The 58,625-nt window shown below is 36.3% G+C and overlaps 6 protein-coding genes and 1 pseudogene across 6 annotated transcripts; 4 read left to right on the plus strand and 3 right to left on the minus strand.

The window, feature by feature from the left end:
* Window positions 1-2,884: 2,884 nt before the first annotated feature.
* Window positions 2,885-3,817, plus strand: LOC138833658 (olfactory receptor 5W2-like). Its single transcript, XM_070031940.1, has one exon. It carries the CDS (start codon window positions 2,885-2,887, stop codon window positions 3,815-3,817), a length of 933 nt encoding a protein of 310 aa, XP_069888041.1.
* Window positions 3,818-13,028: 9,211 nt separating this feature from the next.
* LOC138833659 (olfactory receptor 5L1-like) lies at window positions 13,029-13,964 on the plus strand. The gene has a single exon (XM_070031942.1). The coding sequence runs from the start codon at window positions 13,029-13,031 to the stop codon at window positions 13,962-13,964; it is 936 nt and encodes a 311-aa protein (XP_069888043.1).
* A 1,782-nt stretch (window positions 13,965-15,746) lies between these two features.
* Window positions 15,747-17,882, plus strand: LOC138834183 (olfactory receptor 5L1-like; annotated as a pseudogene).
* A 7,354-nt stretch (window positions 17,883-25,236) lies between these two features.
* Window positions 25,237-26,187, plus strand: LOC138833660 (olfactory receptor 5I1-like). The gene has a single exon (XM_070031943.1). It carries the CDS (start codon window positions 25,255-25,257, stop codon window positions 26,185-26,187), a length of 933 nt encoding a protein of 310 aa, XP_069888044.1. The 5' UTR covers window positions 25,237-25,254.
* A 5,040-nt stretch (window positions 26,188-31,227) lies between these two features.
* Window positions 31,228-32,172, minus strand: LOC138833661 (olfactory receptor 10AG1-like). The gene has a single exon (XM_070031944.1). It carries the CDS (start codon window positions 32,170-32,172, stop codon window positions 31,228-31,230), a length of 945 nt encoding a protein of 314 aa, XP_069888045.1.
* An 8,121-nt stretch (window positions 32,173-40,293) lies between these two features.
* On the minus strand, window positions 40,294-41,232 carry LOC138833662 (olfactory receptor 5W2-like). Its single transcript, XM_070031945.1, has one exon. It carries the CDS (start codon window positions 41,224-41,226, stop codon window positions 40,294-40,296), a length of 933 nt encoding a protein of 310 aa, XP_069888046.1. The 5' UTR covers window positions 41,227-41,232.
* A 9,123-nt stretch (window positions 41,233-50,355) lies between these two features.
* Window positions 50,356-51,297, minus strand: LOC138833663 (olfactory receptor 5D18). The gene has a single exon (XM_070031946.1). It carries the CDS (start codon window positions 51,295-51,297, stop codon window positions 50,356-50,358), a length of 942 nt encoding a protein of 313 aa, XP_069888047.1.
* Window positions 51,298-58,625: the final 7,328 nt, after the last annotated feature.

Genomic DNA, 58,625 nt, shown 5'->3' on the forward strand with positions numbered 1-58,625 from the left:
GCTATCAGTGTCAAATATCCCTCTTCCACCATATTTTGAATACAAGTAAAATCCAAGAAACACTGCTTTCATGGGTCATGAGCTCATATCAGAAGAAGGCATCCAGTGGAAAACATCTATGAACCATTATTGTCTTTGATAAAAGACTCTGTGACATTCTGATTAAACACTTTCTTTTCAATGCATGCCTAATCTTTCTAAATTGTACCTCAGGGAAACTACTATGGCATATTGTGCCATACATTGAGATCCGAACCTTCAACATGATGGTAATTTAGGATGAAGATGACAAATTCACAGAAACAGAGCCCTTGAGGGTGGAATTGCTGACCATGTGACACAGGCCAAGAGCTCTCCCCGGCTCTATCTGTTATGTATGGACTAAATATCAAGGGGGCTGTGAAAAGGAATTTAGACTCCCACCAGATACTGAATCTGTCATCACTGGGATTTGGGATTGTAGTCCGTAGAGCTGTGAAAAATATTTATTTATTTTCTTCTTGCTGTTGCTTACAATCCAACTGGTCTATAGCATTTTTTTATACCAGCTCAGATAGACTAAGACAAAGAGCATGACAGAAATCATTGTTTGAAACATATTCTTGTAGGAACAAGACTGGCACTGGATTGTCCATAATTAAAGGTGAGCAAGTTTCCTACCCAAATAACTCATTTCCCACTCATATGTTCACTTTTAACATGGCATTTAATAACTTATTTGCCCATTCATTAATTGTACTCTTTGCTCTTTGGAGGCATATATTAGAAGGAACACAAGTCAACACACACTAGATATTCCAGTATACTCATATTTCTTACAACTATATTAATATTAGGCTAGATATAGAATCAGCCTAGTTATCAAACATTTGATCATAGAATGTATAAGTCAATCTTCTTGTTTTCTTGCCCCATCTGTATTATTTATATCTTCTCCATATAAACCAATTACTTGATGGCAATTATTATTACTCAAAAACTATATACTATAAATGACTTTAAAACCAAAGTCAATATGCAATGAGCTTACATAATTTAATTCAGTCCACCATTCTTGTTAATATTTTATTTAAATATATGATTGAAAGAGATATCATGTTTCTGTTCATACACAGTCTTTTTCAACTTAATTTTTATATGAAAGAGAGACTTTCATGCAGAATATGTTTACGACTTTCCAAGTAACATTCTACCTCAAAAATTATGATTCTTTTCAGGCACTGGTGTCTCATGCCTGTAATCCTAATTAGTCGGACGCTGAGATCTGAGGATCATGGTTCAAAGCTGGCCTGGCAGGAAAGTCTGTGAGACTCTAGTCCTCAATTAACCACCAGAAAACTGGAAGTGGAGCTGTGGCTCAAACTGGTAGAGTATTAGCCTTGAGCAAAAAGAGCTCAGAGACAGCTCCAAGGTTCTGAGCTCAAGCTTCAAGACCACCACCACCACCAACAACAACAACCACACACACACACACACACACACACACACACACACACACGTGAGTCAAATTTATACAAAAACATTGAAGCACATCTAGATTTTTGAGCTAATATAAGTAGCAGTTTACTTCACTTAATATAATTTTTTCCTGTGGCCCATGTAATTGTAACCCCTCTGTACGGTATTTTCACAATAAATAAAAGAAGTAGCAGTATTGCAAGGTTTGTAAGCTGTACAACATTAACTAATTAAAATTTCAGCATTTGACAAAATTATTGCAGTATTCTCAAAGGAGAATTCTGAGCCAGAAATCTAATTACTCATAGTTGAATAACACAAAACAGTGAAGGCAGAGGGTTTTGGAAAGTAAATCTCAAGAGTCATTAGAAGAAATTTTTTTTAATGTGATATGTATGTATATATGTGCAAGGTCCAGACATGAGAACAGAAAGTCTTTCTCATCTCAGGTAGGTTTCTAAAAGCCTAGGATGCAATGGAAATGGAAAATAAAAATTTGAGTAGAAAAATGAGAAATCATATATTGAGAATTGTGTGATTGAGTGATTTTGCATCCACTTATTAAGTTAAACAGTTTTCATTCCACTGGCCATGAGGTTTTCTTGTTACACCTGTGTGAATTTGATTCATTTTTAAAATGTTTGTCAGTATGGATTACCTTCATAGCTTATTGAGAGTTTATAAATAAACCATTCCTTTTTACTTACAAAAGGAAATGGTGAAAATAACCAAATTTGTTGTATTTGGATTTAAATGATCACTAAGACATTCTTGTGGGCAGTGACAAAGTGCTCCTCAAATCTAAAATGTATACACAGTGCAACAGCCGTGGTTCCATCCCCATCCTCATTGTGAAAGAAGAAAGAACCAAAAAATACAGTTAACATAAATCCAAGCAATAAGACATGATTGATTTTTCATTAATCCCAAACATAGTATTAGAATAATTTCCATTATTAAATTATATCTAATATTATTCTTACTGTCAAAATCCAGGATGTGTGTTTATTAGTGTAATAACATTGATCCTCTTATCCAAAGGATAACAGTTTTAGTACATTTTATGGCTTTCCTCTGTAACTTTGGTATTTCTGTCACATCATTTTGAATCTGGAGCAAGATTTAGTTTACTTAAATAAACTGCTGAGAATGAATGAGAATGATTAGAACAAGTCATGTCAGAAATGTATGTATGTAGATTTAGAATCAAAGCTGACTAATATAGATGGGTCATTTTGTTTTCATTTTAAATAAGGAAACACTCATGCCCCTTGAAGAGTGATATGCTCAGGCTATTTTCTGAGAATGAATAAAACTATTCACAGAATTCATCTCCTAAAAACGCTTCTGAATATACACAAGCATATGTTTAATCCACCACTTTCCTGATTCTTTTTGTGACAGTGTTTGAAAAGAATAAAGGAGAATGGAGATTGGAAATTGTTCCTCAACAACTGAATTCCTTCTCATGGGGATTACCAATAACCCTGAAATCAAAGCGGTTCTATTTGCCACATTTCTCAATGTGTACCTCATCATTCTCATGGCAAATCTTGGCATGATCACCTTAATCAGGATGGACTCCCAGCTTCACACACCTATGTACATTTTCCTCAGTCACCTCTCTTTCTCTGACCTCTGCTATTCCTCTGCCGTTGGGCCCAAGATGCTGGTGGACCTGCTCAGCAAGGATAAATCAATTCCTTTTGCTGGCTGTGTCCTGCAACTATTCATCTTCTACATCTTTACAGATGCGGAGTGCATGCTGCTGGCAGTGATGGCCTTTGACCGGTACAAGGCCATCAGTAACCCCCTGCTCTATGCCGTGGACATGTCCAGCAAGGTGCGCTCCCAGCTCCTGGCTGCGGTTTACCTGGTGGGAATAACAGATGCTTTGGTGCATACTACATTGACATTCCGCTTATGTTTCTGTGGGTCCAATGAGATCAATCATTTCTTCTGTGATATCCCTCCTCTCTTATTAATATCGTGCTCTGATATACAAGTCAACGAGTTAGCAATATTCTTTGTCTTTGGTTTCATTGAACTGAGCACCATCTCAGGAGTCCTCATCTCTTACTGTTACATCATCTCATCAGTGATCAAGATCCGCTCTGCTGAGGGCAGGTTCAAAGCTTTCTCCACCTGTGCCTCACACTTAACTGCAGTGGCTATTTTCCAGGGAACAATACTCTTCATGTATTTCCGGCCGAGTTCTTCCTACTCCCTGGATCAAGACAAAATGACCTCTCTGTTTTATGCCCTTGTAATTCCCATGCTGAACCCTCTCATATATAGCCTAAGGAACAAGGAGGTGAAAGCAGGCATTAAAAAACTGAAGAAAAAGATCTTACTTTAGGGAAATACTTGCATACTGTAAGTCCACAAATATTTAAATGTACACATATTTTGTTCCCTTCAAACACATATTTCAATGTTCTTATCTGACATACTTAATTTAATACATTACATACTTTGTTAATCTATAGCATGTAGTTTGTAGTTTCTTAAATTTTAGACTTCTATATGTCTTCACTGAAATCGTTCCTGTGATATTTACTATAATAATTGATATTATAAATTTGAAATAAACTATACAATACCATGAAGCCAAAAGACAAGGTGATTATAGAACATACAAAATGCCTAAATCTACCCCCTAAAAAAGGGATTCTTGGATATGACTCATCTAATCATTCAGTGAGGAGACATACAATGGAAAGAAGGTGAGGGGAAAATATTTATTTTTTTATTTTTTTATTTTTATTTTTTATTGTGAAAATACTGTACAGAGGGGTTACAGTTACGTGGGCAAGATAATGAGTACATTTCTTATCAAGCATTGTAGCCTCCTCCTTTGTTTCCCCTTCCCATCCCTTCCCATCCTCCCCCCACCCCCCCACCCAATCCTCCCCACTACACCCCCCACTCCCCCGCACCAAAGTTGTAAAGTTCATTTTTTGACATAACAACTTGTACATCTCATTGTTACAATGGGTCCACGGAGGGGAAAATATTTCTAAGACTATAAGCTAAGAATAAGCCTGAGTTGAATACACAAAAGCACATAATAAAAGCAAAGTGGTTTTGATTTTACTGTCTGTGGTGTTTAGTAAGCTTGTATATTTTCTTCATGATTTTTTTTCAAAATGTACTTTGTTGTATATCTACTTAAATATTTTCCACTTCTTATTCAAATAGTGTTTTGTTCACTGATTTTTTAAATTAGTCCATAGTTAAGAAAAATCATAGAAAAAAATTCAGATTTTTTTCCACTCAATTATGTTGAAAAATACTCTATAATATTACATGTTATATCTCAATGTAAGCAGAGATTTATTTCCTTGTGTGTATAAGGGTTTCATTTTTATATTTCCAAATTTTCACAAAGTATAGTTTGATCAACCTCACCTCTATTATTTTCTTCTTCTTTGTCCTCACCTTTTTATATTTAAAAATCTAAAGAGCTTCTTTATGCTATTTTCATACATGTGTATGATATGCATTAATCATATTCACTCCATTACTCAAATTCTAAATATGTGAATAAGCAAATATAGCATTCTCTCTGAAATGAACATTACATAATTTTTCCATTAATTTCAGTTGCACATTTTACCCCATAAACTTATCTGTTTGTATTAACTATTTTTTTAATAGTTGCATGTGTAGACCCCAGAGAAATTCAAATTTATGTTGACATTCTCCACTCCGGCATGTCATTTCGATTAAGCCGTTCTTTCCTACTTCCTTTTCTCAACTCTGTTTAAATGCCCATCTTTGTGAATCATAAATAATACTCTGTAGATGGCATCACTCTATACAGCTCTGTGCTTTATTAAAGCATCAGTCCTAATATGATACTTGGGACACTAATCATACAGCGTGGGTTTTATACAAGTGGGTTTTATTCCTGTCTTCTTATTACCTGCATTACCACTAAGGCACAAAATGGATTAATATAGAAATGCCAAAAACCCATGTATATGCTACTTTGTTATATATCAAGTTGTGATTAACTACCAATGATTATATGCACTGTTAATATATATATATATATATATATATTGTAGCTTAAGTATACAAATAAAATGGTTGTGAGTTTTAAGGCTATAAATGAGGGGTTTCACCATACTCTGAAATTCTTGACTTTTATTACAATCGAACCAACAGAACACTGTCCAAGCAAATGGACAGTTGCTACTAAATATGTGCTTGTGTGAACACATTTCAGGCTAGAGATGGAGTCCATTGGCTCCTTTGCTTTCTGGAGAAGCATTTGTTGGGTTCTGTCACAAGGTGGCCTAGTAAAGCAGAGTGATAGAATAGATTCTGTGGGAAAGAAAATTTCTTTGGGAATCCTAGCTTTAGGGCTCCTGTTTCTGTGTGCAGCCAATGTACCCACACTCTTCTGTTAACTTATGAACAGAGACCTGAAAGAATGCATTATTTGAAATAGTATAAAGCTTCAGATCAACGTAAGGGTTCTCAGGATTACTTATAATTGTGAAGATTATAAACATGATATCTCCCTTTCATGTGACATATCAAAGCCATATCATGGAAAGTTGATTTTGTTGTACCTCTTGTTCTTTTCATCATACTCATTAAGTATGAATTATTAAAGGTAAACTAAGAGAAGGCTAATAGCAATCAATTGTTTTTAAGTACAATTACAGTCAAGTATTATAAGTAAAAATATGTATATCTAAAATTTGCATTTGTTCAACAAACCAACAAAAACTAATATAAGGAATATTTCTTAGATGATTCATTACTAAAAGTTAGAATTTGGAAAGATACTCCAAACTAACCTTTGCATCCTGGATCTTTTTATTTAATTTTTATTTTATTGTCAAGGTGATATAACAAGGGGTTACAGTCACAAAATTCAGGTTGTGAGTACATTTCCTTTTAGACCGTGTCAATCCTTCCCTCACTTTCTCCCAGTTTTTCCCTCCTCAATCCCCCTCCACCAGTTGTAGAGTTCATTTTTAATGTAGTGTCTAGTGATCACCACTGGTGCATTTGTTCAGCTTTGGTCATACTATTCTGTGCTCTTCCTTGTCCTCCCCTAAAAAGATAAACTTACATACAAAACAACAGTTTTCAGAGGCAAGGAGAACATGTATAACAAGTACTGCCCCATTCTAACTTGTCATCTTCAACAGCCACCAACTTTTTTTTTTATTGTGAAAATACCATACAGAGGAGTTACAATTACATGGGCAAGCTAATGAGTATATTTCTTATCAAGAATTGTTGCCTCCTCCTTTGTTTCTCCTTCACAACCCTTCTTATCTACCCCCTTCCCTCTATACCCCCTGCCAAAGTTGTAAAGTTTGTTTTTATACATAACATCTTGTACATCTCATTGTTGCAATGGGTCCACCTGTATCCCTATTTAAACAATTTGTTTTTTTCCCTTCCCCTCCACAAATTATACCAACATCAAATACAGTGAAAACAGGGGTTATACTGTGGGAAAGGGACATACAAAGCAACAAAGAAATCATCTTATAAATATGTTAGAAACAATAGCAAGAAAGAAAAAACATTTGAGTCCTTATCTTGGAGCTCATTTCGCCTAACATCAACTTATAAAACTTTTGTTCCCATTGTTCATTTATTTGACAGTAGTTATTCTGAATAGGATTAAGTGGAAACTCAATATAGTTTTTATTTGTAATTTTCTTATGGCTAAGATGTTGAACAATTTTCCATCAATTTATTGGCTATTTGTACTTTTTCCTTAGAAAAGGTTCTTGTCATTCTCATTGTAAATTTATTAACTAGATAGATTGTTTTTTGTTGTGCAATTTTTTGAGTAATCTCTAATTGGATGACTATTTGGCAAAGATTTTTTCCCAGTCTTTAGGCAGTGTCTTTATATTTTTTTTCTCTTTAAGTCTTTAGCCCACTTATTAATGGGGTGGTTGTTTCTTTGAGGATTTTTATTTATTTATTTATTTTTTTTTATTGTGAAAATACTGTACAGAGGGGTTACAATTACATGGGCAAGATAATGAGTACATTTCTTATCAAGCATTGTTGCCTCCTCCTTCCCATCCCTTCCCATGCTCCCCATACCCCTCCCACCCAATCCTCACCGCTACACCCCCGTCCCCCCCCCACCAAAGTTGTAAAGTTCATTCTTTGACATAACGACTTGCACATCTCATTGCTGCAATGGGTCCACCTGTATCCCCATACTTTTTCTTGTGCAGAAAATATTTTAATGTGATACAGTCTCATTTAGCAATCTTTCTTATTTCCAAGCAATTAGGATCCTAGTTAGGAATAGATTACCTATGCATGTAATTTGAAGAGTTTCCTTCTATGTTTTTCTCTTGTAGTTTCAAACATTCAGAGCAAATATTATGATAGTTTATATGTTGACATAATTTATGTGTAAGGAGAAAGAAAGGGATCTAGTTTCAGTCTTCAACGTGTAGATGTCAATTTTACCAATATCATTTGTTGAAGAAGTTCTTTTCTCCAAAAATTGTTTTAAGTAAATTTTTCAGGATCAAATGTATATTCATGATGTCAGAGATAGATGAGAATTAAAGTTGCATCCAGAAATGAGCTTATAGTTAAAGTGCTATAAGCATTATCTTTACACAAACCCATGACTGATGTCCAATCAAGACAACTGAGATGAAAAATATCACATTGAACCACAAATATGCAAGAAGATGGTACCAAGACAAATTCTGACTAAAAGAGATACACACAGTGTGTACTTACATGGTCTGCAAGTGCCTGTGCACAATGGGTCACAATGTCATTACACGGAGCATTCTGGGAAGCACCTCTTATTCAAGCTACACAGGAGACAATGCTTCTTTGTCAGTGTCACCCTTTCTATCCTCTTCCGTTTCTTCTCTTCCCTCCTTCCCCTCAAGTTACAGAGTTCATTTTTTTTACATAAAAATTTTCATGGTAATCTATTAACGAGTTTTTGTAATGACAAAAACCAACTCAATTTTCTTCTAATTTTCTAGAGAGTCAAGAGTTTTGAAATTACATCTTTCAAAGGATTTGCTACACAGGATAGTAACTGGCAAACATGGTCCAAATTTTTCACTCTGTGTTTCCATCCCTTCTTCCCCCTCCACTTTTGTATCTCTTCTGATCAAATGAAATAATCAATTCATCTTTCCTTTACAGAAGGTAGTTGAAATAAAACTTGGACCAGTCTCCAGACTCTGAGAGGCCTTCCAGTTTTATAGTCTTTCTAAAGCTTAAAAGCTTCTGTAATTCAAATCACAAACCCCAAAAGCTAGACCACTTGCCCAAAGCTTGAGTTGTTACCAAACCAATGATCAATGAGTCAAATATGAATCCTCATAATCACCTGACCTATTATTTGATATCACACACAGAAATAAGTTTATATTTCCTATGAAATAAGGAAAAATATATGTTTCAATATTTGGATATGTATTTGAATATTTGTACATCTCCTTTTTGGTGGTACTGGGTTTGAGTCTAGAGCTTCATATTACTAAGCAGCCAATCTACCACTTGATTCACATTCCTAGCCTTTTTGGGAGGGTAGGTACTTTTCACAGATCACTGTTTTGACTTCTGTGAAGGGTAGGCCACAGATTGTACTCTTCCTATCCACAGCCTTCCACATCCCCGGCCCCTAGGTATGCATCACCATGCACAGATTGTTGATTGAAGCTGAGGTCTGCCATTGAACCAAGCTCCTCACAATCTCCTCCTCCAAGTGGGTGAGGTATAAAGTATCTCATTGAAAAGGAAGAAATATCAGGCCCTATGGATAACACAATTCATGTTGTATTTATGTTTAAGTTTGGGATTTCTGGTTGTTTTATTTTTCTTTCATTGGAACATTTCATATAAGATGTAACTGGATAACAGAAGTACTTTTAATGTTTTGTGACATTAGGTACCAAAAAATTCCTTGAATGAGGAGAGAAATATTAAATGAAAGAAGATAATTTACAAGTATGTTCATTTGAATGAGAATTATCAATAGAAATCTATGCCTTTTTATAAATAGACTTTGTTTTTAGAGCAGTTTTAGACTTGCAGAAAAAAATTGGACAGAAAGCAAAGTCCCCATATGCCTCCTCCAGTATTGACATCTGCAATGGTGTGGTAACTTGTTATACTTGATGAAGTAATATTGATATATTATTACTATTTGAAGTCTTTGTGTTGTGAGCTTTCATGGAGTTTTGAGAAATGCATGATGTCATATAATCAACATTACAGAAGCTTTAACACCCTAAAAAAAAAATTCCTTGAAGATTTCTCAAGTTCAGCACATTCCCACATAGATCCATTTTAGGAAAATGGTTTGTAAATGGTTGTGACTTGGGGAACTTATTACTTGTAGCAGATCACTTTCATTGATGTTCATGAAATTTCTGTATTTGGTGTATTGAGGAACACACATATTGGGTTGGAGCATTATATTCAGCTCAATATTACCTCGTTAGGAAAGTTATGGATTGAGTTTGGCTCACCTTTAGCATTGAACTGCAAAGTGGACCTTCCAGCCCTCCTTGTAGCTATGCAAGCTAAAAAAAGATATACATGGCTTCTTTCTATTTTTTTTATTGTCAAGGTGATATACAGAGGGGTTACAGTTATACAAGTAAGATACTGAGTATATTTCTTGTCAAACTTGTTATCCCTTCCCTTATTTCTTCCTATTTTCCCTCCCTCTACCCATTCCACAAGTTGTACAGATCATTCCCAACTTATTTCCTTGTGAATATGGCTGTTGCATTGGTTCCCCCACACCGTGGTCCTCTGTCTCACCATTCTGTTATTCCTTTTGCCTTTCCTAATTCAAATAAATGTATATACAACAGTAGGCTACCAGATCAAATACAGTGATAACAGAGGATATACCATAGGGACAGAACATACAAAGGAAACAAAAAAATCACATAGTACAGCTGGGCGCTGGTGGCTCACGCCTGTAATCCTAGCTACTCAGGAGGCTGAGATCTGAGGATCGCGGTTCAAAGCCAGCCCGGGCAGGAGAGACCGTGAGACTCCTATCTCCAATAAATCACCAGAAAACCGGAAGTGGCGCTGTAGCTCAAGTGGTAGAGCGCTCGCCTTGAGCTGAAGAGCTGAGGGACAGCGCCCAGGCCCAGAGTTCAAGCCCCACGACCGACAAAAAAAAAAAAAAAAAAAAAAAAAAAAAAAAAAAAAAAAAAAAAAAAATCACATAGTACATTAAAAACTACAATGAAGAAAAACTGTGTCCTTGGAGTTCATTTCGCTCAGCATCATTTTATAGGTCACATATACATAGCTATTGAGCTATTCTGCTCATCTGCTAAGATCATCATGGATATATACTAGTTATGTCAAATAAGAGAAACCATGGAACCTATTTTTCTTTGGGTCTAGCTTACTACACTTAATATAAGTTTTTCTGTCTTTCCATTTCTTAAAAATGGGGCAGTGTCATTCCTTCTGATGGAGGCATAGAATTCCATTGTATATATGCATATACCACATGTTCTTGATCCTTTTATCTACTTAGGGGCATCTGGTTCCATATCTTAGCTATGGTGAAGAATGCTGCAATAATGCTGATAACTTTAGTATGGCCTTATTTGTGATCATTTGGGTAAATGCCCAGAAGTGGGATTGCTGGGTCATAGGAATGCTCTATGTAGTCTTTTGAGGAACCCCCATACTGCTTCCAGAGTAGTTGAACAAGTTTACACTCCAACCAAGATAGCAGTAGGGTTCCCCTTTTGGCCACATCCCCTCCAGCATCTGTTGTTATTAGAGTTCTTGATTATAGCCATTTGACCTGAGATGAGGTGGACTCTCAGTGTGGTTTTGATTTGGATTTCTTTTATGACCAGAGGAGTTGAGCATTTCTTCAGTACATGCCTTCTTTTTAGGGGGATTCTGAAAGTGACTGGACAAGAGGTACCAGTCTGTTTCTGAGTCACCTCATTTGTAGAAGAGATTTAAAATTACTCATAGCTTCATAAAGATGGACTGTGTTTAAAGTGTTAGTGAGAAGAGTCCTTGACACAAGGGCATAGCTCACACTTACTGAGCTACATCAGTAAGTGGAAGATTCATGACCTCCATTCCTTGTAGAGTTGATTTTGAATGTGATTTCAGAGCCTCCTGTCTTCCAGAAAGGGGCTGTTGACTATAGGACAAACAAATTTTATAAATGCCTTCATTTATTTCACCATGACAAAATAAATGTACTCTCAAAGCAATGCCCACACAGAATGCAGTATTTTTTGTTTGACTGTGAGATCTAGTTTAAATTGAACTAGCTTACAGTAATATTCACTACATAGTTTAGTTTTCCTCAGTTTTCATTCTAAAGTAGAAATAATTGTTGGCATCCCAGGAGAGAGTGGTTTTCTTGATAGCTCCTTGATGTCCCACAGAGATCAAGGATTGTTTTGAAATGCTTAGATGTCACAGGCCCCAGAGAGTCATCTTTCAAACATAAAAAACTGAAACATCTCCCAGAATAGCATCTTCCGGACAACATGATGTCTTCTGCATAGGCTTGTGGTTTGAAGTTACCCTATGGTTATCTTTGCAGAACACCTATGAATTGAATTTTCATGGTGCTGGAAGCATGAGCTATTTTCCTTATGGCTGACTTTTACTGCATTCATAAAGAAATTGTAAAAGAGGTAATCGTATGAGTTTATTTTTTAAGTTGTGTTTTATCTGTTAATGGGAGAATGTACTCAGAAATGCCAGTCTGAACACTGTTAGACAAGATTCTGCTTCTTATGTAGAAAGGGATGGTTGAAATGATCAATAATTTAGTCTGCAGAATTACAAATCTCCCAAAAGCCATTCAATGAGGGTACCTAAGAGAATCAATGAGGGTACTTAAGCACTTTATGTGTCTTATTTCCCCTTTTCCTTTATCCAGTCTCATGAAGCCTGCATAGAGATTCTCCTGCCAGCAACCTCAAGGGTCTGGTGGCCATGAGAGGTCTCCAGAACTGCTTAGGGAGGAAGGCAAACATATGAACCATCTCTGTAGCATAAAGGAAAGGAGTTCCTCTGGATCTGTGCAAAGTTCTTTGATATGACTCTCTAAAGCAGGTTTCTCGCTGTGGCGTTAGTGACCTGTTCACGCAGGTGATGTGTGTTGTAGGCAGAGGGTACTGGAAGCAGACTGGCAGGTGCATTGTAAAATTTTCCATAGCATCCTCCTTACTAGATGTAGTTTTCATAGAGCAATAAAGCAAATTAAATCACTATTGGAACTTGTTGCTTATAAACTCAATAGCAACCCTTGCAATCATGAAAAGAATAACCAAAATCATACAAACTTTAGATGTAAGTAATGATTTTTGTGTGATCTCGGAGTCAAACTATGAATTTAAGCATTTCTAATGCACAATTCCATATTTTATGATAAACCCCATGAAACATTTGCTATTTCTCTGCAGGTTATATTAAGCATACTATTGCTTCTGATATCTTTTCAAGAAAAAGGCCAGAATTAGATTTCAGATAATAAAATAGAGAGATTTTCAAATTATTTACCCAAACGCCTGTGAAGAGGATAAATGGGAAAAGGAAACTGTACCGCTGTGACAGAGTTTGTGCTTCTTGGATTATCAGACGCACCTGCTGGTAGAGTTCTTCTTACTTTGCTTTTCTTTGTCATCTATGGAATCACAGTTCTGGCCAACCTGGGCATGGTTGCCTTGATTCAGATCAGCGTTCCACTTCATACTCCCATGTACTTTTTCCTCAGCCACTTGTCCTTTGTAGATTTCTGCTACTCTTCAATCATTGTGCCAAACATGCTGCCTAACACCCTTCAGGAGGACGGAGCCATCTCCTTTTTGGCATGCCATATGCAGTTCTATTTGTTTTGCACCTGCGTGGTCACAGAGGTCTTCCTGCTGGCCGTCATGGCCTATGACCGCTTTGTGGCTATCTGTAACCCTCTGCTGTATAGGGTCATCATGTCCCAGAAACTCTGTGTGGTGCTGATGTGTGGCTGCTACCTCTGTGCATCGGCATGTGCCCTGATTCACATGTGCCTGGCCCTCAGGATCGCATCCTACAGGTCAAATGTGATCAATCATTTCTTCTGTGATCTACCCCCTCTCTTAAGTCTGGCTTGCTCTGATGTCACTGTCAATGAGATAGTGCTGTTCATTGTGGCCACCTTCAATGAGACCATTAGCATTGTGGTGATCCTCACATCCTACCTGTTCATTCTGGTCACTATCCTGAGGATGCGCTCTGCCGAGGGGAGGTACAAAGCATTTTCTACCTGTGCCTCTCACCTCACAGCCATCGTGGTCTTCCATGGGACAATTCTCTCCATTTATTGTGCACCTACATTAGAAAACAGCGGTGATGCTGAGAAAGTGGCCACGGTGTTCTACACTGTGGTGATTCCCATGCTGAACCCCCTGATCTATAGCCTGAGGAATAAGGATGTGAAAGAAGCCCTCAGGAAAGTTCTGAGGTCTAAAACAGGTGCTTAGAAAATAGCCAGGACTCTGAACTGCAAAGGAGAGAGAGTGGGAGCTCCCTGGTGTAGGACTAGAATGAGGAACAAAGTAGTTGTAAGTTCGTATTTCTATTTTTCTAGCCACTTCACTTTGCAAGCTTAGGATGCAATGTATTTCTAAATTCATAGTTCATTGTTTTTCCTAAATGTATAACCTTTTTTTCTTAAATGTTCAGTGTTGTACACATATGATTAATGGCCCTATTAGGAAAGAGTGGTATTGACTAAGATGCACTGTATTCATAAGCTGATATGTTGAATGGAAAATTCCTTGTGTAACTCTTCAAAGATAATACAACATAACATAAAAAAATAACAAGCAAAATACTGGGCTGAAGGAGATCTTCATCTGGTAGAGGGCCAGCCTCACAAGCCAGCTAAACAACCTAAACACCAGGCCCTGAATTCAAATCCTAGTAATAGTCTTCTTCCCCAAAATCACAGTGATAATCTTCTTTAATACAGTGTTCATTAATACTGTTACAGGTTGCATTGGATGAAAAGAAATGAATAAAGAAAATAAAAGACAGATGTACTTATTTGATGCAAATCCATCACAAGTTTAAAAGGAAGAGTCAAACCTTTTACTTTATTTTAGAATCTATGAAAGAAACTACAATTACTTTCATTTAAAAAATTTTTGTACTTCTTTAAAAATTTTTATTGTGATGGGCAGAGGGGTTGCATTTACATAGGTAATGAAATTAGAATTTTTCTGTGTTAGCTCTTCCTTCATTTTTTCCTGGATTTTTCCCTCCTGACCCTGCTCCCCCACAAGTCGAATAATTCATTTTCAACATAGTGTCTAATGAGTATCACTGATGAATTAGTTCATTCTTTATCCCACCATTTCTGTGAACTCCATGCCTATAATCCTAGCTACTCTGGAGGCTGAGATCTGAGGATCATGGTTCAAAACTAGTCTGAGAAGAACAATCCATGACACACTTTATCTAATTGATCTCCAAAATGCCAGATGTTTGTGTGTGGCTCAGTTGGTAGGTCATTACTAGCCTTGACCAAGACTAACCTCAGGTCCTGACTTCAAGCCTCAGGACCTGTACCATACAATAAATAAATAGTATAGCTGTATCCCTTTTCTGCTGGTTCTTGTTCATTGTGTACTTTGTTTTCTCCTTTTGATTCTATTGTTTAGTATCCAGTGTTGTTTGAACCTTGGATATCATTTCATCTCATAAAGATTTTCTCATAAAGAAAATTGTTGCAATTATCATACTAGTATTTTAGGAACATTGAATTTCACAAATGAAAACATAGATAAGACCCTTAGAACAATCACTTGAAGATACATAGCTCTTTATATGCCTCACTGACTTCTATTAATGTAGACATTTAAAAATATAGTAGATAGCAGCATTCCTGAGTTGACTGTCCTCTGAATTTTCTTTACTTTTCCTCTGTATCCATGCTCACATTTTCATGTGTAGCAGATGGATTTGCAACTCCTGTCCCTGACCTTTGAATTCCAATGATCAACACCAAAGCATTCAATAACATATCAAAAGAGGAAATCACTTTAATCATATTGTTTGCTCTTCTATAGCACAGGTTTTTACTCATTTCTTATGCTGCCAGAGATTAGCAATTATTTTACATAAGGGAGTGAGTCCCCAAAGATTTGATTAACATTATAAAGTCTCTTAGTTTGTGGTACACACAACTAACATCTTCAATTCCAGGAAGAAAAGTCTACACCTCAGATTTGTTCAATAGAACTAGAAACTAGTCACTTAAAATGGAAAGTAATATATTTTCTTTGGAAAAATTATATCACAATATTCCTAAGTCATCAATGCAATGGTTAGGGAGATCCCTTATATATATAGTGCATTTACTATTAAAAGTTGGTTTGTCTTTTCCTGGGAAATGTTTGAGAATTTAGAACAATTTTCTCTTTTATTCCAAACATTGGCCTGTAAGCCTATATGAAAAAATATATTAAAACTGATTAATTTTCACACCTAATTTTCACACTTTCTCTGTGTGTCTCTGTCTCTATCTCTGTCTCTCTTTATCTTTCTCCTTTATACATACAAAAATTCTTCATAGCATCTATAATTACCAGCTAAAGGGTTTCTTATTTCCACTGTTACCCTAATTCTACACTTGATCACACAGTGAGTTATTCCTAGATTTCATTCCTCATTTTAGCATAGAACATTGGATACAAAAATTTCAAGGGGACTTTTTTGGTCTACTTTACTTTTTACTTTTGCCTTTTCTTTTTCTTTTTCTTCTCTAGAGGATAAGGAAGTTATGATTTCAACACTTTATTTCCTTTGCAGTTACTTATTTCAGATATTGAGGAACTATTATGTTATCTTTCTTTTCCAGACTATCTTCACTGCACTTTCATTGTAACATTAATGGATTCCCATATTCACTTCTGCAATCGGCTAAGGAAAACACAAAATATCTACTCCACTTCCATAAAGTGTATAAAGTCTGGCTTGGATAGGATTTTTTGTTCGATAAAATTTCCCCAATCAAAACTTTGAGAAAACTTGGAAAGTCGGCACTTAGCTTTTTTTTTTTTTAGTGTATTTATATGTCAGATTTGGAATTGAGTTGATGAAATATTCTGTGTGTGTGTGCAAGTGTGTGTTGCATATACATTCTGTTTTCACATGGTTATATGTTTTCCTTCAATGGTTGGGTGTTCACTTGTTTGAATTAGTCACTTCCAAAATACAATTTCAAAAATCGTGGTCATTGTCTCCCCTCCTTGGAGATACAGGAGAGTTAAGCAATGGTTGCCCTTCTTACCTTTGTGTCTATTGTTGTCACATTAAGTTTTAATTCTCCTCTTGCATTCTGAACCATTCCAAATTTACAGGGTCTTCATGGTCCACTAACCTTAAAGAAAATGTTTGTACTTCTTAAAATGGAATTGTAGAGAATTCTCCTTTAAACTTGGGTTATAGATTTTTTCACTGACCTGATGTGTAGTGTGGCAATGGGTGAGGCATCACAGTGACAGACTTCATATCCCTGGGATTATCAGAGGCCACGGAACTCAGAGTTTTCCTCTCCTTGTTCTTCTTGCTTGTCTACAGAGTCATGGTTCTGGCTAATCTTGGCATGACTGCCCTGATTCAGGTCAACTCTCACCTTCACACCCCCATGTACTTTCTCCTGTGCCATTTGTTCTTCGTGGATTTCTGCTACGCCTCTGTCATTGTGCCCAAAATGCTGGTGAACATATCCAGTGAAGACAAAGCCATTCCTGGGGTGTATGGTGCAGTTTTATTTATTCTGCATATTTGTTATCACAGAGGTCTTCCTGCTGGCTGTGATGTCCTACAATCGCTTCGTGGCTGTCTGTAACCTTCTGTTGTACACAGTTGTTATGTCCCCGAGACTCCGCACGGTGCTGGTTTCTGGGTGTTACCTCTATGCCTCTGTGTGTGCGCTGATTCATTTACGCTTAGCTCTTCAGATCCCATCCTACTAGGCCAACGTGGTGAACCACTTCTGTGACCTGCCTCCACTCTTGGATCTTGCTTGCGCAGATGTCTCTATCGATGAGGTTCTAGTGTTCATTGTGGTCAATGTGAATGAGTCCGTTACCATCATCAACATCCTCACCTCCTACTGGTTCTGGTCACCATCTTGAAGATGCGCTCAGCCAAGGGAAGACACAAGGCTTTCTCCACCTGCGCCTCCCACCTCACAACCATCGTCATCTTCCATGGCATTCCTCTCAATTTATTGTCAGTACACTTCTAACAATAATCAAGATACTGGTACAGCGAGTACCGTGTTCTACACTGTGGTGATCCCCATGCTGAAAACCCTGATCTATAGCCTAAGGAGCAAAGACGTGAAAGAAGCTCTCAGAAAAGTGATGGGATCCAAAATAATTTCTTAGAGAAGATTTTACTAGCAGCACTTTGGACTATAAAGGGAATATGGTTATTTGACTGAGAATCTGGCTCAAATTTTGGAATTAAAAAAAAGAGTTGGGTACAAGGTGTGTAAGAATGGCTCTATTTACTTACTTTGAATTTGACTTTGATTTACCACAAAACCTCTGAGTGTTTTAAAATGTGCATTGCCTTGAATGTTTTTTTTAAACGTTTAATGTTTTAAATTGATTTGGTTACTTGGACTATGTTTAGGTCATTTTACATTCTCATAAGTGTGGTGAAGAATTCACTTAAATCACAGAGTTTTCAGTGCATTATCTGTCAAGTAGGAGACTTTTACAGATTGAGTTGGTCATATTTAACAGTAAAGAATAGCCTTTTGTATACAAGTAAGGCACATCAACAGAAATTCATAATTATGGACAACTTTTCATTGCTTTCATTAGTGTTTCTTTTGTTACTTTATCAGACTGTGCAACGTAAAATATGCTTTTGGGACTTCGTCTGCCATCTCCTTTGAAATACGCAATATTAATAATTATTAATTCACATGAATCCAGACAGTGTGTTATGTTTCATGCAGAAAGGCACAGAATAAACTTTATAAATGACTATTTCCTTCAGTCTTTTCTTCTGGGTCTATCTGCTTGTCTCAATTCATCATTTTAATGATGCATCATTTTAAACATACATTAATCATGCTAGGAGCAGCCACATTTCTGACTTTATGGCCATCTTTCATGTTTTCTTTCTTTAACTTCCTATCACCATACTCCATGTGCCATCCAAGACATGGGGAAACATTTCTTTCTAATGCTTGTAAGAAGAGTTATAGCTTCTCTTTGTGTTCTTTCTGTGTCATCTGTCCTCATATAAAAGTCCTGGTTGCTCATTTCTTTATATATACCAGAGCTAATGAAGATTGTGAAGATGATAATAATATTTACATTTGTTCTATTTATATTTTACAATTTTTTGTTTTACTTTTGTTTTTGCTGGTCCTGTGGATTGACATGTTGAAGATGCATTGTATTCCTGCTTTCATAAATGGAAAAATTTCAGTACATAGCCTAAAAAATTAAGAAAACTGAGAGAAGGAGTGGTTGGGGAAGGGTGAGGAGAGGGTGACATTGGTCAAGCCACGCGGCATTCAGTAACCATGTGGCATTCAGAAACCACGCGGCATTCAGAAACTGCTTTGTTGAATAGCAGCTTCTTTGTACAACTGCTTAAAGACAATAAAAAATTCAATAAATAAATAAGTATATGAACTTGAAGAAGACTATTCTAATAGTTGTTTCCACATTTTATTTGAGTTAGGTCAAGTGAGAAAGAATGCAGTCCACTTTTCTAGCTTATCTACCATTTCTGCAAGCCCAACTCTGTCCCTACGAGACATTCCAAAGTTGTTCAAAAACAAATGACGTCATTTCATTTTGCATTTAATCAGTTCCTCAGAGAAGCTGTGTAATTCCCACAGGAATTGGGGGTACTGGAGTTTGGGATCCTGAGATCTGAACTGAGATCAAAATCCTCCTGGCAAACCATAAAAGGTTTTGCTTCTGCTTAGAAAGCTCAGCTTTCCTTTCTTCTATGAACACCAAAGGCCTTTCCATAATGGATTTTGATATAGATTACAGTGGATCATTATTTGCTGTTTTTCTTTAAGTGTCACATTCTATTTTTTTGGTGGAGGTTAAACTGGCACTGAAAATAGCAGAGAAAGAAGACCAAGGAGGAAAGGGCTTGATCTGGTAAGTATTCTCACAGCCCTAGAATATTAGATCTGGATGGAATTTTAAGAAATAGTTTTACACCTGGGAGGCTAATATCTGACAAACAAATGTCAGAAATAAACATAACAACAAATAAGAACATTGAACACATGTTTTTCTTTTTTCCCTATTTCTATTTTGTTTGGTTTTACTTTGTTTTCTGCTACACTGGAGTTCTAACATAGGGCCTCAAGCTTCCTAGGCTTACCATGTAAGCCAATCCCTCACTTTTTAAAATATATCTTTAGTTATTTTTTTTCAGATAGAGTCTATACTACTTGTCCAGGGCTGAACTGAGATAAGATGAACCTCCAAAACTCCACCTGTCAAGGAGCTGGGATTGTAGGCCTCTACAACATGGCCACTCTTGAACACACTCTTTCTTCTGATGTCCTTTTGGGAGAGAGGATTCTTTCTTCATGTGTGGTATAGGAGATGCCACCTCAAATGCTAAGGATACTCTCTTCCCTGAGGCTTCTGTGTCCCCAAGAAAAGCCCACAAAGGGACAGATGCTTCATGAATCAAAAGAGCTGAGCACATTACCATCACATGATATTTCTTTTTATGTTTAAATGTTGAAGGGAGCAGGGCGATGTTTTATTTGCATTTAAAGATATTTTTAACTGAATTGATTTTTGCTATAGAGAGAAACAAATGAGAAAAAAAGAAGTTTTTTTCTCTCTGGTAAACATAGCATGCAAATATCAGTAGGTATTTTTGTCACGTGTGTGTTTTCCCAGTGCTGCAGATGAAACCTCATCGAAGAGTTCTAGGACAACTGACTTTATGTACAAGCTTCCAACAATATTTTTATTATTATTTATTTGTTTGTATATCTTTAGTTGAAGTACTGGGGTTTAAACGGAGGGATTCATGTTGCTAGGTAGGAGCTCCACCTTTGAGCCACAGCCCCAGTTCAAATGGATTTTTTTAAACAATATTTTTTCCTTGCAGCAGTTCCATTCACAAGACAAGCAATACTAAACAAGCATGCTGTTCAGTAACAGAGTGAGAGCTTCTTGTGTGTAGACAAAACAGGCACTTTAAACCTTGATTTACTTGAGCTAGAGAGGAAGATGACAAGTCAGTTGTCCTAGAAATAAAAGGCATCTACTTTTTTTTTTTTTTTTTTTTTTGGGTCTGGTCGTGGGGCCTGAACTCTGGGCCTGGGTGCTGTCCCTCAGCTCTTCAGCTCAAGGCTAGCACTCTACCACTTGAGCCACAGCGCCACTTCCGGCTTTTTTTTCTTTTTCTTTTTTTTTTGCTTATGTGGTGCTGAGGAATCGAACCCAGGGCCTCATGCATGCAAGGCAAGTGCTCTACCACTGAGCCACCTTCCCAGCCCCAAGGCAACTATTTTTGATTGGTAAAACATATTACCCTGTGGCTATCCTCCAGTGGCTCATGCCTGTAATCCTACCTAATCAGGTGATTGAGCTCTAACAATTATGGCTGAAAGCCACCCTGGCAGGAAAGTCCATGACACTCTTGTCTACATTTAACCAGGGAGGAGATGGGGGAGTGGAACTATGGGTAAGTGGTAGAACACTAGTCTTGAACAAAACAGGTTAGGAACAGAACTCAGGGCGTGAGCTCAAGCTCCAAAACTGTCATACACATACACAAGGAAAGTATCACCCTTCAATGAAATGAAAGAAAATAAAGAGAATACAGGCTAATGTAAAAGAAGACACTAACCTAATCGATTACCAGAATGAAAAAAACATTTTCTGATCATTCAACTGACTGGACATTAATATCCAGAAAACATAAAATACTCAAAAAGTAAACATCAGAATATTAAATAATAATGAGAATATAATAGAAACAAAAGAATCACATAGTGCATTATAAGTGCATTAAAAACAATAGCAAGAAAGAAAAAAATCCCTGTGTCCCTGTCTTGGGGTACATTTTGGTTAACATCATCTCACATGGTCATATGTACATAGTTTTTTACCTTCTCTGCTTGTCATAGACATGTACTAGTCACTGTAAACAAGATAAACCATGGGACCTATGTTTCTTTGGGCCTTGTTTACTTCACTTAATATAATTTTTCCAAGTCTTTCCATTTCCTAACAAATGGGTCAGTGTCATTCTTTCTGACGGAGGCATAGAATTCCACTATATATATATATATATATATATATATATATATATATATATATCACATTTTCTTGATCCATTCATCTACTGAGGGGCATGTAGGTTGGTTCCATATATTAGCTATGTGATTCTTTTTTGTTTCTTTTGTAAGTTCTTCCTACATGGTATGATCCCTGTTTTCAGTGTATTTGATTCCAGTGTTCTGCATCTTATATATACATTTTTGTAATTTGGGGAGGGAAAGGGATATAGTGGAATGCTTAAATGGGGATGCAGGTTGACCCTTTGTGATGATGAGATATACAGGACACTATGCTGAAAACCAACTTTAAAATATTGGGGGGGAGGGAGGAGTTGGGGAGGTGGGGAGGGAAGTGATGGTGGGGGAAAATCAAAGGAGGAGGAGGTAACAATGCTTGAGAGGAAATGGACTCATTACCCTACTCATGTAACTGTAACCCCTCTGTACAGTATCTTTACAGTTGTATGTATATATATATATATATATATATATATATATATATATATATAGTGAGAATATAAACTAAAGAGATACTTTTTCAAAGGAAAAATGTATTGATGATCAATAAATTTTAAAACATGTTCAGAGACCAGTTAGCCATCAGGGAAATGCAAATAAAAAATCTGTTAGAATTCATTGCCTTGAAGGGAGATTAGCAAGAAGAAAACAGCAAAAGCAACACAAAATGCACCAAACATGGGGGAGGATTCAGGAAAATAAAAAAAGAACAAAAATATGCTGTGTATTAGAACATGAGTCAGTCCAGCTACTATTAAAGTCAGTGTGGAGGTTCCTTCAGAAATTAAAAATAGTCTTATCTTATAATCCATCTTAGCCTACTGGTTGCACAGTGAAAGACAGCAAATACAGGACAGAATAGAGATACTGGCATATCCTTGTCTCTTAACACACTTTTAACAGTAGCCAACTTATAGTATCAGCCAAGTGCAGGTCAATGAAAAATTAAACAAAAAATAAGATTTATACAGGAGAATATTACTCAGTTAAAAACACATGGAGATCATGTTGCTTTCACAAAAGTGTGTAGGATGTGGAGCCATCAGGTTAAGCAGAATAAAACCAACTCAGATAGGCCACATTTCTGTACTTTTTCTTCGATATAATATTTAGAATATAATAACAACCATAGAATTAGAAAGACTAGTAGAGAAGAGTAAGGGGATCAGACAAAGAATGAAATGGAAACAAAAGAGAGTCATTGTGGGAGATGATAAATACAATCAAAAATATTTTATGTAGGTATAAAATAAAATGTATTTTAAATTTTTTATCCTCATTATTAAAGTGATTACAGAGGCGTTGCTTAAGTCAGGCAAAAAGCATATTTCTTTTGGTGTCAATGTCAGCCCTTCCTTCACTATTTTTAGTTTTCCCCTTCCATTCCTCATCACAAGTTGTATAGATACTTTTCAATATACTTCTATGCTGCAATTGTTCTAACTCTATTCCTCTAAGGCTGCAAAACACTGAACATCTGAGATTTGTATTAGATGTTGTATAGATTTATAATGATAAACAACAGTTTTGCACAATTAATATAACCTAATTTTAAAAGGGCTAGAAAATATTTTTGCTTAAAGTTTATGAAAGGTTATCAGTAATAGGATAAGAATGTAAAGGGACATAACCATATCTGAGATTAACCTCAGAGAGGTTATAGTTTTGCCTGAGAAGAAAGGGAGCTCAGGAGGGAGAAATAGAGACATGTACAAGGACTTGATGAGAATGTGAATGATATACTTATTCGTCCTGCATTGTTTTTCTCTGAAACATTAAAAATTACTTTCTTAAAGCATGGGGGCAGTTTTTTTTGGGGGGGGGGTCCGGTCATAGGGCCTGAACTATGGGCCTGGGCGCTGTCCCTCAGCTCTTCAGCTCAAGGCTAGCGCTCTACCACTTGAGCCACAGCGCCACTTTCGGCTTTTTTTTTTCTGCTTATGTGGTGCTAAGGAATTGAACCCAGGGCCTCATGCATGCAAGGCAAACGATCTACCACTGAGCCACCTTTTGAAATGAGGTCTTATATGCATGTGTAAGGATTAAGATAGATCATCTATGGCAGAGTAGTTATATATGTGGAGAAAACTAGAAAAGAAAAGACTATATCACTGAATGTGTATTTTTTTTTTGTTATGCTTTTGGGATGTTTTTTGTGTTTTGCTTTTTGCCCATCCTGGGGCTTGAACTTTGGCCCTGGGCACTATCACTGAACTTCTTTGCTCAAGACTATCACTCTACCACTTGAGCCACAGCCAGACTTGCACTTTTTCTGTGTAGTTTGTTAGAGAATGGTCTCACAGCCTTTCCTCTCCAGGCTGACTCTGAATGGCAATCTTCAAATCTCAGCTTCCTTAGTAGCTAGGATTAAAGGTGTGAGCCACCAGGACCTGACTTGAATGAGTATATGTACAACCACAAAATTGTAATATTTACATATAGAAAATGTGCTTAATGATTTCATGCAATTCAATTAAACCTTTAATATTGCTACAGAAGAGTCTTAAGACCATAATTTTAAAAAAATGAAATTGATAACTCCTGCATGATAAATTCATGCAAGAATAAATTTTTCACAAGGAAAAGAAGGAAAGTTTGTTGTTTCTACTCTTCATAAAATGGGTACTAGCAAGTATTATTGGTATTGCAACTGCTTATCTGCTGCCAGCAGAGCTGCAAAACCAGAGGAAGATGTTAGACAACTCTAAGGAATTCCTTGGTTGCTCAAAGAAAAGGTGTATCTCATAACCAGAAATAGAATTCCTATTTCTCCATCCAGCAGGCTTCACTTGGAAAAGCAGCAGTGTTATCTATTTTACAAAAAGTAAGGTAACGGAAGAGAGCTGCTGGCTCATGCCTGTAATCCTAATTACTCTATAGTCTGAGAGGTGAGCATCATGGTTCAAAGCCAGCCCCATCAGGAAAGTCCTTGAGATTCTATTCCCTAATTAACCACCCAAAATCAGAGGTGCCACTATGGCTCAAAGAGGTAGAGTGCAAGCCTTGAGCAAAAAGAGCTCTGGGACAGTGTCCGGGCCCCAAGTTCAAGTCCTACAATACACACACACACACACACACACACACACACACACACACACATTGTTAACAGAAAGGGGAGCACAGATACTTTATTCAGAATTTGCGAAATCAAGAAGATGATCCATTATCCCTTGACACTGATGGTAGATGAGAGGGTTAATGGGAGTAAAAGGAAAATAGCCCAGTTAAAAGTTCTGTAAGCATTAAGAGGATAAGAGGTAAGTTCTGTTGCAGACAGAAAATTTAAAACCTGCACTACACTAGGCTAATTGTGGCCATGCCAAGTTAGTGTCAGGATGTTCCATGGATTTGGAACCATTGTCTTACTTATTTAGACCTCTACTCATCTTTTCCTGGTCTCTCAGTCTTGATTCTGCTACAACTCTAGAAAGCCAGAAGCAGCACAGAGGATGAACTTGGAGAATGGCACTGTGAAGACTGAGTTCATCCTCCTGGGATTCACTGACCATCCAGAACTCCAGACTTTTCTTTTCCTTGTGTTTTTGACCATCTACTCTGTAACTCTCATGGGGAATCTTGGGATGGTTTTACTAATCACCCACAGCTCCCAGTTGCACACTCCTATGTACTTTTTCCTCTGCATGCTGTCCTTCATCGATGCGTGCTATTCCTCCGTCATTGCCCCCAAGTTACTTGTGAACTTGATTGCTGAGAAGAAGAGCATCTCTTACAATGGCTGTGCTGCGCAATTCTATTTTTTCTGCACTTTGGTTGACTCAGAATCTTTCCTCTTGGCTGCCATGGCTTATGACAGGTATGTTGCCATCTGCAACCCACTGCGTTACACTGTGATTATGTCTCGGAGGGTCTGCTGCCATCTTGCCCTGGGAGCTTTTTTGGGGGGAACCATGAGCTCGATTATTCACACGACGAATACATTCCTTCTGCCCTTCTGCTCCAAGGAAATCAACCATTTCTTCTGTGACATCTCCCCGCTCTTTGCTCTGTCCTGCAATGACACGTTTGTGCATGACATCATTCTGGTTGTCTTTGCCAGCCTGGTGGAGGCCCTCTGTCTTCTCACGGTTCTCCTCTCCTATGTCTGCATTCTAGCCGCCATCTTGAGAACGGGCTCTGCAGAGGGGAGGAGGAAAGGGTTTTCCACCTGTGCGTCCCACTTGCTGGTGGTGACTATTTACCACGGTACCCTCATTTTTATTTATCTGCGTCCCAGCACAGGTCATTCTCTAGATATCGACAAGGCGACCTCCGTGTTCTACACATTAGTCATTCCTATGCTGAACCCTCTCATTTACAGCCTAAGAAACAAAGATGTCAAAAACGCCTTCAAGAAAATGATTAGCAGGAAATTGATCTCTTAGGATATACAGTGGATTAAGGCTGGACATTTCAAAGAATATTCTTTGCCTTCTTTGTCTTCTTATTTATGATTAGAAAAATTAGTTTACCATGGATAGTCCCCGGTTCTATGGAGAATTAGACACCCTATGCAAACATAAGCCAGCGTCTGAGAGCTACCATCTTTCTCTCTTGTTCTTTCCTGTTACATAGGCTGATCTTAATTATTTTATACTGGAAATTTGAATATGTATTTCAGGGAAAGATTTAACTTTCGCTTCACCACCTCCGTCTCATATTCTAACAACCTCTCTTTCTACATTTTCCCGTTGTTTCTTCCCATAATGGATGATTGCTGTCTGTATCATTCTCCTCTTCTCAAAGATCCTCTGTTTGTTTGATTTTCTTGCATTAGGTGCATACTTTAACTACTTGGTCAAAGTAACAGGCAACTTTGTGAGGGAGAGCTCCCATATTTTCCTATCTTCCTTCCCACAGAAGACTTTGTGTGGCTGGGATAGAGACTTCAGTGGAAACTGCTTTTGTTTATAAACTGTGTCTCTCCAGGTTGCAATTTGAGTTCATTTCTGTACTGCAGACAATTCATTCACTTTCACCATATTGTCACCCAGATCCCGCTCAAAACATGTAATTCTTTCACTAATCAAAACTTTTCACTTGACCAATTAAATTACTCGTACTTTACGTCTTTAGCATCTTGGGATGATGATAACTTTACTTATCATTTGCTGCTTAAGAAACATATTTTCCTATAATTAAGGGCAAAGAAACAGATGATTTGATGATGACAATGATTTAAACACAACTGAAAATCACACAGCTTTGACACATAGCTTCTCTTTACCAACTGAGAGGTGTGTGGCAATTTAAAACTTTTACACATTTCAATATTTTTTTAAAAATATTCGTATTTTGACTGCCTCTGATCAAAATCATGTGCAAGGTTCAATCTTAATTATATATCAAATTTTAAATATCAGATATTAAAGCTATAGTCATTTACAGGTATATGCTAATCTTCTGTGGAATTATTCATAAATTTTTATCATTTAATCTCTTGTCTCCCTCTTATAATAGTTTACCCAGTGGATTTGCTGGTGACTTTTTATGAGATGAATATTTTAATATGTTACCTGTCTACTAATGAGTCCCTCTGAAGAACAAGAATCCACATGATTTTTAACGAGTGTATCTTTACCACATCTAATTCAAGCCTCAAATGACCATTGTCCTGAAACCCTAGAGACAGTTGTTTTGGTTTTGGTTTTGCAGCCCATCTACCAACACATACCACATAAATTTGTTTTTGCTTTTGCAGCCCATCTATCAACACATAACACATAAATTCTATGCTTTAGAAGCCTTCAATAAAACAAGTGTCTATCAAAAAAATGCAAATTTATTAAACTTTCTCATTTCCCAGGGACGCTGAAATAATAATCAACAGGGCTATTGCCCTTGTAATTTTCCCTTAAAACACATTATAGTCATAGAAATATTATTAGTCTTGATTTGAAAATATACTGTCAAAATTTATATTAACTAATTTGGTTTTATAGATATTTTGCATGATAGGGGTAGATGAGAATGTTGAAAGGATTGACATTGATCAAGACACAATATATACTAATAAACTGCATTATTGAATGACAACTGTCTTGTACAACTACTTAAAGATAATTTAAAAAATCCTAAATTTTTTAAAAAAAGAATTGATGATGCAGTTTTTAAAGGTCCACAGGCTGTAGAAGCTAAAGCCTCAGTTCAAATAGTAAGGACAACACAAAGCTGATATTCTAGTCTGCAGCCAACCCAGTATGGAGGCCCTCTCTTTGTCAGGAAGGATTTAGAAACATTGCTCTATGCAGGCTTTTATCTGCCTGAATATGACTCTCCCACATCAGCAAAAGCAAGGTGCTTTACTCAGTTTCCCAACTTGAGTATTAGTGTCATACTAACCTGCCCACAGGAACACCACAGTAATGCTAGACAAATTATGCGGGCAAGCCCTAGAAGTGCATTTGACACATACAAATGACAAATGATCCTGGAACTAGGGAGCTAGGTCTTGTGCATGCTTTTCCTTAATGCCTCCAGTCAACCTTCCTCGCAGATGCTACCTCATTTAATGGCACATGTGATTGTGTGGGGTCTTCCAGAATAAGTTTCTTATCTCTAACTTCATTGTTCTTTTTTATATTGATGTTTTAACTCAGGGCTTTTTGATTGCTCTGCAGGTGTTTGACCACTTTTTGTTTTAGCTATTTTTTCAGGTTTTTTTTTTAATCACTTTTTACCCCAGGGCTAGCTTCAGATGACTGTCCTCTTGTAGGTAGTATCTTTGGAATACATGGGACTAAAATTGGGCTCCACCATGCTTGGTTTATTGATGGAGTTGAGGTTTAAAGTCTGGTTCCTAGTGGGGCTGGGAAGGTGGCACAGTGGTAGAGCGCTTGCCTTGCATGCTTGAGGCCCTGGGTTCGAATCCTCAGCACCGCATAAGCAGAAAAAAAGCCAGAAATGGTGCTGTGGCTTAAGTGGTAGAGCACTTGCCTTGAGCTGGAGAGCTGAGGGACAATGCCCAGGCCCAGAGTTCAGGCCCCACAACCAGATCCAAAAAGTAAAAATAAAATAAAATAAAATGAAATCTGGTTCCTGAGCTGAACCTGTGCCAATATCCTCCTGATGTCAAATTCTAATAGGTGAGTGTGCATCTGCAAACTCTCTAAGTCATATGAGCTGTCGTATTCATAAATTCTGGGGTTTGAATGTGGGCATGGATAGCTAATCTTTATCTGTTGCATGTCCTGATGGACTGAAATGATTATTTTTCTCTTTGGGTCTTCATTTGGTGGATTCCTCATTTGCATAAATCATCAACTATGCTCCTGTGGTATTAGATCCCTTGGAACATCCTGTTGGATTTGAATTCTACTGTGAGCATGTTCATAGATGGGCTTTTACATATAAATCTGAAAAATAACTTAGTAGGAGTATAATACACATTTGAAAAATCTAAGTGATTGCCCAAGAAACAAGTAATAACCACAACAAAAAAAAACGAAAATTAGGGAAGGTGGGTGGAGTTCTCAGTCATCCCCATTAAGATCAAATCCACTATGTCGTATTTTCTCTAATTAGCAACCACATCTTAACATTCTTAATAATAATACATGTTGAAAACCGAACATCTGCTCATTGCCTTTGTGTGACCATTCAGATCTAAGCCACACATATATGGAACAGTAAATAAGTCCAATGTATTAACAAGTAAATTGTCTCATCTGGGTAATTAATATGTCCAATGCCATAGTATAGTAAATATAATCAACTAAATGTCAATGTTTTGGGAAGAGGAGTTAGTCTATTTAACCACTCTTTACATTCAATTATCACAACCCCTGGGAGAGGAAAACACTGTACTCATAAAATTGCTATTCAAGTTTTTACTAAATTTCAAGTAACAAATCAATAACACAACCTTTTCCACCATAGTCATAATTTTATTGTTAAAATTAAAAGTCAATTAGCCTTTTGTATAACATATGCCAAATTATTGAAATAGGTAGACCACTAAATGATAAGTACATATGTGTATAATAATGAATACATCTGCATAGATATGCATTATGTATGTATGTATGTATATACATCATGAAATATATCTTGCTAAATGGCACACGAGTTAAGCAGATTGATGAGAAATATAACTGTTAACACAATGATAGATAACATTGTCTTTAATAACATTTTAAAATAATACCTAGAACTACATAAGGGAGTCATGGTTAGTTAAAATTGCTGATTTGAGATTCTAATATTGGATGCACAGATAGAAAGTTATGATTCTTTTGAACAATGTTCATTTTCCTTGATAATGTCAATTTGAAGACTTCATAATTTAGCCATTTTAGAAAGAGGTAAAGCATAAAATAATTCAATCTAACTGTAAAGAATTTGGGGAGTTGAAAATAATTTAAAATACACTCAGCATTTGGCTCACATTTCTTTTGTAAATATGAGTATTTTGATGAGTAGCTCTTTGGATTTGAGTTAAGAAAGAGTTAAAATTCATAAAAGCAAATAAATTTCATGAGAAAGTTGGAATGAATCTGCACTATGAAAACATTTGTGTCACAGATAGGAGTGTTGGGGATGTCTTCGTAGGAAGAGAGCTAATTGCAAATTTAGTTGTTTGTTAATATGATTATAGAACATTTCCTACTGGGTGAAGACAGCAAAATAATAGAATTCAGCGCTTAACAATGAGATAGTTACTGGGTTTAGGCAGAACTCTGTAGCAATGAATGTTGCTTCAATGTTATTATTAATGTTGTTATCAATGTCTTTGCCAATGTTGTTATCAATTCACTCATTCAATAACTTGTTCAGCACACATTCATTATAAAACCCATAAGAGTGACTACTATTCAATACATTATAGAGTCATAGATCAATGTCAAACAAATGTATTTAGAAGTATTTAGGTCATAAAGTGTAAATGAAATTGAAAAAGCAAGGCATACCATTTTGAATGTTGCCCATAATATTCAAAGTGTGAAACGTGCAGAAATTTTACTTCTGAGAGAGTAATTTTCTTAGCCATGCATAATTATGGCTAGATGGATCTGCGTGCAATGCTTCCATGCAGAGTAAATCTCAGGCCAGTCTTTAAATAAATTACCATACATCATAATTGGAGGTAATTCTGATCTCAAAGTGGTAATGGACAGCTGAGCGCTGGTGGCTCACGCCTGTAATCCTAGCTACTCAGGAGGCTGAGATCTGAGGATCGCGGTTCAAAGCCAGCCCGGATAGGAGAGACTGTGAGACTCCTATCTCCAATAAACCACCAGAAAACCGGAAGTGGCGCTGTAGCTCAAGTGGTAGAGCGCTTGCCTTGAGCTGAAGAGCTGAGGGACAGCGCCCAGGCCCAGTTCAAGCCCCACAACCGACAAAAAAAAAAAAAAAAAAAAAAAAAAAGTGGTAATGGGAAAAATTGGAACGTGTCAGTGATAAATAATTCGAGGTTATCCTTGCCACTATGCTTTAAGGAATAATTTTCTCAGAGCAGCAATCATGTCCTTGTTCCTCAGGCTGTATATCAGTGGGTTGAACATGGGGGTCACGATGGTGTAGAAAAGAGAGAACAGTCTGTCAATTCCCACAGAATGACTGGATTTGGGCCTTAAGTAGGTAATGATTGCAGATCCATAAAATAAAAGGACCACCAGCAGGTGGGAAGAGCAGGTAGAGAAGGCCTTACCCCATCCTTGGGCTGTTGGCATCCTCAGAATGGTGGAAATGATTTTACTGTAAGAAGCAAGTATCAAGGAAAAAGGGACCGCTGCAAACAACATAGACACCACAAAGACAGACAGCTCATGTGCAAAGGTGTCCTCACAGGCCAGTTTGATAATGGGAGGTATGTCACAGAAGAAGTGGTCAATTTGGTTAGAACGACAGAAATGCAGAGAGAATATCTGACATGTTTGCCCTATCTGGACAGGCATGCCAATGAGCCAGGCTCCAGCTGCCAGCTCAATGCACTTCTTTGGGTTCATGATTAGTATATAGTGGAGAGGGTGGCAGATGGCCACGTAGCGGTCATAGGACATCACAGCCAGGAGGAAACTTTCAGTAGTTGCCAGTATAAGGAAGAAGCACATTTGGGTGGCACACTGCAGCAGAGACATGGCTCTATCCCGTGTCCAAATGTTCAACAGAATCCTAGGGAGAGTGACTGATACATAACAGATTTCCAGGAAAGAAAAATTGGCAAGAAAAAAATACATGGGTTTCTTCAGTGTCGGGTCAAGCCTGGTGATGATGATGATAAGGCTGTTTCCAATTAGAATAATTATGTAAGCTATGGAGAACACCCCAGACAGGAAACCTTGGAGATTGGGAAGGTCAGAGAATCCCAGCAGGACAAATTGCTTCACTGTGGAAACATTACCTTCAGCTTTCATCTCTTCAAGTTTCATCTTTGAGGATGGTTCGATCAGATAGCCAAGTCATTTCACTTGCCTCAGTTTAGCACCAGACTTTGTGTAGCACTGGATGTTTTTCAACTTCCTTATAAGTATAGAAAACATTAATTTGTAGGTGCTCCAAAATATCATTAAGTGTAATCATCACTAGTAAATATGCATATGAAAAATATTAGTCATATTTGTTCTTCAGAGAAAAGCAGTGCATGCTTGTTTAAGATACATATTTTAAACTTTGGCTTACTTTGGAAATTCCCACATCTCAAAATAGAAATCTATTGCCAATATAGCAGTGATTCCTTTCTTTATCAAAGTGTATACAGTAGTTTGTCCTCAGCACTTTCATGGTTCCATTCTGACATTACCCAGTCAACGTTTATTCTAATGCTCAAAGAACTATTGTGAATGTCAAGTTAAGCGCTGTTGAGACAGATGCATTTAATATTTTAGCTCTGATTTTGTTTAACTATTTGTAATGCCATGTGGAGTTTTTATTTAATTCATAATTAGACAACTGTTATTCACAATATGCTTTGTCAGTAATATTATTTCATTTCAAATTATGTTTCCATCTCCAGGGAATATCAATGAAATCAGCAGGTATAAGTTTTCTTTAGATTTTAGAAGGGAAAGTCAGAATTATAAGATGTTTAGTGCTTGCAATTCTCCCTAGATTGTGTGGCTTTGAGTTTCATGTTTATTATATGAAATGTACATTAACTGCACCTGACTCTGATTATCTTAACTCACTCACTTGTTCATATGAACTGCTTCTACTGTTTTCATCCACTCTACTCAGTCCTTTCCATTGTATTTCTCTTCACATTTGCTAGTGTTTAACACTTGATTATCTCTAGTTACTACATTCTTCCCTTTTCTTTAAACCTACAATGTTCTTTTGATAGTTTTTACAGTGTATGTGGAATGTATAGCATACTAACTCACATAATTTGATTTATTCACACTTACTGGATAAATACTAATAAGTTTCTTCATTGGAATCCTTCTCAAGCTATAAGTGATCTTTCAAACTCCAAAGGCAGTCCCTACATGAAGTTTTGTACTGAATACATTTTACCTGTGTATCTGTGAGCAAGTCCATGAACGTAGATGTCTGCAAATGAGGGTGAGTAGGGATGATGGTCATATCTGGAAGAGGTAGTTGATATCTTATTGCTTTTGGAAGAGATAGAGAACATCCTTAATATTCAATAAGTAATTTGGGAACCAAAAAATAGTAATTCATTGCAGAGAAGGGATAAACCTATGGATGTACTAAGACTGGGCAGACATAAATGAGGGATGGGCCAGTACAAGGAACCCAGAATTGGAGTATCTTAATAATTTTCAGTGGTTGAGAAAAGGAAAATTCAAATACACAACTCAACTCTAAAGTTGTAGACAAAACACTTGAAATGTATGAGGCATTCAGTAATTAGTAAATTCTTTTAATATTAAAAATTTAAAAGATGCCATAGCAGGATGGAGAAGTGAGAAGATCAAGGTGAGCAGAGGCTAGAAGGCAAGAAGTGATTGGGTGAGTAATGCCAATGGGTATAAAGTTGTAATTAGAAGAAAGACAGGCAAAGCCGGGTGCCAGTGGCTCACGCCTGTAATCCTAGCTACTCAGGAGGCTGAGATCTGAGGATCTTGGATCAAAGCCAGCCTGGGCAGGAAAGTCTGTGAAACACTTATCTCCAATAAAGCACCAGGAAATGGAAAGTGGTGCTGTAGCTCAAGTGGTAGAGCACTAGCCTTGAGCTGAAGAGCTGAGGGACAGTGCCCAGGCCCAGAGTTCAGGCCCCACCACCACCACCACCAACAACAACAACAAAAAGACAGTCAGGTCTGTCACAGTTGAGCAGGATGACTATATGATACTGTGTCATATTTAAACACAACAGTAACATGGATTTCCTTGTTATATTTCCCTTAAATTACCAGTGAGTGGTTGAAGTGTGGAGGGCTTTTTGGCTTTACAATTACAGGTCTCATACATACAAGAGTGCCCTATCAATATGTCTAGTATTATGTATTAAGGATGAAGACAAAACCTCTCCTAGACATTTCTGCAAAAGACATGTTGCAACTGTTTTTTTTCTAAGAGTATCACCAATCAATAGCTGACAAATTGCATGATTAAGATACTATGTCAGACTACATGTCAATGCATTTTCTACCATGTTATCTAATATACTTTCATATATTTTTAACAACCAATGCAATGTAATTTAATATAGATAGTAAACCTGCTACAATGGTGAGTGGTGAATGGAACTTATGAATATCTTTGTTATTAGTAGAATAGAAAGTAAACCATATCAATACTATTTATTCATCATCTTGCTCATTCATTATATGAAATGCTTTCATTAGAATTTATATATGTATAAAATATGTTTAGTATCTATTAATCTATTAATGCATGTTAACAATGAAAAGTTAATGATGTTGGAAATGTTGGTAATCTTTAAGATATAGCCTCACTGTGTAATATTTTGTATTTTGATTTCATGCAGACTAATAATAATCAAACCCAGTGAGGTACAAAACCTGACTTAGTTTTTCCATTTTTAAGAAAGATCAATAAATTTTAATTTTTAAAATTGTTGGTAGTAAAATAATTAATGTTGATTCTAAACATACAGGTACTTATAAAAATAAGTTTATATTAGACAAAAGTAGTCCATGCTTACCTATTTGGGTGGAAGTTAAAATGACTTTTATCTTTACTGCCTTCCTAAAAAAAAGTGAGAAAGGGACACCAATAAAGTTTTCTTTTAAAGATTAGATATTCTACTTTATTGAAGCAGAAGATAACTCTGTCTGAAATACATTGCATTATCAACCTCGTCTTTTAAGTACTAAACATTATTGACCCAGGGGATCACCTCCTATTCCAAGACACTTTCTAATTGAACAGAACTCTGTGTCTGCCACTCACTCAGGTGTCTTACTTAACAAAATAATAAAATAGAAAAAATAATAAATGGTAACTAAACAACCATTCAACAACAATAAAAATCTATGTTCAGGGGCTGTGAAGGTGTCTCAGTAGTACAGTGCTTGCCTTGTGTGCCTTGCATGCATGAGGCCCTGGGTTCAATTCCTCAGCACCACATAAACAGTAAAAGCCAGAAGTGGCATTATGGCTCAAGTGGTAGAGCACTAGCCTTAAGCTGAAGAGCTGAGGGACAGCACCCAGGTCCAGAGATCAGGCCCCATTACCAACAAAAACCAAACAAAACAAAAACCAAAACAAAAATCTATGTTCATACTTTTTCTTAAGATCTCAGACACTCTTCCTTTTTTATTTACTCATCAATAATAAACACAGTAGAAGGTATGTTTCTTTTGTTTCTTTGGGCCTTGCTTACTTCATTTAATATATATATATATATATATATATATATATATATATATAATTTTCTTGATCCATTCATCTACTGAGGGGCATGGTCCCATGGTTTCCCTGATTTGCAATAACTAGTATATGCTAGGACAAGCAGAGATAATTTTATATGACCATATAAAATGATGCTAAGCAAAATGAACCCCAAGATAGGGACACAAGTGGTTTTATCTTTCTTGTTGTTATTTTTTAATGTATTTATAATGTACTATGAGATATTTTTGTTTGTTTTGTATATTCTTCCCCCATGGTATAACCCCTGTTTTCACTGTATTTGATTCCAGTGCCCTGCATCTTCTATATACATTTTTTTTAATTTGGGGAGGGAAAGGGGAAAAACAAAATTCTGAAATAAGGATACAGGCTGACCCATTGTAACAATGAGGTATACATGACATTTTATTGAAAACAAACTTTACAACTTAGGGGTGAGGGTGTGAAAGGAGTTTGGGAACTGGGGAGGGAAGTGATAGTAGGGGAAAACAAAGGAGGAAGTAACAATGCTTGATGGGAATTGTACTCATTACCTTACTCATGTAACTGTAACTCCTCTACAGTATTTCTACAATGATATATATATATCTATATCTATATATAGGCATATATATAGATATATATATATCAAATACAGTAGATACAAAGGACAACTCAAATGGTGTAATTCCTTAGAAAGATGATGTTGAACAAAATAAACACCAGGGTGTAGGTATTTCAAAGGGCAGAGGGTGGGATGAAATAATCAAAAGGAAGAAGAATGCAGTCAAGAATCCAATACATATTCTACAAAATTAAGAAGAGTGAAGGAAGGGGTTGGTATTGAAAATGTTGAAAGGGTTGACATTGAACAAGATACACTGTATCCATAATCTGCTTTGTTAAATTCCGACTCCTGTGTACAACTAATTAAAGGTGAAAAATGTAAAAAAAAAAAAAGAAGAAGAAGAAATGTGAACATTGGAAATACAGCATCATGATTATTTTATTATTACTATTTTTGTTTAAATAAATGTTCTTTTAAGAGTTGCTAAAAAGTGAAGCCAATAGACACATGAAGAAATGCTCAACATTCCTAGCCATAAAATAATATAAATCAAAACAATATTGAGATACCACCTCACCCCAGTTTGAATGGCTATAATCAAGAACTCTAACAACAACAGATGCTGGAGGGGATGTGGACAAAAGGGAACCTTACTGCATTGTTGGTGGGAGTGTAAACTTGTTCAACCACTTTGGAAAGCAGTATGGAGGTTCCTGAAAAGACTTCACATAGAGCTCCCTATGACCCAGTAATCCCACTTTTGGGCATTTACCCAAATGTTTACAAACAAGACTACACTAAAGCTACCAGCACAACTATGTTTATTGCAGCATTATTTACCATAGCTAAGATATGGAACCAACCCAGATGCCCCACAGTAGATGAATGGATCAAGAAAATGTGGTATATATACACAATGGAATTCTATGCCTCCATCAGAAAGAATGACATTTCCCCATTTGTTAGGAAATGGAAAGGCTTGGAAAAAATTATATTAAGTGAAGTAAGCCAGGCCCAAAGAAACATAGGTCCCATGGTTTCCCTTATTTGCAATATCTAGTAAATGTATGAGTCAAGCAGAAAAGGTCAGATAATGTGATGTTAGGAAAATGAACTCTTAGATATGTATTTAAATGTTTTTTTCTTTCATGCATTTGTTTCTAACTCATTTATAAGATTATTTCTTTGTTGCTTTGTATGTCCCTCCCCCACAGTATAACCCCCGCTTTCACTATATTTGATCTCCGTATAATTTGTGGAGGAGATGGGGAAAAACAAGTCGTTTAAGGATACAGGTGGACCCGTTGCAACTACGAGAAGTACAAGTTGTCATGTGGAAAACGAACTTTACAACTTTGGTGGGGGGGGGCGGAGAAGGGGGGATTGGGGGGGCCGGGGGAGGCTGGGAAGGGATGTGAAGGGTAAACAAAGGAGGAGGCTACATTGATTGATAAGAAATGTACTCATTATCTTGCCCATGTAATTGTAACCCCTCTGTACAGTATGTTCACAAAAAATTAAAATTAAAATTAAAAAAAAAGAGTTGCTAAAAAGTGAAGTCTTAAATTAGAAAAAAAATTTCTCCCATTGAAAATTGAGATGTCAGATTTCTAGTGAAGTTTGGGGATTTCTGTTATCTTTTCTGCATGACCCAGGGCAGAGTAGAGAGCAGGAGCACTCAGGTATTTCCTTTTAGGTGTGCCCACTGAAGGGACATTCATAATTTCCATCCAAAGTCATAAAGGCACAAAAAGCAGCAAGAGAGGCTGGACAGCATAATTATTATCAGAGTTATCATGACACCTTCAAAGATCTCTTTCATTATGGCTCCCAATTGTCAAAAAAAATCTCCAAGTATCAAGTGCATGAAAGTGCACAGTTCAAGATCAATTCATGGGATTAGCGGTTCAGTTCAGTGGAAGAGTATTTGCCTGGAAAATGCAAGGACTTGAGTTTGGTCTCAGCTCTACCAAAACAAGAGCAACAAACAACATTAGTTCAAGTTAATGACCACCTCCCCAGGATTTCATAAAACACATGTTTTGTTTTGTTTTCTTTTTAGTCTCCTCTCGTTGGCTCTGACTAAAGAAGCCAACAGGCACATCAGATTATCTTTCCAAAATATTTTTTTCTCTCATATATTATATGAAAAGAAGATGCCATTGTTTTATCATCAGAATCATTTGCAATATGTGGACCCTCTGATTAATCTGAAATTCATTAGAATTCATTAGAATTAGAATGTTTTCTCTCATGTCATTCTGATGCTCCTAAGAAAGAATAAGAAAAGAATGTGGGTCTAAGGATGACTTAAGGAATTCAGGAACCAACAAATCACTTTTAAAAAAACAACTCTTCTTCACAGAGAACTTTTCCCATTGTGATGCTTTACTTTTACCTGTAACAGTATGCAACAAATGCCACTTTAGAAAGCAAAGGAACTTCCTGAATTTTAGATCAATTCTGAAATATGCACACACAGAGGAAGATTTTATAAAGGCAACTGGAAAATTTTTGGCTTGTGACATTGTAATGGAAATTAATTTCAGAGGATGTTGTGTTAGGCCACAAATTTATTTTTTATGCAGTTTCACCGAAATCCTTTTTCAAAGTTTTGGTTCCATAAACTGGCAGAGACAAGGAGAAAGCAGGCAAACATCATAAAAGCACATTGATGAACAATTAAATTATATTCCTTTGTATATTCTTTGCCTTATGTTCCATAACCATTTTATTTACCTACTCTAACTGAAAAATATGTATTCAATGCATATATCCTACCTGTGGAGAATCAAACTTGATATATGATAAATGCTTAAAATCAAATTATATTCACCTTTTAAAATTTATATGTCTTTCCATTTTGTGTCATTTTTTGCAATGCAAATTATAAAATGATAGACATTAAACCTGCTAGACTTGTACAAAGAATGTCCACAGTGGCATACTGGAAGTGTTAGATTAATAGAACATCATAACTTATGGAGTGTGTTATCTATGAACCATCAAGAAAGGCATTTAAGCAGAGCTTGGAAAAGGAGAAAGGAAAAGCAGCTTAGTGAAGGTGAATGAATAGGGAATTTCAACATAAGGTTGAACTTCACTTCAATCCTCACTATGCAATTCTGTTTGGCTGTATTTATTTTATTTGAAGTTGACACAAGAGTATACAAATTTATGAGATATAATGGGAAGAGTGATATACATATTTTTCAATGATTGATCCATGGCTTCATGTGTTTATTGTTGCTTACTGGTCTAGCATTAAACACTATTTATTTCACTTATCTATTTGAACAGTATTATTAACTGAAGTCGCTATGCCTTCTAGTAGAAAATCAGAACTTATTTCTCCCGCACAACTCAAAAGCACTCAACAAAAAAAGAAGACAGAAGAAGCAATTTTAATTAAAAGGTATCCATGAAAGTCAAATTGACATTTGTGAACTCAAGACATATAAAATGTTAGAGTATATGAGAAAAGTGGACAATACCAACAATTACTTCATAAATGCAAATTTCAACCACCTTGTTAGCTGGAGGTATGGCTCAAAGGGTAGAGCACTGGCCAGCATGCACCTAGGTTCCATCCTCAGCTCTGAAGAGAGAAAATACTTCTTCTCAACACTAGCCCTCTAGAAGACCTGGCTCACTGTTCACTTCTGGCTACAAAGGTGCTCATTTCTCATTTCAGGCTAGGTTTAGACATTTTGCTAATAACTTGACTAGCTTCCATTTCGCAATGTGTTACTTTGCAACTTATTTGAATTCGTCATAAGATTAGCTAACTAATGTTTCTAATTTCTTATATATATAGTAGTACCTGTTAGCATGTTCAATGCTCAAAGCAGTGTAAAATTAAGCACTCATTACCCTTTAGCATAATGAAAAAAAATCTATGCATATACACCTTAAATTAACACTTTGCTACACTGTCAAAAGAAAGGAAAGATTTTGCAAGTAGAGAGGATCTTATTTACATAGAACACATAGTGAAGCATAGCATATTTTAAAGACTACATATTACTTGTGTATTGCAATTCACTACAGTGTTAAAGTATTAAAGACAAATTTGTACTTTATTAACATACAATATTAAGGGCAAAACCATATATGCTTGTATGTGTGTGATTGAATGTACTCAGAGTATACAAATATATACTCAAAATAAAACTTTACTTTTTATTTTTTTTATTCCTGCTTTCACCTCTTTGTTCCGAAGACTATAAATCAGAGGGTTCAGCATGGGAATCACAAGGGTGTAAAACAGAGATGCCATTTTGTCTTGATCTAGGGAGTAAGCAGAACTTGGCCGGAAATACATGAAGAGCATGGTTCCTTGGAAAATCGCCACTGCAGTTAAGTGGGAGGTGCAGGTGGAGAAAGCTTTGAACCTGCCCTCAGCAGAGCGGATCTTGATCACTGATAAGATGATGTAACAGTAAGAGATGAGGACTCCTGAGATGGTGCTCAGTTCAATGAAACCAAAGACAAAGAATATCGCTAACTCGTTGACTTGTATATCAGAGCACGATATTAACAGGAGTGGAGGGATATCACAGAAGAAATGATTAATCTCATTGGACCCACAGAAACATAAGCGGAATGTCAATGTAGTATGCACCAAAGCATCTGTTATTCCCACCAGGTAAACCGCAGCCAGAAGCTGGGAGCGCACCTTGCTGGACATGTCCATGGCATAGAGCAGGGGGTTACTGATGGCCTTGTACCGGTCAAAGGCCATCACTGCCAGCAGCATGCACTCCGCATCTGTAAACATGCAGAAGACGAATAGCTGCAGGACACAGCCTGCAAAGGGAATTGATTTATTCTTGCTAAGTAGGTTGACCAGCATCTTGGGCCCTACAGCTGTAGAATAGCAGAGGTCAGAGAAAGAGAGGTGGCTGAGGAAAATGTACATAGGTGTGTGAAGCTGGGAGTCCATCCTGATTAAGGTGATCATCCCAAGATTTGCAATGAGAATAGCAAGATATAAAGCTAGAAATGCAGAAAATAGAACCACTTTCATTGCAGAGTCATTAGCAATTCCCAAAAGAAGGAATTCAGTTGTTGAGGAACAATTTCCAGTGTCCATTCTCCTTTGTTCTTTCAAACGCTGTCACGGATGCTCATCAAGAGAGTGATAGGTTATGGACTGATTCTTCTGCACAATGGTAAGTGTTAGTATGAGGCAGTACATTGGTTTTTTGATCCATTTTTATCTGAAGTAGGAAAGGGAAGGGGAACAACAAAATGGTTGAGACAAAGGAGAAAGTGGGAAGCTGTAAAACAGTGATATTTAAAAAAACAACATGTTGGAAATGATCTGTACAACTTGGGCGTGGAGCTTTGGGAGATTAGGAAAAGGTAGAAAAATGAGGTAAGGGGTAACAAGTTAGACAAGAAATGCAATCACTACCCTACTTATGTAACTGTAACCCATCTGTATATCATCTTAACAATATTTTTTAAAAGAATGCAGGCATATATCTCTTTCAAAGGGGCACAATCATTAAAAATAAGTAGAAAACTAAAAATATCTAATGCAAATTAATCAAATTTGACTCCAAATGCATTTGTATATAATTCCTGAGATGACATTATTTTTTTGTGAAAATACCGTAGAGAGGGATTACAATTACATAGGCAAGGTAATAAGTGCATTTCTGATTAAACATTGTTGCCTCTTCCTTTGTTTCCCCTTCCCATCCCTTCCCATCTTCCCTAGCCCCCATTCTCCCCTCTTCCCCCCCACCGCAGTGCCAAAGTTGTAAGTTCATTTTTGACATAACATCTTGAACATCTCATTGTTGCAATGGGTCCACCTGTAACCCTATTTAAATAGTTTGATTTTTCCCTTCCCCTCCACAAATTATATCAACATCAAATACAGTGAAAATAGGGATTATACCATGAGGGGGGGACATACAAAGCAACAAAGGAATCATCTTATAAATATGTTAGAAACAATGGCATGAAAGAGAAAAACATTTGAATACTTATCTTGGGGTTCATTTCCCTAACATCAACTTACCTGACCTTTTCTGCTTGACTCAGACATATACTAGTTATTGCAAATAAGAGAAACCATGGGACCTATGTTTCTTTGGGCCTTGCTTACTTCACTTAATATAATTTTTTCCAAGTCTTTCCATTTCCTAATAAATAGGGAAATACATGACATTATTTTTGACCACTGTCAACCATTCTCTGGCAGTCAGTTGAATAAAGCCTAGTTCCATGACCACACAATGATAGGAAAAAATATCAAAATTATAAAGAGAAACCTGGAGACTAAGTCTTTCCTATGCTTGAGAAATTGGATCACATTTATTATATTATCCAAGAAATATCACTGATTTTAGGACCAGAATTATACTGCATGCAAATTAATAAATGAAAATTAATATAGTAGCTTTCTTAAGAGTATAGAGAATATTGAAAATCCAAGCATGTTTTAGAGGCATATTATATCATTCCTTACCTTTGTGTACCTCACGTAATTCCATTAGACAAATCCTTCTAAAAAACAAAAAATATCATCCAAAGAAAAAAGAATGAAAGATTATAACTAATATATTTGAATATCATTGAGTTATGAGTAGACTATTTAATTAAACAGTAAGCAGATAAAATTTCTTAAATACCTAGGTTTTTGTTTCTTGTGTGTTCATACTGGAATTTAATGTGTGGGTCTACACATATGTTCACCAGTATACTTACCTGTTCATAAATAACATTCCAATATGAATGGCTGTCTGATGTGTAATTTAGGTCTATTATTTCTCCTTTGTAGTCCCAAAGTATTGCATTGACATATCTTTTATATCTGTTTTGTGTAAATTCTATTATTGTTCAAATAAACTAGAACCAAATTTGACAACTACCATATCAGTTTAATGAAAGCTTAATTATGAATCCTAACTGAAATATGAGTAGGCAAAACATTTATAGCCTTTATATAAATGATAATGAATGTCTAATTCACATATATCTAAGATGAAATTTAAATTGGCCATTAGGTTACAGGGTATATTGAACTAAAAGAAAAAAATAGATAAAAATCACTCATATATTCATCTTTCAACATTTTAATCTTCTTTGTTTTTGTAATGAAGGTAGAATTTTACTTTTTAAGTGTATGTAGACATAGGCTTTCAAAAACCTACCTGAGGTACAAGAAGTGTCTCTTTTCTTATGCCTATACCTGAGCAATTTGTAGATCACATTTTATTGTCTCCTAGTGAGTGTTTTGAGTTAAATCTCCTAAACCTCTACCTGCACTGTTTTGTCTCATTCAACCATAACTAATTAGATAAATGGCTCAGGATTTTCCCCTGAGAATCTGCAACAATTTTAACAAAGGCTGAAATTTTAATTCTTTACCCTGTGCTATTCCTATCAGCCTAATAAGACTAGAGACATGATGCAATCTTATTGCACAAATATGGCATAGCTCATGTTCTGCAAACAGATCCCAACGACAAGATGCATTTAAGTTGCAGTAGAATCCAATGTTGCAACTACAAAGTCACTGAAATGATTTGCATTAACTCAAAGATGATAGGCACAGAGTTAAGTTCTTTTTTTTTCAAATCAAGCATAGATAAAACTAAACACAATTGGTTTGTGTAATTTCATTTTTGCCTCAGAAAAAGCCCCAACTATTTCTCACACATCAATAAGAAATGTGTGCTTTTGACACTTTTTTTTTTTTTTTGGCAGTACCAGTTTAAACTCAGAAGGTCATGCTTGTCTGGTGGGTGTGCCATCTCTCATTCAACTTCCCTCTGCTTCCCTCTGAGGAGAGGTAGTCTCACAAATTTCTCTGCCAAGAAAGCATTGAACCTTGATGTTGTCATTCTCAGCCTCAATATTGGTCAGGATGGCAGTATATATCATTGCTTTAAGTAGAAGTTGGTATGAGTTCTTACAAACTTCCTATCTGGATTGAACTCAAACTTCAATGCTCCAAATATCAGACCCCCATCCTGCTAGAACTGCAGGTGTAAAATAAAATGCCCGGATTACTTTAGTTTTTATTATTTTTTTAAAAATCAGAGATAGCAGTTTGAATTCTTTGAGTGAAATGTGGATATCATTAATGAGGTGTGTTAGGTGACACTGTACATTTATTTCTTAGCATTTTTCCCCATACTTTAGGCAATATATTAAATTATTAAATCCCCCAAATAATCTCAATTGCCACAGAAATTGTATCAGATAAGACAAAGTATTAGGGATGTGTGAGAACATTTGCAGCTGATACAATGCAGATCCACTTAAGAAATTCAAAACGTTCATGGTCATTTGTAAACGTATGTTTGGGTCCTAATTTCTTGAACAGCTGAAGCATAGTGATTAGCAAACTATATAGCCCATGGAGCTAATTCAAGCACCACCTATAATTAAAGTTTTCTGATATTATTTAACTAAAAGAATGTTTGTCTCACCATTTTGTAAAAGACAAAAGAGGAGTCAATACAACAGCAAAACTCACAAGACAGTATGTTGGAAATGATCTGTGCAACTTGGGAGGGGATGGAGAGGAAGGATAGAGGGAGAAAAATGAGGGAGGTGGTAACAAGTTGGGCGAGAAATGTATTCACTACCTTACTTATGTAACTGCAATCCCTCTATACCTCAATTTGATGGTATTTAAAAAAAAAAAAAAGAACATTTGTAGTCAGGCACCAGTGGCTCATGCCTGAAATCCTACCTACTCACAAGGAAGTGATCTTAGGATCTTGATTAAAAACCATACTGGACAGGAAAGGTCATGAGACTTTTTTTTTAATTGTGAAAATACTGTACAGAAGGATTACAATTACATGAGCAAGGTAACGAGTACATTTCTTATTAAGCATTGTTACCTCCTCTTTTGTTTCCCCTTCCCAACCCTTTTCATCCCCCCTCCCCCGTTTCTCCCTCTCTCCCCTCCCCCCCCCCACACCCTGCTCCCCCAAAGTTGTTCATTTTTCGACATAACATCTTGTACATCTCATTGTTGCAATGGGTCGACCAGTATCCATATTTAAACAATTGGTTTTTTTCCCTTCCCCTCCACAAATTATACCAACATTAAATACAGAGGAAACAGGGGTTATACCATGGGGGAGGAACATACAAAGCAACAAAGAAATCATCTTATAAATATGTTAGAAACAGTAGCAAGAAAGTAAAACCATTTGAGTCCTTATCTTGGGGCTCATTTCACCTAACATCAACTTAGCTGACCGTTTCTACTTGTCTCAGACATATATTAGTTATTGCAAAGCCAGGACATGAGATTCTTATCTCCAATTAGTCCCCCAAACTGGAAGTGGTAGAGTGCTAGCTTTGAGCCAAAAGGTACAGGGACAGGTCCCAGGCCCTCAGTTCAAGTCCTAGGACTGACACACACACACAAAATACAAATAAATAAAAGAACAGAGATCTTACCTCAACTATTTACAATGTGAGCATGCTCATGATAGTACTGGATCTTGTACTTGTAGCATCAAGATCTCATTTTTTTCTGCTCACAGCTCACACCCTACCTCTTGGAACATACCTTTACTTCTGGCTTTCACTGGTTACTTGAAGATAACTCTTGGGCCTTAAGACCTCTGCCAAAGGCACCCAATTCTCAATGATTTTTTTGTTGTTGAAGTATCTCATACGACACTTTCTATTCACAATGTGTCCAGCTGAAATTTTCAGTGATCATTAATATGGAGGATTAAATAAATGATCATTATTAAAATGAATATTTCATGAGCATAGTAGGTAAGAAAAATGGAACTATTCTGTTCCATTGGTACTGCTATTATAAAAGTTATGCATTCATTTAATCAACATTTATTTCATGAGGGAAAATTCTAGAAGACTATAATGAATGAAGAACTTTGCAGGTTTCTTGTCTCATAATGTCCTTTTCTGGGTTATGTATATTTTCCATTGTCTTTGATATCTTTTCCAATTCTATAAATGGCAGAAAATTTATGTATTGCTAATGATTCTTAAAGAAAAGAGAGTACATGTGTGTAGTGAGTCAAAGAAAAGAAAACATATGTGTCCATTGGGCTTCGATTGATTTGTGCCTACAGATATTGACTGGCTTTGCTTCAATATTTAGATCTGTAGTAAATGCATATTAATAATCTTGACTGGCTAAAACATAAATAGCATTTTCGATTATCTTTTAATACTTATTGTAACATCTTATGGCCTCTTTCAGTAGTTAAGATAAAGTCTGTGACATATAATACCTTATAACAGCATAGCGGAGCTCTATGTGTAGTCTTTTGAAGAACCTCCATACTGCTTTCCAAAGTGGTTGAACAAGTTTACACTCCTACCAACAATGTTGTGAGGTTCCCTTCTGTCCACATCCCCGCCAGCATCTGTTGTTATTAGAGTTCTTGATTTTAGCCATTCTAACTGGGGTGAGGTGATATCTCAATGTTGTTTTGATTTGCATTTCTTTTACAGCTAAAAAAGTTGAGCGTTTCTTCATGTGTCTATTGGCCATTCTTATTTCCTATTCAGAGAAGTCTCTCTTTAAGTCTTTGCCCACTTACTAATCGGGCTGTTGTTGATCAAAAACAAGGCCATACTAAAGCTACCAACTATCAGCATTACTCACCATAGCTAAGATATGGAACAAACCCAGATGCCCCTCAGTAGAAGAATGGATCAAAAAAATGTGGTATATATATATATATATATATATATATATATATATATATATATACACACACACACATGCACACACAATGGAATTCTATGCCTCCATCAGAAAGAATGACACTGCCTCATTTGTTAGGAAATGGAAAGACTTGGAAAAAATTATAGTTAGTGAAGTAAACCAGACTCAAAGAAACATAGATCCCATGGTTTACCTTATCTTCAGTTACAAGTATATGTCTAGGACAAGGAGAAGTCAAAATTTATGTAAATATGACCATATAACCTGATGCTAAGTGAAATGAACCCCAAGATAGGGACACAAGAGGTTTTGTCTTTGTTACTGTTCTTTTTAATGTACTTATAATATGTTATGATTTTTTTTTGTGTTTTTGTGTGTTCGTTCCCCATGGTACAACCCTGTTGTCACTGTATTTGATTCTGGTGTCCTGCATCTTGTATATACTTTTTTCTAATTTGGGGAGGAAGGGAAATAACAGCATGTTGAAATAAGGCTACAAGATGACCCATTGTGTACAAGACACTATATTGAAAACAAACTTTAAAGCTTTTCAGGCTGTGAGTAGGGTAGGAGAGGGGAGGGAGGAGCTGGAGGTAGAGAGGAAAGGGTAGGGGAAAAGTAAAGGAGGGTGTAACAATGCTCCATAGGAAATGGACTCCTTAACTTGATCCTGTAACTGTAACCCCTCTGTACAGTATCTTTACAATAAAAATATATATTAAAAAAGCATGAGTGTATTATCTGTATGAAATATGCAATAATAAAACAATGTTTTGTGCATTCTATATTTGAAAGACTGATTTTGTATTGGATTAGATTATTTCTCTTGAAACACTGGTACATCTTCTAATTTGCTTTGATGTTTAAAAGTTAATTTGATCCCAAATTATTATTTTTCTATTTGCCAATCCTGAGTCTTGAACTCAGGCCCTGGGCAATGCTCAAGGTTAGCACTCTACCACTTGAGCCAAAGCTCAAGTGGCTTTTACTATGTATGTGGGGATGGGGAATCAAACCCAGGGCTTCATGCATGCTAAATAGCACTCTACCACTGAGCCACATTCCCAGCCCTTGATCCCAAATCGATTGTATAATTGAATATCTTTTTAAATTTACAATTTGCATTCATTTCTGTGCATTCTAAAGAGAGGATGACAATGATACAACCTCTTGATCTTTCTATGTAAGAAAAGCAAGGACCACACACTTCAACACAAAAACAATGTTATGAAAGATATAATTGTTGGAATTAAATCAATGGTTTAAGATTTTAGATATGTTTTAAATTCACACATTATAGTAAATCATGCAGAATGGAGTTACAGAAGAAACTTTTCTGGTAAATAAATATGATAAAAATTGATGAAGACACTTTTTTCTAGTCCCTTCTCTCTTTTCTTTCTGAAACACCTAGAAGATATGTATTAATTGGCAATTAAACACCCAAGAATAATCATTTATCTCCATATTCTAAAGGCATCTATAGGAAAGGCCTTTGTAATGCAAAGGCATTGTTTGGACTTCTCCAATTTCTATGCAGGAAGGATTGTCAAATCAAAAACAAAATTCTAATATACTTGGATCTCAGAGAGATATACATTTGCTTACTATAAATATGTTCCAGACATTTACTGATGATATATTATTCTCAATAAAACTATATTTTTGCTTACTATGCACACGTCATTGGCTTTTGGTATACAAATCAAATATTTAAAAATTGGAAGAATTGAGCTATGAAAATTAAACTTCAAAATCATATATAATGTTCAATGATTGTAAAGAGAATTCTACAGAAAAATGTCACTTAATTTTTACCATATCAAGTCTCATCCGTGATATAGTTTCATCAGATACTCCATCTCTGAGATTAGATTTGCCTTTTAACTAATGATAAATACGTTATTATGATACACTTTGACATGCAAAATTTTCTTCTTATGGAGGCAGTTACTGATGAGGAAGCTTATAATACGCGAACTATAAAATGGCACTTGACAGGACATGCTGGGACCTGCAATTTGTTTCTCATCTCTATACTTTCCATCATGTGTACATGAAGGCCTAATTTAAAATTGAAGGAGTTTTATGGTAGTTAATGTACTGTGTTTCCAGATAAATGTCAAAGAAAATCAAAGCCAGAGACTGGGAGAAGGGTGAGTGTGTGTGTATGTGTTTCAATTGCTGATGTTAACCTTGTCTGTGATAGAATCTATAGTGTTGTTTTAGGTTTGCCTGGTATTTATTGTATGTGTTCTATACAAAATATTTCATATTCATTTATAGAAAGACCTCAACTTTACCATTGCTATAATTGTTATTTTCATAGAAATATACAATGGATATTTTGCCTAAGCCCCAATATAGTCTGAAGCAGATGTGGTTCTTGCCTTTTCAGAGAGGGTTCTGCTTAGATTAGAAATACTCTCATAAAATTTAAATATTTATACTAGTTGGTGGATTAAAAGAAAACTTTAGAATATGGTTAATGTTTACCTAGATTTTTTTCCTACAGTTCTGAATACAATGGTTTTTGAAATATGCAATGCATTTGTTAAAGCTGAGTTTTGGCTGATAATTTATTATTTGTAAACTGTTGTAATCTGTTAATCTGGAATAAATGAATTCTCATAGGGCTGAATTAAAGTATTCTTGGCATATACATACTGAAAGTGATAAGGAGCTATGCAAGCCCCAGGACTGGCAAAAATGAAATTACTACTTGTATATGTGATTATGTTTTCTATTCTTTCCTACTTGGTTTTATTTATGCTGCTTTGTCCTAGATAAAATACCTTCTTTGATTATACATACCTCCAAAACACTTTGCCCATGTTCTTTTCCCTCAAAAAATTCAAATACCAATTTTAGAAAAGAATCTTCAGGTTCCTCAATGGATTTGAATTTATGCTTCCCTCATGCTCTCTGCAGCTCTTTTTATTTCGTGCCTTATAAAATAGCCATTTACACTGGGTGAGGGTGGCTCACGCCTGTAAGCCTATCCACTCATGAGGCTGAGATCTGAGGATCACAGTTCAAAGCCAGCCTGGGCAGGAAAGTCTGTGAAACTCTTATCTCCAATAAATCACCAGAAAACTGGAAGTGGCGCTGTGGCTCAATTGGTAGAGTGCTCGCCTTGAGCTGAAGAGCTGAGGGTCAGTGCTCAGGCCCAGAGTTCAAGCCCAAAGACTGACAAAAAAAAATAGCCATATACTTAAGGGGTTGCTGAGAGCTATTTCCAGCATCTTGTCAAAATAGAGTGTTGAACGAAATATTGCTTGATTATATAAGGTATTCCATAAGATATATATGTAATGCTAAAGGATCTTCCCAGATTCTCACATTATTTCAAAACTATAGATGAAATCTGAGAAATGGTAGACAGATTAGTGCCAACAGACCGGCATATGAATTCTCTTGAAATAAAAAATCATTTCCATTCCAATGAATTATATTAATTCTAATAGCATTCTCGATTCCAGGCTGCATGTAAAAATCCATAAGTGAATAACCCATGGGACAAAAATAATACACTTACGAAGAAAAGACTTTGGTGTCTACTATTTTGCTGACTGTGTTCTTAACGTCCTTGTTTCTGAGACTGTAGATCAGGGGGTTCAACATGGGGATCACCACCGTGTAAAATACAGAGGCCACTTTGACAGTGTGTCTGGAGTTTTTGGAATTGGGCACACAGTAGAGGAACAGGATGGTGCCATGGAAGATGGTGATGGCAGTCAGGTGCGAAGCGCAGGTGGAGAAAGCTTTGCGACGCCCACTGGCCGAATGCATCTTGAGGATGGTGACAAGAATAAACAGGTAAGACAGGAGAATGATGAGCAGCGTGCTGACTTCATTAAACGTGGCAAAAACGAAGAGCAGCAAATAGTTGACAGATGTATCGGAGCATGAAAGAGAGAGTAGGGAAGAGAACTCGCAGAAAAAGTGATTGATGGTGTTGAAAGCAGAGAAACACAGTTTCAAAGCAGAACCTGTCAGTATCAGGGAGCATGTTATCCCCCACCCATAGGACCCCAGCACCAGCATGCCACAGAGTTTCTGGGACATGGCAACCGTATAGAGCAGAGGGTTACAGATAGCCACAAAGCGGTCATAGGCCATCACTGCTAATACGAAGGACTCGGTCACGACAAAGGTGCAGAAGAAAAAGAATTGTATCACACACCCCCAAAACGATATGCTTCTATCTTCTGCAAGTAAATTCACCAGCATCTTGGGAGCCACAATAGAAGAATAGCAGAAATCCACGAAGGAGAGGTGGCTGAGGAAAAAGTACATGGGAGTGTGCAGCTTGGGGTTAATTTTGATAATGACAATCATTCCAATATTCCCTACCACAGTGACACTGTAGATGGCCAGAAAAATCAAGAAGAGTGGCACTTGAAGTTCTGGGTTATCAGAGAAACCCAGGAGGGTGAAGGTGGCCTCACTGGCATTTCTCTCTGAGAGTTGCATGCTTTTCTTCATCAGTATCTGAAAATCCTGGAAAACAACAAGAAGGAGCAGAATGGGAGCTTTGTGGTCCTTTCCCCTTACAGAATGTGGAGGATGAAGATTTTCTTTTCAAAGCTGCACCTTTCTTAGGCAAGCATGGATGTCTAAATTGCTTAAAGCTTACTCATTTAAAAAAATTTAATGAAGAGAAAAAATGTTAAGTTGGAGTTTACTTATTCTTTGAATACTCTATGAAAACAGAATAATGAAACCCACTGAAATTGTTTTATGAAAGGGAGAGGGGAAAGAGAAGAGAGACTAATAAATTTGACCAAAGTATATTTTCTGTATGTATGGAAATACCAGAATGATATCTTTGTAGATATATATATATATATATATATATATATATATATATATATATATAATTTCAATACTTACAAACTCCAGAAATTGGTATGAAGTTATTACGAATATTTCAAATCATGTTTATTTTATTGTGAAGGTGATATACAGAGGGCTTACAGTCATATAAGTAAGGTATTGAGCACATTTCTGTTCAAACTTGTTACCTCCTCCCTCATTTTTCTTCTACTTTCCCTCTCCCAAATCCCTCCCCCCAAAAGCTCCCTCCAGTTGACAAATGATTTCCAACATATTGTCTTGTGCATATCATATTTTCTCCTAAAGCTTTTTAAATTCACATACTATTTAGCCTAATATGCTGTAATGACTAGTTATCACTGTTCTATGATCAGTAATGTAAATCCAACATGAATAAACAAATTTATTTGATATCACATATTGCTACAATGTCTTTCAATATCAACAGTGCCAATCTTCACTATGAGTCTTTGATTTTTATTTTACTTTATTTTCTCCCATTTTGCTATGTGTTTATATTTTTAATTTTATTTATCACTTGAATTATCATTCTCTAAAATGATAAATATTACATCAAAAATGTTAATTGTTGGTTTAGGAGGATATGTTCTTTAAATTTTGAAGTTAGAATTGTATAATTTCCTTAATATGAAGAGCTAAAAAACAGAACCATTTAGAAAAGTACTCTGAATTAGCTCCTTATTCTAGGCACAGAGAAATGTTTAAATTTCTAGTGACCTGCAGATGAATACGAATCTACTCCTAACACTGTACACATTTTCCAGCCATCAGACTCTGATTTTGTTTTACTGTAGATATTAGCAAATTTCCTCTATGAATGCTTATGATTCTACTTATGAGCAAGTTTTAATATTACCCATCCTATGGAAACTAGTGAGAAACCAGTGAGAAAATATATTGGGTGATGAATGATCAGAAAGCAATATGTTCATGTACAATCGATTTAAGGAAATGCTCTCTACTAGTAAAAATTGATTATGTTTCAGCATAAAAATTTCCTTTCCTCAGCCCTCTTTCTTTGGCTGTTTCTTATTCTTCCTCACTGTCTCCTCTCCATCTCTATCTTCCTTGGCTCTAGTATATTCAGTGTGCCCCAATGGTACCTGTGAAAGGGAACGATTACCAATTAAGAGCGAACCAACTTTCCTGTTGTGTTTTCTACTCCAGTAAAGCTGCCCCCCTTTCATACTTTTCCTAGCTTCTCCGATCTCTGCTTATTTTATTTTACTTCATTATTCATGCATTCTTCTTCTACTTCTTTTTCAACCATTTGTGAACCTGGATTAATATATAATCCCCAAATTTTTGAACTTGCTTTACCTTCTTACCCTGGTCAGGTGTTTTACCTTTTGAGTAGTTTAGTTGAGTCAATCCTCTAAACATGATGCTTAACATAAAAAGTACATGACAATCTTTTACCAGAACAATGTAGTTATAAAGGGTGTGTTTCCTTCCTCACAAGCTATTTTCTAGATTGAAATAAATATCAGTTTTTAATTTGGAAACAAACCTGCTGATGTGAAGGCAGGACCTTCCTCTTCAGTTTGCTCTTGAAACCTGAATTTTTATATCCGTAGTTTCAACCAGAGAGACCTAGGCCCCAGAGACTATCTATTGCCCCATTCTCTAGAGGTCAGAAAATAAACAATTAAAATTAATTACCTCAATCTGATGCAATGCTTATATACCAGAAGGCCTGGGAATAAAGGATTAAATAATATACTTAAATAATATAAATAATAAAGTTAGGAACATTTCATGTAATTTTTTATCAAAGCTAATTTTCCCAGCCTTTTAAGCATGCCCTTAAAATTCCAAAATTATGAAATTTCCACACAATTAAGAAGATCTTGTATGTGAATAATTTTCTTATATCTCTCCAAGTTCATTATAACAGAAATTATATTTCAAAGTGTAGCACAATGAGATTGTATACAATAGGAAACCAATACTCAATTATTCACTGTTAGAATTTTGTCTGATATATTAGGATGTGACTTCAGTGTATAATTCTTATCATGCTTGCCTGGCAGTTGCTATACCATTTGAGCCACACCTGAAGGCATTTTCTGCTTTTGCTATTTTGGGGGGGGGTCCAGTCATGGGGCCTGAACTCTGGGCCTGGGCACTGTCCCTCAGCTCTTCAGCTCAAGGTTAGCGCTCTACCACTTGAGCCACAGTGCCACTTCCAGCTTTTTTCTTTTTTGCTTATGCGGTGCTGAGGAATTGAACTCAAGGCCTCATGCATGCAAGGCAAGCACTCTACCCCTGAGCCACCTTCCCAGCCCCTTGCTATTTTTTAGTTTTACTTTTTGTTGTTTACTTTTTGCTTTGTGTTTTTTATTTATTATTTTTTGCCTAGAACTGGCCTCTGATCACCTTCTTCCCACTTATATTATTCCTGTACTGGGATTTTAGGCAGATGCAATTCTGTACATGGAATATTAGAAGTGGCTAAATTTTTGCCTAGTCTGCTTGTACCCCATTCTTCCCAATACCTACCTTTTAAGCAGCTGGAATTACAGAAAAAAGCCACCAGGCTCAGTTCTTTCAGAAAAATCCTAAACCTGCTTCATCAAAGATTGTATCATGAACATTCAAACATGTTTGTATGCCAGTTACATCCAAAGTCACTAATTTGACAATGTAGAAGTGAATCTCATCAAAATGTTCTTCTCAAAAGATGTGTAGCAGCTGGGCACTGTTGTGGCTCATGCCTGTAATTCTCGCCATTCAGAAGGCTGAGTTCTAAGGATCGTGGTTCAAAACAAGCCTGAGCAGGAAAGTCTGTGAGACTCTTATCTCCAATAACGACCAGAAAACCAGAAATGCCGCTTCGGCTCAAGTGGTCGGTAGAGTGCTAGCCTTGAGCTGAAGAGCTTATAACAGTGCCCAGGCCTCATGGCCAACAACAACAAACAAAATAAAACAAAAGATGTGTAATAATAAACAACAGCATTGAATGTAGCTGTATGTAATCGGAATTTCACGTTTTTTTTAAAATGAATATTGCTTTCTGGTGCCATAATTTAGGAAAAGAAATTGAATGCATAAGGAAGGTTCATAGTAAGTCATTTGTTTATTTAGTTGTAATATGAGTATTTATGACAGGATAACCTTGAACCTGGTCCTAGCTTCAGTATCATTAAAGAGGATAGAGAAGATTCATTTGTTGATCTAACTAGTATTTAAAGTGTATACAAATGCCAATATGTAATCATTTTTTTCAGTCATGTTAGAAAGGATGTAACAAGAATTGTTCTTTAGTTCAGAAGTCACTCAAGGCCACAGTAAGGTGCCTTGTGATACAAGAATTACACAAGTCATTAAAGGAAGATGTTAGGAGTTTGGTGCACAAAGAGGAAGACACCTTTATTTTTAAACATAAATTCACTTTTTAATGTATCTGAGCCAGCCTTTAGTTTGTGGAAGCAGGTTTCTGAATCTTTGGGAGATAAGAAAGATACTGTAGAATAACATCAGTTAAAGTAGATTAAAAAAAACAAATCTCTGTAAATATATCTACACATATCCTTCAAGGATGCAGTCAGACCACTATATGGGTATTCTTTAATACAATAAAGAAATTTGAAGACAGATGTGATGGTACATGCCAAAGAATCCCGGATTCTCTGAAGGCAGCAATGAAGAGGAGGACCACAGCTTGAGAACACCCTGAGAAAAAGTGTTAACAAGACTCCACCTCAGTACACAAACTAGGCACATTTAATGTAAGATATTCTGTTCAGGAAGCTGGAGGTCCTGAATTTAAACCTCAATATTACAGAAAGGAATATCAGAAAGTACAAATTTGGGAGAGTTGGAGGCATGGCTTAGTTGGCAGAGCATTCGCCGGTGAGTGGAAGCTTCAGATCAAAAGTTCAAATATTGGTCTCAGATGGAAATATGTGTGTGTATGTATGTTTGTATATACATGTATGTACATATATATTTGAAATGACATCCACCTCCATACCATAAATCCATTGAGAAGTTATATGTAACTAATCTCAGGTTTATAGGAATAATCTAGAATTTTAAGACTTTAAAATTTTTATGAGCTTATCAACGTTAGCTTTATATCCTTCGACATCATCCAAAAAGCAATGGTAAAATATTCATGCCCATGTTGTGAGCCTCAAAACAAGTAAACACAAATGCTCTTCTAAGGCCAACATTTTCCCTGCTTAGTGTGTTTTGGTTAAACAATCCTGTGTGACATCTGGTAGAGAAGTTTGTGTGGAATGTGTTTGTCAGGAATCTGCACAACATCTGTAGGGAAATCCAAGACCTGACAGCCTGTCCACTAAGAGTCAGTCACTTAAAGTCACATATGCCGACTCTCCTACTCTATCCATTCATATGCTACTTGTTGTTGTCATAATTTATAAAAATTACTATGATTAGTAAAATAAGCTAAGTACTTCAGACAATATTATATCATACCAATCCATGTTTAAATTTCTGTAACTGTGCCAGTTAGTTTAATTCATTTAAATCAAGAGTCAAAAAATGGTGGTAACTAGTTTTCTTTCCCTCTAGGACTGTTTGTGTGTGTGTGTGTGTGTGTGTGTGTGTGTGTGTGTGTGTGTGTGTGTGTGTGTGTGTGTGTGTGTGTGTGTGTATGCAAAACACCTGTATGCAGGTCATTTATTGGAAAAAATGTAGACCATGGAGAATGTCTGTTCTGTATTTGGCTGACTGCTTCATTTGGTGAAATTAAATTTGTTGCTACACCATTTATTTTAAAGGGATATTAAAATTAAGAATGTTTATTAGTCAAGTTCATTTTTAAGTATTTTATGACAAGAACTCTGCATGGATGTGCATGGACCAGTCATATTCAATCTGGTGCCCCAAGGTAACTGATTAGAAGGCATTTCATGCTTTTCTTCTTGATTTATAGAAATTTGTGTGGTGTTAGGTTGGTTATTTTATTTTAAACAACCCACTGCATTGTTGCCTAATGATTTGAATAGTCATTGAAATCAACACCATTAGCTTATTCTGAAAAACAATAAAAAATCTAAAATCATGACTTTCAAATTTTATTCCTTTTTTATCCTTGATATCTTCTGATCTTTCCTCTCTCATTTACTGTTAGATGACTCTGAAATATATTTCATAAAGAAAATTAAATGATGGCTTCTGCCTATAAACAAGCTAATTGGGAGATGGAGATAGGGAAAGACCATAGTTTAAGAACACTATAGGCAAATGCATACACACACACACACACACACACACACACACACACACACACACACACACACGTGTGTGTGTGTGTGTGAGAGAGAGAAATAGAGAGAGGGGAGGGAGAGAGACAGAAAGATCCTTCGTCACTCACACAATAAGAAGAGATACAATGGCACACATCTGTCATCCTGGGTATGTGGGAAGTATAAGTAAGTGCATCAAAGTCCAAACTGGCCCAGGCAAAAATTAAATAAATAAATAAGACCCTCCCTCAAAAATAACCAAAAGTACTGGGGCATAGAACAAATGCACATCTAGCACATATAAGGCCCTGAGTTCAAATAGTAGAAGCAACAATGAAAGAAAAGACAAACAGGAGGGCAGAGCAGAGGAAAGGACAGGGGAAGGAATGAGAGGGTAAAGGTCGAGCACAGTGGGGAGGAGGCATAAGGAGACAAGATGTTGTCTTTCAGGCCTGTAAAATGCTTGAGAGGTGGAAGGAAGAAGACTGTGAGTTTGATGCCAGCCTAGGTAAATCCATGAGACCATATCTAAGAAAGAAATTGAACCAAGAAGGGGAATTGGCGGTGTAGCCTCAATGATAAAGTACTTGCCTAACAAATATTACACAAAATTTAGAACATTATAATATAGCAAAATCTCGACATAAACAAAGTAATCGTTTACCAATGAAAGCCACTTCAAATTACTTCCTTTGCCCTTTGGAGATCACATGACTAGCTGTTGGTACCATTCTTGTGTTCCTCAAAGTTAAACCACCACAAGATTCATCTTGTCTTCAACTCTACCATGTATCCAATAAATCTGAGCTCCCTTTCAGAGAATCTATTTAAAGAATATTTAAAGAATATTTCTTTTTTTTAATTTAATTTTATTTTATTTGTGAACATACTGTACAGAGGGGTTACAATTACATGGACAGGATAATGTGTACATTTCTTACCAAGCATTGCACCCTCCTCCTTTGGTTTACCCTTCACATCCCTTCCCAGCCTCCCCCCTCCCCCACAATCCCAATCTTTCTCCTCCCCCCCTTCCCCCCCACACCGACGTTGTAAAGCTCGTTTTGGACATGACAACTTGTACTTCTCATTGTTGCAACAGGTCCACCTGTATCCTTAAACAACTGGTTTTTCCCCATCTCCTCCACAAGTTATACTGACATCAAATATTTCTATTTAAAGCATATTTCATAATTAAAATACCAACTAAATTACAGTTAACTTAATTATAACTGCAAGGGACATTGGTTTTAAGAGGGAAAACATTTCAATGTAAATGGGTCATCCAAATTAAGATTAAATATTTGTACTTACCTTTTTTTTTACATTGAAGCTAACTCATGAGAAATTTTGGTTCTAAAACAATTACTGATATATTCTTGACAAATCTTTTATTAAGTTATAGTGAACATTTTCATGTGCTGATTGATACTGAGACTTGAACTCAGAACCTTCATCTTTTGTCTGGCTCTTCATTCAGTGCTAGAGCTCTACTACTTGGGCCACACCTCCATTTCCTATTGCATATTTTTCTGTTTTTGTTTTAGTTTTATCATTCCATCTGGCTTCATACATTTGGCCATACTGTAAAACCTATTCTAGATTTGGACTTAATTTAGTTAAAAATATAACATGGAAGGATAGAGTAGTAGTTTCTAGAAACCTCCTGTTTTGCATTTCACAATTTATTGCTTCCTTGTTTCACTGTATGCATTTTGAATTTCT

This window comes from Dipodomys merriami, unplaced genomic scaffold (assembly GCF_024711535.1).
Source record: "Dipodomys merriami isolate MVZ:Mamm:240054 unplaced genomic scaffold, mDipMer1.0.p SCAF_21, whole genome shotgun sequence".
Lineage (NCBI taxonomy): Eukaryota > Metazoa > Chordata > Mammalia > Rodentia > Heteromyidae > Dipodomys > Dipodomys merriami.

Coding starts and splice junctions, on each gene's coding strand:
- LOC138833661 (XM_070031944.1), bottom strand. CDS start 32,172: ATGAAACTTGAAGAGATGAAAGCTGAAGGTAATGTTTCCACAGTGAAG.
- LOC138833663 (XM_070031946.1), bottom strand. CDS start 51,297: ATGCAACTCTCAGAGAGAAATGCCAGTGAGGCCACCTTCACCCTCCTG.
- LOC138833658 (XM_070031940.1), top strand. CDS start 2,885: ATGGAGATTGGAAATTGTTCCTCAACAACTGAATTCCTTCTCATGGGG.
- LOC138833662 (XM_070031945.1), bottom strand. CDS start 41,226: ATGGACACTGGAAATTGTTCCTCAACAACTGAATTCCTTCTTTTGGGA.
- LOC138833660 (XM_070031943.1), top strand. CDS start 25,255: ATGAACTTGGAGAATGGCACTGTGAAGACTGAGTTCATCCTCCTGGGA.
- LOC138833659 (XM_070031942.1), top strand. CDS start 13,029: ATGGGAAAAGGAAACTGTACCGCTGTGACAGAGTTTGTGCTTCTTGGA.